Here is a 71553-nt window from a genome sequence, read left to right on the forward strand (position 1 = left end):
GTCAGCTGCCTCAGGGTGTCATCTATGACAGATGACTTCCCCCTTGTTCGTCTTGATCATGTATAATTTCTGATCTCTGTTGTGTACAGGCAAGTCAAGGAGAAATGATGTCTGAGCCTTTGTTGTGTGCAAGTTAGACCATGGGTTTTTTTTTTTTTTTCAACATCTAATTCTCACGTACCTCCCAAAGTTTTGAGAGCTGCTCTCTAAAGAAACCCTGGCCCTTTTATCTTGCGCCCATGAAAACATCCTAATTCATACTAAAAACGTTGTGCTTTGGTGAGGGAAAAGGCACGGGACACATTATGGGAAGTGCATACTTTAAACATCCTCCTTGGTGGCGCTGTGATCAGAGAGACCTTGTGCCCCCTGCACCTCCCGTCCCTGCCCCGGTCTAATCCTCCCTCAGTGCAGTCAAGAAAGACACTGTAATCAGAAAAATCAAGTTTCTGGGCTGTGGAATCAACTAGAACTGGCTCAAGTCCTGAATCTGATATTCTTAAATGGTAGGGCCTTGGTTAAGTTATACATATTTCTTCTTCATTAAGTTTCCTCACTTACAAACTAGAGAGGATAATGCCTACATTATGGGATTTAAATGAAGGAATGGACAAGGGCCTGGCCCATAGTGAACATTCAATAACTGGGAGTCAAGATGAGTCAGGTTTGAAACTGATGTCAGACTTCAGAGACATGATTGAGATGCTGTCAACTGCGGCCGAGTTGGTGTGTGCGGTGGACACTCCTGACCTCTCCTGTGAGACCGACCCATGGGCCATCCTTCACATTGTCACCCTAGTGCTTCTCCCAGAATATAAACGTGACCATGCCACCTCCTGCTTAAAATGCTGTGAAAGTGACCTCAAGTCCAGCCCCTAAGTAGCCTGCAAGGCAGGCTGTCAGGATCCTGCCTTATCTCTGCCCACACCTCTCCACTCTTTAGACCTCTTACCACTGACTGACCTTTGCTCTTGGCATTTAAGAAATGTTAAGTAATTAATGACCTTTGAGCTTATTGTTAGATCAGTTGTGCTTCTAACTTTGTGGACATTCGGCCATATTTTCTCCATTTTCCTTGGGAAGTAGCGTGGGAAGTTTTCTGACATTCAGCCACACTGTGTCAACTGCATTTCCCTGCCCTGCTGACTATCCAAAATGGAAAAGAGTTTGGTTTGTGTGACCAGTTCTTTTGTGCATACTGGTAGCCTTAACACACCTGCTTCTCCATCCTCTCACCTGTAAGATGCTGGGCTAGATCAGGCGATTAACTGATTCCTTCTGACCAAAACCCTGGGAGCCAGGCTGGGGAGGTCTACCTTCACCAGCAGGGAGCTGGCTCATTGCTGCTGCTGGGGTTGAGGTGAGATGCTGCACCCACGGCTCCTTCTTCAGTTTCACACAGATAGCCAGGGAAGGTGTTTTGCAGAGAGAGAGGGGCTGGAAGGGGATCCCTTTCCCCATGGCAGGCGAGCCAGTGGGAGCCAAGTCAGTCAGCGAGGGAGCAAGAACAGCAGCGTGATTCCTGGGATGCTCTCTGCCCTCCTCCCCCGCCCTGGCTGCCCCCACAGGAGCCAAACTGTGTATCCCAATCCTAGAATGCCAGGAATGTGCCACAGCCTGATAGGCATGAAGCAATCTGCAGAGAGGCAGGGAGGAGCTCTGCTCCCAGTCAGAGGCCTGACAGTGCAAGGGCTATGGGGCCTGAGGGCTGGGCAGCCCCTCCCATCCTCCCTGGGCCTCCTGCTGCAGACGGGATATCAAAGGCTGCATTGTGCATTGAGCCGGGTCCTCGGTCCCTCGTGTGCCAGGGAGGAGGCGGGAGGAGGAACACCGTGGGGCGGCTGCTCCCTCCCAGCGCTCTTCTGGCTCCTGTGGCCAGGCTCCTCGTCCGGCCCGGGGAGGATGGTGCACACATGGGTGGCTGCTTCTGCATCCCCGGGGAGCCGAGTCTGTCCTGGGACCCAGGTGAGTTTCCTGGGGGGGACCCTGGCCTGTGTCTTGGCCGAAGTCGCGCGTCCAGTCAAGGCTCAGGGGTTTGCTGGGTTGGGGGAGCTGCTCTTCCAAAGATGGGGAGATGGTGGTGCTTTCTGGCTCCCTCCTCTGTTGGTCAGTATTTGCCATTCTGCCTTTGTGAGAAAAGAATAAAGCCCGGGAAGCATCGACTTTTCCTGAAGAGAGAGGTTTTGAGCTGGCTCTGTGGGGAGTGAGTGCTGCTCTTGGCTGCCACTCCCAGGGTGTGACTAAGCCTTTCCTTCCTTTCTTCCCAAGATTCCCTAGGTCAGGAAGAAAACTCAGGCTGTGAGTTCCTCTGGGGCCCATAGGTGGTCAGAAACTTGGCTACAGTCCCTCAACTCTATTTTTGTCAGGGTTGCTGTTGCTGGGGAAAAACAAGCCATTTCCTGCCTTATACCTGTTACAATGTGATTTTTTTTTTTTTAGTATGTCAAGTTGAGGCCATGGAAAGTTGTCACTGTAAGATATTGTCAAGTCATTGAGACTTGACATCAAGTGACCAACCATCCCAGTTTGCCTGAGACTGAGGACTTTCCCAGGATGCAGTTAGTGCTAAAACCGGGGCAGTCCCAGGCAAACCGGGATGGTTGGTCCCACTAATGCAAGCTCCTTGCTTCTTTTCAGAGCAGGACCTGGGTGGGGTCCTGCGGAATGGAGTATGGCATTTCTCAGGATGATTGGGGTGGGGTGGTGAGTGGACTGGCCAAGGACTAATGGGGAGATAGAAGAACATTACACCGAAGAACCATTCCTAGCCTTTGTTAGCGTTCCTGTCTTCCCGAAGCACTGCCGTAGTTCCTGGGACGGGGCCAGGAGAACTCCTAGACAAGGCTTTCTACTCTGACACATGACTTTTCCCTGGGAGTTTTGTCACCTGGGCTCAGTAATGCGGAAGCACTAGAGAGCCTCAAAGCGAACTGCAAGCAGCTACGTTCTGCTTCCTCCGCTTGAAGTCCCAGCCTACGCATCTTGGCACCTTCAGCAGGGAGAGGCTACCAGACTAAGGCCAACTCAAACCTAAGATTATAAGCTAACAAACCCCCAAACAATGCCACCGAGGCAGGCGTCATCATGGTTAATCACCTGGCCTTTGAGATAAGAGTTTTTGGGTTTGATATTGGTTTTTGACATGCCTTGAGCAATTTATTTAACCTCTCTATGTTTCAGTTTCCTCCTCTGTAGATTTTATGATATAATTATGCCTTCCTCATAGGGTTGTGGTGGGATTAAGACTACATGTAAAACACTTAAAACAACCTGGCACAGTTAATTAAGCACAATAAATGTTAGCCGTATTAATGACATCTCTATGGCCCTGGCATATCACGCTTTCTCTCTAGGTCTCTGTTTACTTATCTATAAAATGAGAGGTTTGTAAACTCAGCCTGTGGAGGTGTCTTGGGACCTCTGCTCCTGTTCCCTGACCCCCAGCTTTGGATGGAGCAGCTGTTTCTGTTTGATGTCCTGCTTTTCAGCTCAAGACTTCATGTGAAAGAATTCTGCAGCTCAAAACAAATAAACAAACCAATATTGAAGAAAACATTGTCAAAGTTCTTCAACACTATCCCTCAATTATTTTATTGTTTCACTTGATTTTGCTATTAATAATTGGTTGGCACTCTAGATTCACTTTTTCACCAAGAGTCAGCCTGATATTTATTTCTTTTGAGGTTTTTCTTGAGATCCTTCCATATTGTTCTCCATACTTGTCAGGGCCTTTCCTTACAATAGGTGTTGTAGATCTGAGGCCAGTTGATATAAATATTCCCTTCTTAGGTGTCCCAATTTATCCTAGAGAAATAGAACAAACTATGAGACACATCGCGGAGTGACTTAATAGTCGTGTGACTTTGGGCAAGCATCTTATATTCTTTGAACCTGTCAGCTGAGCCTGAATGCAACAAGAGGCTTTGGTTAGAAATAAATGATAAAGATTTATTCAAGGGACTTAGGGTTTTCAAAATGGAAACACAACTGGGCAATACTCAGTGTTCCAAAGAAGAAAGAAAAACCAAGGGTTCTTATGGTAAGGAGCAAAGTCTCGAGAAGAATCAGGCCTGCATTCTTAGCCTCTGGATGGGCCTGAGGTGGTCATCCTCTAGATGACTAGCGGTCTGGATAAAGGGTGCTAGGTGGTCTGTATACATGAACATTCTTTCCTTAGTTCTTCAGGGGATCATCAGAGGGCTCTCTGGAGGTTTGATAGATGTCCAGGTATTGAGACAAAACTGGAAATTTCAAAAGTTTAAGTTCCCAAGCTTGTTAAAACAAGAGCAGGATTATTTCCTCATATCTCGATCTACTTGATTTTAGTAATTTAGCAGCTCGACTCTAGTCACTTCATTTTATTTCTTCATTCTAGTCCTCAAACCTCAGTTTTCTTGTCTATAAACTGCATCTAATGGTAATATCTACTATGTGGAGCTTTTGTGAGGACTAAATCAGATGATTCATCTCATGGATTTAGCACAGGGTCTGGCTTCTGATAACCCCTCAGGAAATGTGGGCTGCTTTGTCGTTAGCTAACAGGGACCACTTTCACTTTCCTTCTCCTTAATTCCTGACGCCATTGGAGTAGGAGTCTGCGCTCATGGTTCTTTGGTTGCTTCTGCCATTGTGTCTGTTTAAGCAGGAGCAAACAGCGAGCATCAACACGCTTTAGGGGTAAGGGAGGCAGGAAAGAAGAAGGTTCTTGATGGAACTGAGCCCTGAACAGCTGCCTAGCAGGTTTGCTGCTGTGTGATGCAAAGACCAACGTTGGTTCTGATGACCACGGGCATGCCGCATTCTTATACGTGGACGCTGCGCTCAGCATTTGTCCCCTTGATGTTTCTCATTTGCTCACGTACATCTCCTGATGGCACGATGTGAGCGGGTGAGTTTCTGGTCAATTGCCATCACCTTTGACTTCCTGGGCCCTCAAATGTTCTTGCCATTGTCTAACAAACTACAGTTGTGTACTTAGGATTATAGAGCAAGTCATGCCAGTCCAACGGTCTGAAAGCTTCTAGTATTTTCCCCTTATCTTCAACACATTCTTGAAGAAATTTGCCAGTCTTACACTCTTAAACAGAGGATGCGGCAGAGACACACATTTGCCTACATTGATTGTTAGTGTTTGTAACTTCACTTTTATTTATTTTTGGTAAATATGAATCATCAGTATAATAATAGGAGATGGAAGATGAATGCTGACAATAGTAAATGATGCTTCACATTTGAACTTTAGCAAACTCGTGAGGCATTTTGAGCACATTGATAATAGAGAATATTAGAACAATAAACCCACCCTCTAGCTTTAGTAAATTTCCACTTTATGTCATATTAGCTTCAGAAATTCTTTCTCTTGCCTTTTGAAAAAATAAAACATTACAGATACAGTTAGGGTCCCCTGGTAGTTCTTCCCAATCTCATTCTCCTCTTTCCTCCCCCACATTAATCACTTTCGTGAGTTCGGTGATTTTGTGCTTTTATTGCATATTCATTGCAAAAAAAAAAAATCATCTTGAAGATTTTTAAGCTTAAATAAAATCACATCATTATACAACTTGCTTCCCCCACCCCCAACATTATTATCTAAGCTATATCCCTGTAGATAGATATAGCTATACTTCTAATTTAACATCTGTCCCAACAAGGACTATGTGAGTTTGCGGCATAAAAACTGCTGATGGTATGCTTGTCAGGCCAAAGAAGGAAAACATATGTGGATGGAGAGCCAAAGAGTGTGGGGAAATGCATACTATTTCGTTTTCTTCTTAAAGTTGGGCGTGGTGATGGGTGGGTAGGAGCAAAGAGAAACCGAGAGAGGAGAAATGGGAGTGAATTCTCGTTTCCACCAGGTTTCTATGAATTTGATGCTTCCAGGATTAGAGACTTTAAATCTCAGATTTCTGAGGTCATATTATTGTAGTGGAAAGAGTGAGGTCTGCAGCTAATAATCTGCACGGCCCCCAACTCTGTTGCTAACTTTGTGTGTGATCTTGGTAAAATCACTGCTGTTCTCTGGGCCTTAGTTTCTCAGCAATAAAATTAGGAGTAGAACTAAATGGTCTCTTAAATTCCTTTTAACATTGATTTTCTGTAATTATTGCCTCTTCCTCATCTTTATCTCCCATATTTGATATGTCGAGATGCCTTCTCTTTTGTTACTTTAAAATACACCCTTCACTCATTCCCTCACTTCTCGTGGGCCACGATCGCAGTCCACATTCTCACACTCACGCCATGGATGGTCATAACAGTTTTAATCTTGGCTTTCTTGCTTCTCCCTGTTCTTCCTGTGCCATGGCAGGTAGAATTTCCACTTTTGTTATACCACTCCCCTGCTCACGAATGTTTCATGGCTCCCTATTGCTTGCTATCCATTCTAATTTCTCTGCTTTCCTTACAATATTCTCCTTATCCCAACTCTATCATATTCATCAGATTTAGCCCCATGATCACCCACCTCTCTGGTGTGTACAGGCTGGCCTCTACCATCCCCTGTGTATCCAAAACTCATCCACCCCTTTGCTGCCGGTTTCTTTACAGGTAATCCTGCTTTCTTCCCACCTATATAAATTTACCAAGAAAATGAAAAGGGAGCCACAGACCAGGGGATAATATTTGTAAACCATATATCTGATGCCTGTAGACAGAACATTAAAAAAACTCCTCTTAGAACTCAGTAATGAGAAGGTAAACAATGCAATTAAAATAAGGCAAAATGTTTGTATACTTTTATTTGGAAAATATGTGGATGGAAAATAAACACATGAAAAAATACTCAGCGTCATTAGTTATTAGGGGAAATGAAAATTAAAGCAATGAGATAAAACTGAGCATCTACAGAATGACTAAAATAAAAAAGGCTGATACCGTTAAGTATTGACGAGGATGTGGAGCAACTGGAATTCTCACACATTACTAAGGGGAATGCAAAATGGTACAGCCACTTTGGACAGTAGTTTGGAACTCTTTAAATAAAGATCAGTGTTTATTTGAATTGAGGGCTAGTTACTTTTTCTGACTAATAATAATAATAATAAGAAGAAGAGAAGAAGAAGGAGAAGGAGAAGGAGAAGGAGAAGGAGAAGAAGAAGAAGAAACTAGATTACAGGAAGTAATTTACTGATTCATTAATGAAAAGCCCAGGGGTTATTTGATTCAGGTATGGGTGGATCATGATATTCAAATGATGTTATTGGCCAATTATCTTTCCTAACCTCTTTTTCTACTGGGTTGGCCTCAATCTCAGGTAGGCTTTCTCCCAAAGCAACTGGCAAATTGGTTCTATGTCTGAGATTCTCACACTCTGGAAGACATAAGAAATCCCCTAGGTCCCAATTAAAAGCACACATCTTCGGACTCTATCTCTAGTTATTCTGAGGTACCGTAGGTAGAGAAGGGCACCAGAAATACTTTTTAATTCATCCTTTTGTTAAGACTTACCATTCATATAGAGTTATGCATAGAATTATGCGTGTACAGCTTGGTGAATTTTCGCAAGGTATATATATCCACCTATGCCGCTTCCTGTGGCAGTCATTCATTTATTCTCTTTGCCGTAGTGTATTTCATTGCACATACTATCATTTACTTATCCATTCTAGTGTAGGCGGACATTTGCGTTGCTGCCGAGTTTTGGCTGTTACGAACACTGCTGCTCTGAATACTTTACCGGATGTATTTTGGTGAACATATGCACGTCCTATGTTGGGTGTATACCTAGGAGGGAAACTGCTGAATCTTATGCATATGTACATATGCATATGTTCAGCTTGAGCCGATATTGTCAAACAGTTGTACAAAGTGAAAACTTTTAAAACTCATTCTCCTACGAGCCATATCTGGGGGTTCTAGTTGCTATGTATGCTTACAAACATTTGGTTTTATCCGCCTTTTTCATTTTAGCTAGTCTATGTAATGGTTTCCTATCGTGATTTTAATTTTCATTTCCCTGATGAGCTTGAGAAATTTTTCATAAACTTCTTGTCCATTTGGATATTATCTTTGATAAAATGCCTATTCAAACCTTTTGCCCATTTTTTCTAGAAGGTTGCCCAACTATTCCTTAAAGATTTTTAGCATTCTTTATATAGTCTAAATTGTAGCTCTTTGATGAATATATATATTTTAATATTTTCTTCCCCTCTGTCACCTTTCACTCTCTTAATTGCATCTTTTGATGAACAGAAGTTTCTAATTTTAATGTATTCCAGTTTATCCATTATTTCTTTTGTGGGTACTGCTTTTTCCATCTTGTTTAGGAAATCACTGGCTATTCCAAGTCATGCAGATATTCTTCCATATTTTTCTACAAGTTTTTTAGTACAGGTGACTTTTACAAAACAAGCACCTAAATAATTCTGAAGCGGACAGTTCACAAACCATGTTCTGTGGAACTCTGTGATTTCTTGCTCTAAACTTCGCACATCCTTTAAAAGCCGTGCGCCCACCCTCTCCCCTAAACCAGGGTCATTATCCTGGACTTCCTTTTTCAAGACGGACTCCTCATCATCCTCAGGCCCCGCAACAGAGACACACTCTCAGAGCTCGCCAGGGCTTCGTGACCTGTCAGTGCAGGGATCATAGCGGCCAGAGAACAAATGCCCTGAAGAGGGGCAGTAACCACCCAGCCCCGGCTGACTGCTGGCACTTGAGAACGAGTGCCCCAGACCTTCTCGTTCTCAAAGCAAAGCCAAGCATCTGGGTTATGCAAAATACCCTGATTTCTAAATGATTCGAACAATTCGAACTTTAAAAGTTTACCACGTGGAGGGAAGAATGTCAAAGGAAAAAGAAAAAGAGAAAATAGGCGTTTGTGGTTTTTCAATGGCCTGCGGCTTCTGGTCCACCAGATTCCAAACTTTGTCTTAGAGTAGAAAAGTAGATTTCCACTCCAGGTGTGATGCTGGCACCTGCCACTCCAGGTGTGATGCTGGAACTAGCAGGAGCGTTACCTGGGACCACATTAGAAATGCAGAACAGGCTCAACTTCTGAGGCAGAATCTGCATTTTATCAATATTCCCATTATCCCCACCAATGTAGACATGTGTTTTTTAACATTTACTCAAATTAGAAGCTTTTAGGGAACTTAAAAAAATACCTGTTGCTGGGCCATGCTATGAACCACATCAATCAGCATTTCTGGAGATGAGACCTAGGCACTGGTATTTTAAAAAAGCAACCTGGATGATTCGAATAGACAGCCAGGTTGAGAAGCACTAATTTAGATCCATCCCTCATTTATGGGTGGGAAATGTGAAATCTCAAAAAATGGACACATGAAATGCCTTGCCCAAGGTCACTTAACTAATGAATGGGAGAATCTCACTGTGTTCAATCTGGCATCTCATGATTCCCAAGCCAATGTCCCTTTGTTACAGTTACTTTTGGTTCCTGGGGGCAGAATTACGAAATGATCCTGTTCAACTAGAGCTCATTACTGCCAGTTTTCCAGCTAAGCTGCTTAGCTTTCTGCACTGAACCCTAACGAGATTTGCTGGATGAAGAGCTGTGAGCTGATGGGCCCCTCCTTCTGCATGTTCAAGCCAAAATCTATTTCATTCCTTCTGTTCATTATCAAAAAAGTATGACCTGTTTTTGCTAAGAAGAAATGGAAGGTTCTCCAGGTAGTTCTCAAAATCCCACTGCATAGGCACAGGGGCCTGAGGCGTAGACTCCAGGCAGCAAGATGAGCCTTTGGGTTCAGCATTAACTGACGGCAACTGAGTGGAGCATGATCTCTCTGTCACTTGTGGCGCTTAGGCTGCATCAGCAGAAGCACAGGTCTAGGATGCAGACCTGGCCGGCCTGTTCGACTTTTACCCACCACCATTTTACAAGTGAAAAAACTGGGAGGTTTAAATGAGAGTCTCACACCCAGTGGTTGAGCCAAGATTGCTACACTTTATTTCAAGACCAGATAATATAATATTCTGATCTTGTGGTTTAGGTCTTGAGCAGTTCATGGTCGAAAGAACAGAGTAACCAAAAGTAACATGTTAAGGACTTGAGTTCTCTTGTAGTGGTTTGGGGAGACCAGGGAGGGGGCCTCCATTCCATGGCAATACTTAGGAAATTCCCTTCTATTCTTTCATGTTTTATAACTGCACTCTCTTCTCTTTTCAAATCTCTGCCATGAAAATAGCCTCCTCCCTCAGCCTAGCCTGTGCCAAAATCTCTCTCTCTCTTTTTTTTTCTTCTGCTTTTCACTCCAATTCTATAGCTGCAAAGACAGGAACATTTTGGAGAGAAGTCCCATACAGGACTATATTGAGCGGGCAGACAGAAGGACAGTGTGGGGACAATCATATATTTCAGGGTCATTACAGCCATCTCCCTAGCTCTGCTCCAGCACTTTCGTTATCCACTCACTGACCTTGAACCTTGCTGTAGTCAGAAATATAATGACCTTGTAGACTCACCATATATAGAGCACCTTCAGTGTACCAAGCCATGGGACTCAGTCTGACCTGTGGGTAGAAATCTGTTTTTCATTTTAATGAAATAAGGACACCCTGATTGCTGCAGGATTGAGACAACATGTATAATAGTTAGTTTTTTTGTTTGTTTGTTTTGTATTTTTATATATAACAGTCGAGGACTGAATAATGATAAGGCAATGGTGATAGCTAGACTTCTTCCACATCACCAGCCCTGGAAAAAAATTATCACTTGACAAAAACTTGCAGTTCTTGCTTATAACTTGCTTATACTCTCATAAATGAGCTTTCATTTGATCTCCTCCAGGTAAAGAAACCCCTTCCAAGGATCCAGCTGTATCGAGTGAGTTTATATCCTCATCCGAAGACAAGGAAAAATGTTTCCTGCCACAGAACATGATTCCAGGTATCTCAACTCCAGAGAGAAGCCCTATTAAAAAAATTTTTTTCTGTGTAGAATATTACAGTAACCTACTTATCTCTCCCTTATCTCTCCCATTTGCAGGCTTCCTCCCCCTTATCCTTTCTAGGACTATTACCAAATGCATCTTTGTAGGCATGACCTTGAGCGCGTAGTCATTTGCTCACAGATCTTCCAGTGGTCTCCACTGCCTACAAGATTAAGTTATAACTTCTCAGGATGACACTCAAAGCTCTTCATAAGCCGGCATATATTAAGAGCTCCATACATATTTGCTATATTAAAGAAAGTGTATCATCAATTAGATTTTAAGGTGCTGAGGGTAGGGGTAATTTTTTTGAATAATTATGTATTCTACGTAGTACCTAAAAGAATTATTTGTATACAAGTTGTTCTCAGGAAATCGTGAATAAATACATGAATAGTTGAATAAATATGTAGGGGTCACATTTATGTTCTATATGATACCTGATAGTACCTTGTACATAGTAGGTTCTCAATGACTATTTGTCAGATTAATGAATAAGTGAGTAAAAGTTTGAGTACGTGACATGAGGTTGGCTGAGGATCTCTGTATGAATCTTGCAGGAGCATGCGCTTGGTGACCTCACGTGTTCTTCTCAGCCTCATATGCTCATCTCTGGGAGGTGGTCCCATGCTCCCCATTTCGAAAGTAGCGGAGTCTGAGAGGGAGGTGACTTCTTCGCTGCCACACAGTTAATACGTGATGAGAAAGGGATTCAAACCCCAGTCCCTGTTCATAACCACGATGCTCCACTGTCTCTCCAAACGTGTCCTTCTCTCCATCAGACAGAATATAGATTTGTGAAAAAGATTTACTTACGCATGTTTTAAAGAACATAAGTCACATAAATAGTTACTGCACAAATGTCATACCAGGTTCTTTCTTTTCCCAGTTTCAAATTCTATCAAACAGCTTGGCCGACAGTGAAAAAAACCTCGCCCTTCGTTTCTTCCTGTCGTGTCAATCTGCTTATCTGTCTGTCAGCTTGGGCCATGCCCGCAAAAAGCTGAAATCGCCATCTGTTGTTTCCCGAGCCCAGTGGAGTCAGCATTTTGCCGTATTGGTGCATGAAGGCCAATGAACACGGGGCACGTGTAGGTGAAACTTAATCGACCGGGGCTGAACTTGCTCGTCTTTCAGCGTTTTCTGCCATCATGCCAGTTCCGGGAAGGTCAGGAGTGAGGTGTGGGACTCCCAGGCTCCCGCTGCCAGCCTCTCCTTCATGCGGAAGAGTCGCAGACGGAATCATTCAGATACATTGTCGTGATTAAAAGACCGGTTTTCAGAAGAACTAAAAAAACAAATGGCAAAATGCACTTTACATGAAAACTAGAGTGAACTTGATTTATCCCCCTGTCTGGTGATGCAGAGGGCACTGTAGGATCCCAGCGTGAGCCCGGAGGCTCTGCTCTGTCCTCACTGGTTGAGGTCTCAAAAGAAGTTGGTTTATTTAAATCAGGCTCTTTTGAGTTCCACATCCAATGGATTCACGCAGGTGGCAAGGAGATTTACACTGCAGGGGCTGGCATTCATCAGGGACAGTTCTGAGATATTTTAGAGGGGAGTTTGGGTCAAGTTTGAGAACGACAGGAGAGCAAGTTTGGTGAAAAGAAATCAGACTCAGAATCAAGGTTAATTCCAGGTGTGACAAGTCAAGGGCAGTGGGAGCAGTAACTTCTGGAGCACTGGGGTGGGGGTGGGGAGCTTTGCAAGGGGTAACAGCTAATGTTTAATGTATTTATTGAACATTTAGTGTGTACCAAGTACTGAACAAAATCTTTGTATGCATAATCTCATTTAAGAAGCCTCTACTCCCCCTGTGGGGTAGGTACTCTAAAAGCCATTTTGCTAATGAGAAAAGTCAAGCTCAAAGAGTTAATTAACTGCTCAGGGTAGTGCAGTTAGCAAGGGCAGAGCCAGGCTTGGAGTCCAGGCCTGTGTGGCTCCTCCCCTGGGGCTGCCCCTCCCCCCTAGAGATCAGTGTGCAGTGAGGCTACCAGAGAGGAGGGTTGGACCCAGTCTGTGGAAGATGGAGGACTTCGATGAGATTAGAACACAGGCCAGGGAGGAATGGACGGGAACAAACATCCAGCCGAAGTTCACACCAACGTCAGGTCAGTTGGGCATGTCATATAAGAGCTGGTCTGCAGCCACGGCATTTCCAGGACTTTTGGGTTAAGGACAGGACTTGCCAAGGTAGGAGTCCAGGCCAGCGTGGTAGGGGCTCTCTCTAATGTGCTCAGGAGTTCTCAAAGGCCCTGGCAAGTTAGGACTGGAAGAGAGACTTCTGCGATTATCCAGTTCGACACCTTCCTGGTTTATTGTGTTTGGTAATTATTAACAGCATCGCTACTTATTGTCTAAAGAAGATACTGGCAACACGTGAATATAAGGTGACCCTCCTAAGTGTGGCCTTTCCCGGCAACCCTATCCAAACGCATACCCCCCGCCCCTCCAACTGCTCCACCACTGTCTCCATCCTGTTACGTGTTTTTGGAGCTCTTTTCTCCATCCGAAGTTACGGTGTTCCTGGACATGGTTGCTTGCCAAGAATACATGTTCCATGAGAACAGGAACCATGTCTGTTTTGTTCCTGCTGTATCAGCAGTTGAAACAGCTTCTGCTCGCAGTATTGGATAAGTGGCTGAGCATTTCGAATTAAAGATAGGCTTGAATGCATTAGCCAGTCACCATGACTATAAATGCATTATTAGCAACAGGTTAGAGAAAACATATGTGTGTGTGTATATAACACATGAAATATGTATCTATTACATATCAATTTGCTATATAAACACTTCCATAAACGTGTAAGTAGTCGTTTCCATAAACGTGTAAGTAGTAGTTTCACAAACTACCCGCAGGAGGAAATCTATCCCAGCTGGTTCTGCGTGGGCACGGCCACCTCAGCGCCAGGCAGCACAGGAATAAGCTTCACTCAAAGCACAAATGACTTACCCAAGTGTAACAACTTTTGGGGTTCCAGAACATTCCAGGGCTTCAGCATTTTTTCCCCCTAGGGGAAGTGCTGAAGGAAGTTAAAAGATCATTAAGATCATCTATAATCTAGAATTAACGAGGACACCCAGTTAGGGTTTAGCTGTGGGAAACATCGGGGTTTATCTAATTCTTTCTTTCCTTTCATTGCGTTTCCGGTCTCATCCTTCTCCCTCTGTTCTCTTTAAGATCTGACCCTCTCCTTCAGCGTGAAGAGCCGTTCCAAGAGGTGTGTAAACGGCCCCTTGCAGGAGGCAGCCAGGAGGCGGCTCTGGGCGCTGGAGAATGAGGACCAGGAGGTGCGTGCGCTGTTTAAGGTGAGCTCGGGTGGGGCGGCGCTGCCCCGGGCCGGCCTCGCGTCCTTCCGCCGCGGGCCCCCAGCACCGAGGACAGCGCTGGGAACAAAGTAGGCCCTCAAGGAAACATCTGACTGAACAAATGGATGAACAAAAATGGACACGTTCTCTGCTCAACAGGAATGGGCAGGAACTCGCAATGGGGGCGACCTCTGGGGTTGCCGAGTCAGAGAAAACTTCAGCTCGAATCTGCCCCTGTTAACAGTATAAGCTTCCAGAAGTGACTTAACCGGTCTCTGTAGACTGGGAGACATTATGATACCTAACTCATTTAAGTATACTTTTTTTTTAATGAGGTGAATTTGAGTTTTATTGTTTTTTCATTGTAATAAAATACACATAACGCACATTTTCCATTTTAATCATTTAAATGCACAGTTCAGTGGCATAAGTGCATCGTGTTGCCATGCAGCCAAAACCACATTTTCATCATCCCAGACTGAAACGCTGTACCCGCTGAACAGTAACCCCGTCTACCCTCTTTCCTCGGCCACTGGTAACCGCTAAGTCTACTTTTTTTTAAGTGCCAAAATGACCAATATTCTCCTATAAATTGTAGAATGAGAGGAGGAAAAGGCAGCAAAGTAAATGAACCAATTTCTCACCTTTCATAGTGGGAAGATAGTATCTTCGATTATTAAACCAAGGAAGAAAAGTGGGATCAAATCGTTTACAGTTTAGGAGGTATTTACTAGAAGAACTAAAGTTAAAATTGGTTGAAAGTTGTTGCAACTACAAGTGGGGGAAGGAGAATATGACTTCACATAATAAACGCGTATGTTCTAGTTATTGTTAGAATCTCCGCATTAATTTGACACAAACTGACACACGGCGGCTTGAGTGGGGCGCACCTGGGAAAGCCGCGGCCTGTGTCTGCCGGATCTGCCGTCCGGGCGGGGCGCCTCAGCATGCGCACGGAGCACTGGAGCAGTTGCTTAGCCTGTCTCTGCCCCGGCCTCCTTGACTGTTAACCAAGGATAATGCCATTCTCTATTAAATCTGAAATGGCGTTTGATTATAAAGTGCACCACTATTTTGTTTACCTTAAGAAAGTATATAAATACTGCGAATTAAGTATGATACCATGTTTCCTTATCTTTTTTCTTTTTTAAGAAAAGGTTACATATGGTAAAAGTGCATTTTAGAGTGGATTAAGTACTGTAATTTGCTCTTTTTATAGGTTACTGTGAGAATTAAATAAGGTATCGCTCATAAAGCTCTTGGTGAAGTGCTTGGCAATTAGTAAATTCTCTGCAAATCAGCCTTTGCCTAGAACCCCTTCCCTGATTACCAGGATCTACACCCTCCAAGGGGTCAGGGCCTCCTGGGGCATGGGAGCCACCAGAGTTGAACGAGGGCTCTTCCTCTGGATCCTTCCGTCCTCTTCTCCTTTCCCCAAGGTTCTACCAGTTCAGGATGTTAGGGGTTGATCTTTGATGGTGTGACCTGGCCTGGGGGCACAGGGGCTTTCTGATCATCACTCGTTATAGTCAACTCCAGAGGCCTGGGCAAGCAACAAAGATTCTAGGGGAAAACCAAGCTTGGGTAGTGACTCAGGCCTGGTTTTTTGTTTTTTTTTGTTTTTTTTAGGTAAGCCTCCTCTTCCTCTGCTTGTGAACATGTAAATTGGCACAGTCTTTCTGGAGGGCAGTTTGGCTCCTGCATTTTAGGATTGAAAATGTGCATATCCTTGCATTCCCAATTACACTTCTTGGAATGACTTGTGTCAAAATAATCAAGAATGTGTACAAAGATTTAGGTAGAGGATGTTTATCCTCTGTTTAGGATGTTAAAAAAAAAATTAAGACAACTCAAATGTTCAACCATGAGGAAATGTTAAGGATTTAATTACATTAATGCAACAATGGTATATGTAACCGTTAAAAATAAAGTAGATTATTTAATGACATGGGAGATGTTACAAAGTATTGTTTAGTGACAAAAGATTCTAAACTAATTTGTGTAATATGATACTATTTATATAAAAATAATTACATGGAATCTCACATATAGGAAAAAAGATTCAAAATTAATAACCAAAGTATTAACATTTATGATCTGTGGGAGGAGGGACTGTGAGTGATGTTCAGTGTTGTGAGCTTTGGTTTCTCTGTTTGCCACTTTATAAAAATAACCAATAGACATAGATTCACAAGCACATTTGCTTCCAAGGTGCTTTCCATAATTTACCTTCCACCCTCCCCATCAACCCCCCCCCCATTTTTTTTTTGCACAAAAGGTAGATTCTCTGCACACAGTTCTGTACCATGGTCTCCTTTTGTTTTTGCCATTTTTCCATTTAGCCGTGTGTATTTGGATGGTGTATCAGTGCACTTAGAACTTCTTCATTCTTTTTTTTTAATGGCTGCATGATATTAGAATATTCCACTATCTAGATGAACCATAATTCATTTAACCAGTCTCCTATGGATGGACATTTAGGTTATTTCTCTCTCTCTCTCTCTGTAATGTAAAATTCAAAGCTATAATCAAGAAATCCATACAAAGCATTTTGTACTTATGCGAGCTTGTTAACAGGACACTGTCATCCAAGTCTGACTCACTGTCCCTTTTACTCAGGACCTCTCAGCCAGGTTGGTGGGTATCCAGTCCCAGAAGTCTCAGTTCCTCATCACTTTCAAGACCTTGGAGGAAATATGGAAGTTCTCCACCTACCTGAACTTAGGTATGATGTGGAGCAGGCGGGTGGAAGAGCGCCTACGTCACAGTTCAGCCAGTTTAGATGGCTTCACATCAAAGAATCGATCTGGCTCAGATAATTAATTAAAAGGAGTAGAGGCCTGACACAGATAGTTAACTTTTGAAATATTACTAACTGCCTGGAACTAAATCTAAAGCAAATATTAACTATTACTCTAAAATGCCATATGCAGTGCTTTTTTGTATTCAGGGAGAGACTTTTTTCCCAGACAAGCAATCGATTGGCAGACAGTTATTGGTCATAGATTAAATTCACAGACTGAGATAGATGTGAACTTGATGGTTTAGAAAAAGAAACCAGTCTTGAGTAAGATCAAAGTAACCGCTTATAATAATAACGTTCCAGATCCTTTGTCCCATGTTTTCAGGAAAGAGTCAGAGAAAGCGATGGGGAGTTATCTGCTACAGGGCCCTCAGGTTGCAGGGTTTTCTAGACAGTAAAGGAGGATACTGGACACAGACCCAGTACTGCTGTGGTGGGAAACGCTTCACCTGCCTTCTCCATGGAGAATAGCTTGTGACAGGGAAATTCAGGTTACAAAGCAAAATCAGGTAAAGCAAGAGGAGGCTGCTTGAATTGACATACACCATACATCTCCCAGAAAATGCCGACTCCATGCGCACTTACACAGGAAGCAACCTTGTGCAGGGGCTCATAACTAGAAGGTATAACTTCTCCTTCTGTCGTCATGGTGATTTCCTGCTCTCCACACTACATATCTCCTGTGACCATTAGAGACTCTCACTGTTCAAAATGTGTTTCATGAACCAGCAGTATTGGCATCACGTGGGGCATGTTAGAAAGTTGAAACTGTAGGCTTCGACCCAGAGCTACTGAACCAGCATCTGTATTTTAATAAGATCCACAAGTGATTTGTGTGCACATTGAAATACGAGAAGCACAATTACAGAATATACACAAAGCCTAAATCAGAATGGAAAGAGATGGGTTTTTGCCACTTAAGAAAGAGAGGAGGTCTCAAAAGAAGCAAAAACTTAATATGAATATTTCACATTTATAGGCATGTTTCAAATGCTATTTATAATTGTTAGGATTTTGCAATCTGCATAGTTTCCAGTCCAGTTTTAACAAGGGAGAGCTTACCGGGCCTGAGTCATAGTAGGAATGCCAAACTAAATCCTAACTCCTTCATGGGCCACATTATCAGGGTTACAGGAGTTTAAGCCTCAGATTGGGAGAACTTTAGGGGGGAGCCAGGAACCCCCAGAGTCAATACTGTAATCTTGGAAATTCCTCCATGGATGTATTTTAGAAAAAGGTAATTGGGTTCAGTCATCTCATTAGGCATTTATGGAGACTCATAATAAGTTGAAAATGATAACTATCATATAAAATAACTTGTATTTCCTAACAGATACTGAGAAAAATCAATTCATTCTGGAAAGTCTCTAGCTACCTCTCTTATGCTTTTCAAGTTCCAGTTAAAAGGGGCTGAGTTGAGGCTGGAGGTCTGGGAGGGAACTTCAGGAGACAGTTTGCTCACCCTCCTCTGTGCTTAGCTAATCACATTGCTCAGAAACTCTGTTGGTTTGACCTCTTAGGCTACGTATCTGCATGTCTGGAGCATATTCTCTTTGACCACCATTATTGGCTCAACTGCAGACTGGTAGAGGATACAGAGATCCAAGTGTCAATAGACGATAAGCACCTGGAAACAATGTACCTGGGACTCCTGACACATGAAGGTGAGCATGGAGTAGGGATGAGGATGGGAGTCTTACCTGGTTATGCATTATCAGAGTCCCTGGGATAATTGGGATGCAAAAGGAGGTAAAAACCATTCAAACATGATAATATTCACAGATAAACCAACCTGTTATATAACATGACCCAAACATCTTTCTCAGTTTGACTTGGACATCGCACAAGGAGCTATGTTGGCCAGTCTCACTGACTGATGTCAGAACCTCCTGGGGAGTTTTTAGGAGATGTCCATGCCCGGGCTCCACCCAGGCCAGTGAAATCTTCAGAGGAGGGGGCCCAGGCTTCTATAGTTTTTGAAAGTTGCCCGGGTTTTCCAACGTACAGCCAAGATTGAGAATCGCTTTTCTAAACATATGATACAATTTGATTGTAAAATAAAATGGAAAATCTTGCAAAACCTAGAAGATTTCATGAGATTGAGGGAAAGGATGTTGGAGAACTGTTTGAAGGACCCACCAGTCTGTTTACAAGGAAGGATCGAATCGAGGCTGCATTAGAGAGCCGGATTTGCATCGAACCTTTTGCAAAATGATTCTCTTTATTATTGCATCGCACAAATCATATATGAAAGAAAGAATTTCATACTGTGCTCTTATAAAATACAGTTGGAGAAATTATATTCATCCAAATCAACATAATTTATTCTTCGTTGGTCCTAAGATTAAGCGTGAGGTTGAAATTATAACTAAATATATTTTCATAAGTTTTTGTTTCATTTATTTTCAAGGTCAAGTCCCAATTACACCTTAGTCTCATTAATTACTCAGAACTTTTGGTGTCTATTTTAAGTGAATTTCCTCTCAGGGGCTTTTTTTTCCTGGTATCAGTTTTCCCGGGATCATAAGAACCTCCTGTAGCCTGGCTCTCGACAGATTTTATCCTTTGCTCCCAGGAAGAAAAGTGTCTGGGTTCTGGAGAGAATTGCCATGGTTTGATAGTCCCTTTCCACTTCCTGCTACTCCTCGGAGGGGCTTTTCTCATTGTCTGCAGGCCACTTCTTCTGCAGAGCCACGAGCTCCGTGGCTCAGCCAGCTGAGAAGGAAGGGGAGTGTTTGACGCTTTGCAAGAATGAGTTAATCTCAGTGAAGATCGCTGACGGCGGGTCCGAGTGGGAAGGTGTGTCCTTGGTGACAGGCCAGCGGGGCCTGGTGCCCGTGTCAGCCCTGGAGCCCCTGCCGCTCCCTTTTCACCAGTGAGTAGCTGCTTTCCTCCTGGGGGCGGGGATCCCGAGCAGCCTGAGGTCTGTGCACAACAGAGTAGGCACGCCTGCGGATATGGGCGTCCATGGTGCCGGGGGCCGGAGCAAAATTGTTCCTTTGTTATTATTTCTTTAATCAAAGTTTGCGCAGTTTGGTGAAATTGGAGACAACTCTAAATTTCAGATGGATATTGTACCTAAGAGGAAATATACTGTTTGATCTCCAGTGTAGTGTTTTATCAGTGTAGGGACTGGGAACCATTTGTATCAGAATCACCTGAGGATTTTATTAGAAATTCAGACCCCCTGGCTGTCCTCAGACTTTCTTGGGGTTGGAGCCAAACATTTTATACAAACTCCCCTTACACATAAGGAGAGAGAGCCTGCTGGGAGATATCGTAAACTCAAACATACTTGGTAACAATAAACACAGGCCATGCACCTGTGTGTGGCTCTGGCGGAGAATCTGGCAGTGAGAATGGAAAGGAATCTTCTGTTAGTTATTTAACTGACAAACTGATTGCAGAACCAGAAAACACACCAGGCCTGCTGAGCTCCTCTCCTTGTCACAGTGCCTGATACAAAGTAAATTCTCAACAAATTCCTGCCGTTGTTACAATAACAGTAATAACAATAATACTTAGCAGCATCACTATCATTGTTATTTTAGTTGCCTGTTGTTCTGCTCCCTGTTCTAATTTTTTGAAATCCATGTTTGCAAACCCCGTGTTTCCATTGGCAGATGGTTCCTAAAGAATTATCCAGGAAGCTGCAGCCTTTCCAGGAAGCGGGACTGCGTGGGCTCCTGTCAGATCGGTAAGGCTGAGTTACTGTGAGGGAGATAACGCTGCCCTGCCCCGCCTTTTGTCTGCGGGTTTGGAGTCAGTTGTTCTGGATTCCTGACTCGCCTCTGCTACGGACGGAATTTGGGGAAGCCGGTTCTCGTCTGTTCCCATGGGTTTCCTTGCCTGTAAAACGAGAAGGCTCATCCAGGGCTGTAAATACGAATGCCTCTAGAGGCAGGCAGAGCACACAGATGCGTGGGGGCCTGGCTGGAAGATGTAGGGAAGGGTAGGGACCACAGGGACGTGTGGGTGAAAAACAGAGCAAACCTGGCATGGGTCAGATGTGGCCCGCAGGCTGCCTATTTTCAATCTCTGGTCAAAATGTTTTTAATTTCCCTTAAAGTTTTATGGAATCAATCTTGAATTTAGGAAGAGTAAGAATGCCTGGCACATAGTGGGTACTTATTAAATATTTGTTGACCGACTGAATGAAATATATATTGTATATAATATATATTATATACACATATACACACAGACATACACAAACGTTTTAGGCAATTTCTGTCTGTATGTTCGTGTATCTCTGTGTATGTATATACACACATATATACACATACACACATAGCTATATAAGTATATATGTATCTAGTGGATAATAAACTTTAATGTTTTCTAGTCATCTAGAATATACATTTTTTTCTTCTTCATCCTTAGAGAACCCCATAGTACGAAGTATAATTTTGTAAGTTCTAAGCTTGAATAACAGTTAAAAAATAGAGGGAATTATGGAACCCAGATATTAGATCTAATCAATAACTTTAAACAATATGGCCTTGTCATAAGGAACACGGGACTATGTAGCCTGTTCTGGGTTCAAGTTCTACTCCGCAACTCAAAAACCAGTGTGACCTTGGTCAGTTCACGTGCCCTCACTGTGCAGCAAGTTCTTCATCAGTAAATTTTACTATAAAAACAATTTCAAAGGTTGTCAGGAGAACTAAACTAAATGACATCTATAAATCACTGAGTATGATTTTCTCATATTGTGTTTAACACATTGGAGATTCTATTAGCCCACAAAGCAGTGGGAATTTCTAATGTTGAAGACACGATCAATAGAAAATTGACAAAAAATGTCAGGAAAAAAAAAAAGCTGGCAGTTTTAGCAGAGGAGCTAAAGCAAATAAGGAAACCAAGGCATATTTAAAAAAACAAAACACTGTCACCACCAGAGGAGGACTTGTGGAAAGAAGGGTTACCAGAGCCGAGAGACATTGATTCTAGACCCGCTCTGTGCCCCACACTTTCTAATCTATAAAAAAGCCGTTCCGTAAGTTGTTCTTCTGTCTCTTTGGGGTTCCTGGGAAGATCTGAGAAAACGGACGTAAATGTGCTTTGTAGACTGGACATTACGATGCTCATAAATACGTCACCCCTGCTAGGTGCCAGCGAGGCGACTCATCAAGCGAGGTAATGACCGTGGTCTGAGGGGGAGACTCCAAGGTCCCTTGCGTCACCAGCGGCTTTCTGTTCGCCAGTGACGTGAGGCTGACATTATTGAGGGTTGACTAGGTACCAGGCATCATGTACTTTATTTCTTTGACTCTTTCTAATATTTATGAGAGACGAGTATTCTTATTATCCCCATTTTACAGCTGGGGAGACTGAGGGCCGCCGTGGCCAAAGGAGCTGGGAGGAGAGGAGAGATCCTGCAGTGGTTCTCACCCCAGGGTGTGGGTTTGCGGAACCATGATGAAGTGATAATGGCAAATCGGACTAAGTGGGACAATACAGCGAGCTTTCCAGTTTCCCATAAGCTAACTGTATTCCGTTTTAAGGCATATCCAGTATTCTGAGATTATCTTTCGTGTATCTGTTGTAACAGCTTTTCTTTTATAAAATGATGGTGAAAGTGGATGGTAGTTCCTTTTATTGACGTTCTAGTTTGGCAAAACAAAAACTACCCTGTGTCGTTCCTTCCAATTTCTCTTTTTTTTTGGGGGGGGGACAGGGGTAAGGGCAGAGGTGGAATTCTATTGGCCTTTGACATTCTAAAGTGTGAGAACCCCTCATTTCACATACATCGAAGCTAGTGGGAGGCTCAGCTGTTTCTGCCTTATGTAGTTGACTTGGCTGCTGTTTCCCCACAGGCAGAGGAAAATGTAAGGCCTGGAAGGAATACGAGCGGGAAGAAAAGGATGAGCTGAATCTCTGCCGAGGAGACAGCATCGAGATAATCGGCGTCGTCATTCCTGGGCTTCAGTGGTTCATTGGGAAGTCGACGTGCTCAGGGGAAGTGGGCTTTGTCCCCACCAGGAACATAGATCCTGATTCTTATTCCCCAATGTGAGTATGACGGAGGGCCCCTCCGAGATGTCCTAGAGCTGAGCTGCCTTCCCCTGGGGTGTCTCCCTATTCTGAGCAGGTCCGCAGGTGAACTGCAAGGATTTCCTGGTAGCAGGGAGCCAGAGGAGCACATTCTGACAAACGAGGCCGACAGGAGGAGCGATAGGATGGAGAGGATGAGTGAGCGGGGGAATAAGTTCGGTTTATTTCAACAGATGGTGACTGAGGCCCCCCTCTGTGCAAGGAGAGAAATGCAACCCCAAGACAAAGGCCTGCTGTTGGGCACCGAGTATGCGGTGTTCGTCTTTGTATTCTGCCACTCGTCCTATGTAATCGAGGGGCCCCATCAAGGCAAGTACGCACACGGGGCCAATAGAGTACCGCTCAGTCACTGGAGAGGCCCTCCGTGTGGGTCTGGCTGCTTAGAGCGTACTGTGTGCCGTCGGCTTTGGCCGGGATGCTGAAACGCGTCTTTCACTCTTTCTGCCTTGAGTCCAGAAGGGCTGGTTCTGAGGAGCAGCAGATGGCCAGCCATCTCCTCCCGCCCTGTCACAGAGGGACAGAGCTCGCGAGTACTGCCCAGCCTCTCGGGTGGGCTTCCCGCACAGGGTAGGACTTGGTAGGAAGCCTGGGCCCAGGACTGTGGCGAGAGGGGACGGAGTTGGCTGCTGACAGAGACTCCGTAGCCCTCCACACCAGGGAGCCGTGGCCTGCGGGAGTTTAAGGCTCTGAACACTCAGCCTGGAATCCCTTCTCTGTGGGAAAGAGCCACTGAGGAGAGTGGACCCAGGGCAGAGCCCCACCTTTCATAGGGAGAGGGAACAGAAGGTCGTTTTCTCTGCACAGAAACGTGGGAACCCACATACGTAACTCTAAACAAGGAAGGTGACTCGCAGAGCTCCTGGAGGGGTATGGAGTGCTACGGGCGTTTATAAGGGGGTCAGAGCGTCAAGAGAACTTTCATGAACAAGGTGACATTTGAGTTCAGCTCTGCACGATGTGCACATTTCAACCCGTGAATGGGGAGAGGAGGCGACAGGTGGGAAATTGAGGGGGCGTCGAGGAATGGCTCGTGTTTTTTGGGAAGCAGGGAGCCAGGAGGGCCATGCTGTGGAGGGAAGGGCTGGGCCTGTCCTTCACCTGGCAGAGAATGGGGAGCCGCCGAGTGTCTGAGCAGGGGTGACGCGACTGGGACTCCTCTCTAGGAAGCTGACCCTGGCTCTGGGGGAGGCCTGCCTAGGTGGGGGAGAGCCTGGGGCAGGACACCAGTGAAAAGACCGAGGCCGGTGGCCTTGGGAAGGGGCAGGGGAATGGAGAGGAGAGGGCAGCGCTGAGGACCGATCGACAGGAATTTAAAGATTTAGGGAGCTGTACAAACATGGACACCTGTGATCGACACTGGAGATTCCGTGTCATTGGTCTGGGTGGGGTCTGGGCAGCGATGGTTAGGAGAGCTCCCCAGGTGGGGCCAGCGTGTGGCCAAGGTGAGACCACTGCTCAAACCACCCTCATTTTGCCGCTGGGAGATGTGAGGACCCAGGAATGAGAGGGTGGGACTCAGGGCCGTGGGTCTAGAACCCCAGGATCCTGACATTAAATCCAACAAGTGCTGCAGCTGAGGTCCTAAAGAAAGAATAAAGAGAACAGGGCCTTGGTGGGAAAGAACTGTTGACAGGGCAGAGGAAGAAAGAATGTATCGAGGGAGACAGAGGAGCCGGATGCCTCACACTGGAAAGCCTTGGGATTGGCCACTGGGAGGTCATTGGTCCTCAAGAAGCAACATAGCTTAGTAATCAGAGTTCCAGAGCAAAACTGCTGGAAAGGCATTTATGGCCCTGTGAGCACAGCGTGTGTCTCCGTCAGCTTACTAGCTGAGTGACTTTGGACATGTTAATTTGTCTCCCTTTGCTTTAGTTTTCTCATCTGTAAAATGTATACAAGATTTGTATTTACCCATAAGATCATCATGAGTTTCAAGAAGCTAATGCAACATGTAAAGTACTTAGGATGGTACCTGGAATTGTGTGTGCATGTGCGTGTGTGTGTGTGTGTGTGTGTGTGTGTGTACGTGTGTACATGCGCGTGGGCGCGTGGTGAATATGTATTAGCTCTTTTATTGCCGTCACCGTTGTGGGTGGTAATCTTTGAGAGGCAGTTTTAATAATATATTGTGGGCAGGTGTCAGATTTCATAAATTACATGTGGACTTCAGCATCTCATACCTTGCCCCAAATGACAATAACACAATACCATCAAATCTATTAATCACATTTTAGCCGGCTTTGTTGTAGGGAATACACTCTCGCCTTGAAGGACATCGGCCCCTGTATTGGAGTGGTGACACAAGACATTCTATTTCCATAGTGTCATCTGTTTGCTTACACCTGGTCACTTGTAGGGCACAGTGCACCAGAGATTGCATGCTGGGTGGTGATTAGAAAAGTAAGCCAGGGGACAGGGAGGGGTGGAAGAGGAGAAGAGAGAGTAACTGGCTCTTTGCATCTCCATGAAGCACTCTCTCGATTCCAGACATCCCTAAAACACAGAAATCAGGAAAACCCCACAAACAACCTGGACACAAGCTGCAGCCTGAGTGTGTCTTGGAATCATTCCTGTGTGCTATGCCAGGGATTGGCCACTGGGTGTCACTCTTGGTCTATGTTTGTTTGGTATCTAGTTTCTGAAGCTGGTCCAGCATTTGTTGCAATGCAATCTCCATCTTCTCACAGATTCCCACTGTCTGGTATACTACTCTTCAAAGGCTGTGTGTGTGTGTGTGTGTGTGTGTGTGTGTGTGTGTGTGTGTGTGTGTGTGTGTGTGTGTGTGTGTGTGTGTGTTCATTTATTTAACCAAATTGGCAGTATATTGAGAGTGAAATTTCTCAGAAGCTGTTTTCTGAGTCAGATTTACTCTGAGCCTCTGACACATGGGGAAGGGATCCTAACTTCTCCACAGAAGCCAATTTGTGGGTTTCCTTTTCCAGGCACAGATTTCAGCATCAGTTCAGCAACAGAGGCTGAAAGACCAGTTCTTCAAACTTGGCGGCAGACATTCTTTCTTAACAGACAGCATATTTGCATTAGGCCAGAGTGACTTCAGAGATTTCAGCTTTAGACAGTGACAGAACTCCTCATCCTTCCTTTTTAAAAAGACGTTCTATGTCTTTAAAATTTTATCTGTGTGTTTTTGTATATGTATGTGAATTTTAAAGGAAAAGTGCTTTAGATATAACTGAAGATGCCTTTTTCCCTCTGATCCTGATTCCCAGCCCAGAGGCAAACTCTATTTGAAGGTAATATGTATGTTTCCAGTTCCTTATTCTGATACATTTTAACAAAATTTGTCCATAAACCAAAAATACTATAGTTATGTGTATTTAAATGTTTATATAAATGTTTTTTCTGCATCTAGCCTTTTCCTCAGTGGACTTTATAAGTTTACGATTTAGTTCCATTATAGTAGACATAGTTCATTTTAGTAAAATGTTTCTTAAAGGAAATTTATATACTTAAATGCCTAAATTTAAAAATAGGCAAGATTGGAAATTAATGCACTCGAACCATAAAAAACAACAAAGGAGAAAAACCAGTATTTCACAGTATTAAACATTTTTAAAAAATCTTTCCTACATCCCCTCTTTTATCCTACATAGTGTTCATCTGCGTCTTCTTTATACTTCCTTTCCTCGTGACATCTATTTTTGCTGAGGAGAAGTATGCTTCTCATCATAGCCATTTCGTTGTAGGTTGGCGGCTCTTTTCCTCACTGGTTTATTTTGTTAACGTTTCTTTTACTATTGATGTCTCACAATTTTCTGTGTGTCCTGATGTGATATATTCTATTATATATTTACAGCAAGTTGTCTACTTTATAAGGTATGTCTTTTAGTAGTTATTTCAGTGGTGATCTGTGAGTTGTAAATATTCTTAGTTTTCGGTCCTTGTTTGTGTGAAATATACTTAAAATATACTCTTGAATGGTAATTTAGCTTGCTGTAGAATAACATCTTCCAAATGTGGAAGGAAAAATAATTATCGGTATAAAATTTCAAATTTATTTTGCCAGGGTTTTGTCCATTTTATTAATCTTTTCAGAGAACCAATTTTTCTTTATTGTTTCTTTGTCTTCTATTTTATGAATTTCATATTTACCTTTATGATTTTCTCCTACTTTGTTTTTATTTCATTAATTTGTTTTCTTATTCTTTATATTGAACACTTTCATTTCATAAATCAAACAATTAAAGAATAGCTAAATTGAACCCAGAAAGAGGGATTGAGAGAAATAGAAAACATGAAAAGACCTATGATCTTAAATGAAAATCATGTTTAAAATTATATTATTTTTATTTATTTTGCTCAGGACTTGCTGTGGTTCTTCAATTGAAGACTCAGTCTTTCTTCAGTTCTGGAAGAAATTCTCCTTTCTTCAATTTTCAGTCATTCTCCCTTTGAATATTGCCTCTCTCTCATTCTTTTTAGTCTCTCTCCTGGAATGCCCAGTAGAGGTATGTTTGACTTGTCATTCTATTCTCGATCCTGCCTAATCGGTTCTTTTTATATTTTTTATCTTTTTGTCATTCTAGGCTAAATTCTGGGTGATTGCCTCAGAACAATCTTTAGTTTCACTAATTTTTTCCTCTGCTGCGACTAAACCTGTTTAGCTCACTCATGGAGTCCTAACTTTCCATGCCTTTATTTTCATTTCTAGAATTCGTATTTTGCTCATTTTTGTGTATGCTTCTTTCCATTCACAATGTTCCATATTTTTAGTGTAACTTCTATTTGCTCTTTTTATTTCAAGATTTAAACCATATATTTTTTTCATAAATTAATCTTCAAGTTATTGTTATTTCTAGTTTTTGTAGTATTCATTTACCTATTTGTGTATCTGCTGACTCTCAGCAGTGGTTCATTTTTTTGTGTGGTTTGCATTTTTGGTTATGTGAATGAATTTTCAACATTTTAAAAGATGGTCTTTGCATGAAACCTGGACTGGCGAAAGCATCCCAGGAGAGTAGTTTTGGCTTTTGTTTTCCCCGAAGACTTAGAACTCAATGGTCCAAGCCTGTTGCTCTAATGTCGGATGTTCTCCTTCTGGTACCCACACTGTGCAGTGTAAGTTCAGATCCCACACCTTCTAATGGTGTAAACCTAGGTTTTTTAAAACGTTACTTTTTTCCAGGGATTTGGATAGATACAATGTGTGTTCTTGGCGGGCAACTCTTCCAATCCCCTCTTTACTCAAGTTGTTCCAGATTTCAGACTCTATGGAACTCAAAGCTATGTAGGGAGCTCGGTTTAGCTTCCTTGCTTCGCACAGGTCCCAAGTCGCATCTTCTGACCCTGGGTGGCATTACAAGGTCAGCTCCAGCTCTGAGAACTAAAGTCCCTGCTGAGAACCCCCAGGGACTCTGGCCATCTGCTCTCGCTTACCGCTTACCGCTTACCGCTTACCGCTTACCGCTTACCGACTTGTCTTTGGTTTCTTCTTTTGTTTCTGGCTCCCAGGAATTTCCTTTTCTTCTTTAAGGTCAATGTATTCGAATATTTATCTTTGTCGCATTTTATCCTGGATTTGTCTGTGTGTGTGAGGGAGAATAGCTGTGCGTGGAGCACGTCAGCCTGACATGTTTCCGGAAGCCCTGCCGTGCTCCTTCTCCCTCATCCTCATGCTGGAGAAACCCTCTTGGAATTGGTCGAGCGCCTGGGGCTCTGAACACCTGGGACTCGGGATGTCAGCAGAGCAGCTGTGAGGCAATGGACGCAGAGGCGGACGACCTCAGCTTTAGTCTCAGCCTTGCCACTTTCTCGCTGTGTCATTCTGAGGATATCACTGAATCTTTCCGAATCTTCATCTACACATGTGGATAAAAGTGCCACGTCATAGGTGTTTTATGAAGAGTAGTAAATGAAATAATAAATTCAGGAATCGTTCTTAAAACATAAGAGTTACAGGAAAATTTAGGATCGTATAATTCTTTCGATCTTAAATTAGTTTAGTTGTAGAATTCAGTCGTGTGCTCTTTGGGGGATGGATGCTCTCATGGGAAGCTGAAAGTCAGACCAGGGGGTGGGGGTTCAGTAAAGGCTGTTGAAAGAATGCTGGCCCAGAAGCCAGGACACAGCTTTGGTGCCAATTTTGCCCCTAATTAGTGGTACGACCTTGAGCAGGTCATATTAGCTGCTCGTTTTTCTCATCACTGCTTTTATCTGAGCTACGGGGACAAAGGGTAGATGGCAGACCACAACACCTCCATCCCCCCCCCCCCTCAACCGTGCTTGTCTTTTTTATTTTTTTTAATGCCTGCAGCATCTGGTCTTCCTAGGTGGTCTCCCATCCAAGTACTAACCAGGCCCGACCCTGCTTAGCTTCTGAGATCAGACAGGATTAGACACGTTCAGGGTGGCGTGGCCGTAGTACCCTGCTCGTCTTATATTTGAGTCTACCACTTCCTAACTACCAACTTCTTTTTCTGTGCCTCAGTTTCTTCCTCTGTAAAAAGGGGATAAGAGTGGTACCTGCCTCCTAGGGCAATTGTGTATATTAAATGAGATAACGGTGTCTGATTCATAGTGAGTCTTCCAGAATAATAGCTGTTATTAACTCTTGGGCTTCCAAGTAATTTTGTTTAAGAAATGGATTCTGAGGTTAAAAAACAACAACAACAACTTTATTTAGAAGTGAAAGAGATCTTAAAAATTGTTCAGCTAGATACTGAATCGAACACTTTCTAAAGCACTTCGAAGTTTTCAAATTCTTTGAGTCTATGACAAATCTCTCTAGGAAGCACATTGGCGTTAACAGTTAGTTTATCATACAGGATGACTATAAAGATCCCTGTGACCTAGTCATTCCTTCTGGCCCCTGCGCCTTCTACCCGCCTCCCATTTCTCAGCATTCTCTTTCCCTCCCGATGCCGCACGCCGCTGTCGTTCTGTGTTGTGGACTCCAATCGGTGTCGACGGTCATGAGAGGTTCCTTCTGACTGTGGTCAGATTTTCTTTATCGTTCCTCTCGGTTGTGTCACCTGTGTGATTTCTTGCAATAACCTCACAAAGAAACTTCTTTTAATGATTCCTTTTCAACCCTTATATTTAGGGCAACCAATTCCTATTTTCCCATTAAAAATAGGCACCTCATGGTGTCAAAGAATGGGTAGTAGTTGAGGGAAGGGGCTTTGTTTTTTGGGGGAAGATGGCGTTTTAACAGAATGGGCGTTTCCATCTCCGCTTTGCCCTATTCAGCAACTGCGTAGCTCTGTTCTCCATGGGTGAAGTGCAAATAGCTCTTCCTCGCTGGCAGTATAAATAAGCACATTATACAACAGTGAGACGAGGAGTCTGAGTTCAGCTATGGGCATGTGGGTTGATGGCTTCTCTGTGTCCTTCACTACATCATCAGGTAGAGGGGGAAGAGGTCGTGCTCGGAACCTTGCCCTGATCTGTGTTCATGTCTTTTGTCTCAATGCAGAAGCAAGAACTCTGCTTTTTTCAGTGATGAAGAAAGATGCTCGCTGTGGGTCCTGGACAGTGACTGGAAGGCTGAGTGTGCCAGCTTCCTCCACACGCTGGCTCGTACTGACATAACTTCTGTTTACCGGCTGAGTGAGTGTTTGCTCCCAGACCCTGCTGAAAGCCCAGGCTCCTCACGATTAAGAGAGGGTCTCTAAACAGGAATAGAGGATCTTTAAATCTGACTCCCATCCATGAGTTTGGGGCTATGGCCACTATTCGGTTGATGACCCGGATCATAATTGTTTAGCACACTTTCACTTTAGATTTCAGACAGTTCTGGGGTTGCGTGGGACTTTTTCCTAGAAACTGTGAGATATGTTGAAACTAACCCATCTGTAACACGAGAGGCCTGCCATATTGAGCCTTCCATTCTAATCCTGGAGAAGAAAAACTTCCCGGGTAGCTGTCGTGGTCCCTTCTTCTAGGACTGAAGTATGTCTAGGTCCCCAGTGACAAAGGTGGGGGCATAAATCGTTACAGCTGGAAGGATCCTAAGAGGCAATTTCTCCTCCCACTTCACAGATTGGGAAACTGAGGCCCAAGTGAATCAGCGCCTGAGCCAGAATAAGAACTGCACTTCCCTATTTTTCAGTCAGGACAATCCCTACTTTGCCGCATTGCCCCCGACACAAATGGCATTGGACTGCTGGGTACGCTAGTCTCGGGTGGGTGAGGGGTCTCAGTGCTAGTACAGTTCTCGGCAGTGTCAGGATGATGGACCGAGTGAATGAACGACACTACTTTCCCTTCCTTTGGGCAGGGCCCAGCGCGCTGTGTCAGAAAGTACATTCTCCCATTGACGGAGGTTTCTTATTTCTCCCATCTCTTCAGCGACGGTGATGCTTTGTCTTCTCCTCTGTGGCCAGATTAGATGGGGCACATTTCCTGGGTACAGCCAGAAATTCTGCGGGAGGGACCCGTCAGGTCAGCTCCGGGGGGCAGAGCTGTGAGTTATGGCTATGCAGGCTGCTCCTGCCACCAAGGCAACCAGCAGAGTCTTCCTCCAGCACAAGGAGCATTTGTGAGGGCCACTTAGCTCAGAAATCAGCCCTGGCAGAGTGTTTCTGCCCCAAGCAGATCACACTGCCCCACCCGGCTGAGCCAGGCAGCTGAAACTATGGGTGTTGCCTGGCAGGTGGTTGCTGAGGTCTGAAAAGGACTACTTGGGGTGTGGCTTGGGGGTGTGGGCTGCAGACTTGCATCTAAGGTATCTGCCAATCACTGATCCAGTGGTCGAGAGAGATCCAGGAGCGAGTCCCGGGTGGCCTGTGGGCACTTATCTAAGGACCGGGAGTGTAACTCTGCTGGGTGCAGAGCTGTGAGTTACGGCTGTGCAGGCTGCTCCTGCCACCAAGGCAACCAGCAGAGGGGACATACTCTGGGCAGATTCCGGCTGCCCCAGGGGCTGTGCCCTGGGGAAGGAGTACCTCTCCGTAACTCTTCCTCCAGAAGGGGCACCTTTTTGTAGCTCGTGCACTGCTTGTGTTCTCGGGGGTCCTGGCCTGGAGACAGGTGGCTGCAGTGAGAATGGCTCGTGTCCTCAGCGTCCGTGAGGGACAGGCACGTGAGCAGCTCTGCAGGGCCCAGCTCACTGTGTTCGGCTGCGGGGTCTTCTACCCTTTGGGGCTTGCAGACCTCAAGTATCTGCAATGACACTCGCAGGAAAAGCCTTCCTCGGCGAATAGAAAGCAGGGGCTTGCCTGGGTGAGGGGCCTGCCGTCCTCACAGTTCACCAGCGAGCCCGGAGAGGGGAGAGGCGGCTGTCGCGTCTCTGCCGGGGACAGGCGGAAGCTCCTGTGCCCCAGCCCCTGCCCAGCGGAGCACGACTCTGGCCGTGGCCCGCGCAGCTCCGCCGAGGCTGATCGGGTCCTGAGGGTTCGCTTCTTTGCTGCCAAACTCACCGGGTCTTCTTGGCTCTCACCTGGTCTTGTTTCACTCTTGTGACATTAGACGGCTGCACCGTAAGGCACCCCGGTCTCCGCGTCTCCTCTTTTTTCGCCGACTGGGCCTTTTCGGTCAGTCTCCTTCCCTGGCTCCCACTTGCCACCTTGTCTCCCGCTGGATCGATTTCATTCTCTGCCTAGAGCTCCTGCGAGAATTGCAAACTCGAGATGTCTAAAACCAGGCTCGAGGCTGCCTTCCGTCCGCCTCGTCCCAAGTTACTTCAGAGAACAAAACCAGGCGCCTCAGACGCACCTTCGCCTTCTTTTCTTCGTTGTTTGCATTCGGTCACCTCGTCCTGCCGAAGCACATTGCACACACTAAATCAGCGTCTGAGTGGGTGGGTGATGGATGAGAGGAAGGAAGAGGAAGGGAGAAGGAAAGCACACACGGGGGTGGGAAGCAGCGCCACATGCCGCCAAGCGAGCTTCGCTTGGAGCTCTATTCATGGCTCTGTCGTAAAATCGTTGAGAGATTCGGGGCTTCAGATGCTATCATTACCTCAACCCCTATGCTTCTCGGCATAGAGCTCATGTTTCCAGCTTTTCTCCTCTGACTCTGGGTCTTATTTCTATCTTAGTTCCCAGTTGTAGAGTGAATGGGATGAGTCAGATACTCTTCAAGTTCCTGCAACTCTAAACTGATGATGAAGGGGAGAATTCTGCCTAGTTTCTTAAAGATGGCTGATGGTCTGAAACTTAAACAGAGTCTCCTAAGGGGTCACTGGTCTGGGGTACACCTACAGGCATAGGAATGGCGGCCCGTGATGATCTAACACAGGTCTGTCCTTCATCTTTATCCAGGTGGATTTGAATCCATCCAGAATCTTCCAAACGATCTGAGCGGTGAGTAGAGATCCTGCTGAACCTGACCTTCAGTCTTTCTGGGCAGCATCCTGTCCTCTTGCCAAGAGTTGGCCGCCATATTGCAGGTACTCAGGGCTGCTCAACCCTGTCTGTCCCTTACAGCATCCCAGCCCACAGGCTTCAAAGAGGCCCAGCCCGGTGGGGCCTGGGAGGAGCGTTGGGCCGTGGGCTCCAGACAGTCCAGCAGCTCCGAGGACTCCAGCCTGGAGGACGAGCTCCTCTCAGCTGCCTCAGACAGTTATCACCTGCCGGAGCCCGATGACCTTGACGACCCGGAACTGCTCATGGACCTAAACACTGGCCCGGAGGAGGAGGAAGCTGAGAACTTCGCCCCTATATTGGCTTTTCTGGATCACGAGGGTTACGCCGACCACTTCAAGAGTCTCTATGATTTCTCTTTCTCTTTCCTCACATCTTCCTTTTACAGCTTCTCTGAAGAGGACGAGCTGGTGGCCTACCTGGAAGCCTCCAGGAAGTGGGCCAAGCGGAGCCACATGACCTGGGCCCATGCCCGGCTTTGCTTCCTCCTGGGCCGGCTGAGTGTGAGGAAGGTCAAGCTCTCTCAGGCCAGGGTGTACTTCGAAGAGGCCATCCACATTCTCAGCGGGGCGTTTGGGGACCTCTCCTTGGTGGCTGCTCTGTACATCAATTTGGCTGCTATCTACCTGAGGCAGAGACTGAGGCATAAAGGCTCGGCCCTGCTGGAAAAGGCAGGCGCCCTGCTGGCCTGCCTGCCTGACCGTGAGTCCAGTGCCAAGAACGAGCTCGACGTGGTGGCCTACGTGCTGCGCCAGGGCATCGCAGCCGGCAGCTGCCCCTTGGAGGCCAGGGCCTGCTTCCTGGCCATCCGCTTGCTCCTGAGCCTCGGCCGGCATGAGGAGGTCCTGCCCTTCGCTGAACGTCTGCAGCTGCTCTCTGGACACCCTCCTGCCTCGGACGCTGTGGCCACCATCCTGAGTTTTCTGTATGATAAGAAATACCTTCCACACCTTGCAGTGGCCTCTGTCCGGCAGCGTGGTCTCCAAAGTGCCCAAGGAGTATCCCTTTCAATTTGGCAGGCCCACCTGGTCCTCCAGAATGCCACCAAGCTCCTTGGTGTTCCCTCCTCAGGCCAGAGCGAAGTTTCTACTCTGGCCTGCCCCACACTCAGGCAGGCACTGGCTGCCTGCGAGGAGCAGGCAGATCGGCGCACCCAGAGGGCCCTGTGTCTCATCCTGTCCAAAGTGTACCTCCAACACAGGTCTCCCGATGGTGCCGTCTACTACCTGAGCCAAGCCTTGATGCTAGGGCAGCTGCTGAGTGAGCAGGAAGCCTTCGAGTCTTCCCTCTGCCTGGCCTGGGCCTATCTCTTAGCCAGCCAGGAGAAGGCGGCTTTGGACATCCTCGACCCACTCTTATACTCCTTGAGGGAGACAGAGCATGCTACCCAAAAGGGGGTGGTTCATAACCTTCTGGGGCTTGCACTTCAAAGTGAAGGCCGGGTGAACAAGGCAGCCAAGAACTATCTCCGGGCCTTGAACAGAGCCCGGGAGATGGGGGACGTGCGTAACCAGGCAGTGACTTTGGCCAATCTTGGCTACCTAACCCTCAAGTCCTGGGTTCAGCAGCCGGCCAGGGACTATCTCCTCCAGGCCATCCGACTCTACTGTCAACTCCAGACCAGCGTGGAGACAGACATGGAATTAGTACAGGTGCTTCTCTGGTTGGCCCAGGTCCTGGTGCACGGACGCCAGCTGGCCAGTGGCCGCCTTTGTTATGAAATAGCATTGCTGTTTGGCTTAAGGCATCGACACCTAAAAAGTGAGTATGACCCCCGCTGCTGGGAAGCTTCAGAGAGTATGCGTTGCCCTTGTCCTATCGCAGGCCATCTCATTCATGTCCCTGCTTTATGTTCAGGTCAGCTTCAGGTCACCAAATCCCTCTGCCATTTCTACAGCTCTGTGTCCCCAAACCCTGAGGCTTGCATCACCTACCATGAGCACTGGCTGACGCTGGCTCAGCAACTCAGGGACCGAGAGATGGAGGGTCGACTACTGGAGTCCCTCGGGCAGCTCTATCGGAACCTAAACACGGCCAGGTGAGTCTGGGCTGAGGGACAGACCTAGGATCATCTGGTCTTCCTTAAGGAGGAAACGATAGTCTTTTTCTCAAGAAGGCAAGTCCAAATGCCCGTGGTATGTTTACGGCATCGAGGAAAAGAGCAGGGGCTTGTGGCCACCACACAGTGCAAACCCGGTGTCATCCATCACTTATTAGCCGTGTGGCTTCGGACAGGTTATTTAATTTCACTCTGCCTTAGCTTCCTCATCAGTCAAAGGAGGATAATGATGGCATCTATGATACAGTATTATCGTGAAGAAAAAAATGAGTTAATGCACATGGAACACTTGGAACAGCGCCTATCACATAGAAAGGGCTCAGTAATGTTGGCTGTGTTACACTTACTTGTGTGTTTCCATAACAACTCATCATGTGACCATGATTGAGGGTGCATAATTCAGAGAGATGGCAGTTATACCAAGGACCGAGGAACCCTCAGATCTTTGTTACCTGAGGACAACTGGTGTTAGAGGAAGGACACTTAAAGTGAATAAATTCATTGAAAGCATGGGTGCAAAATTTCTCAGTAAAAAAAGGTTATTTGAGACTTTACCTCTAAAACGAACCGGAAATTATAAGACTCAGTTTATTTTCACTTTTTAGTTAAGAGTGCTTTAGGTTATAACTGTAACTATGAGCTAAGCCTTGAAATAAACAAGAGACATGTTGACTTTTTAGCTTGATTGTGTTGACAAATTATATAATAGAACTATGAGACATTCTTTGTTTTGTAATTGACTTTTTAGCACTCTCTTAAAAAGGCTCATTTTTGCAAAAACACACTCCAAACTGTTTTATCCGAAGGCTTCTTTTAACCATTTGGCATTTAAGTTAGTGTCCGAGTATCTTGCTGTCCACCGATTTTCTCTTCTCTATCTCTTCACTGGTCTAATCTGCTCGATCCTCATTTGTCAGTGGCACGGCCTGCAGTTCTGCTCTCTAACAAGCCTTTAATTCATTCTATTAAATTCTGCATGGTTTGCAAGATATTTGATTTTATTTAGCAACAGATTAGCATTGCGGCATTGAATTCATAATTATGAATGACTTCTAAAATAAAGTAGGGATCATTGCTAGTGTTGAGCAGAGAGAGGTGGTGGACAAGAAGTGAATTAAATGACAACTTTGCTTTTCTAGGCAACCTGGTAATCTGGTAACTTTAGGCACCTGGACAATCAGATCATGAATAATCAGATAACAAACTCCCTCACTCTTTCTCTCTCTTTCTCTCTCTCCACCCCCACTCCATCTTCCTCTCTCTCACACTTTTCTTCAAGAATCAGGTGTCTTGAAAACTTCCCATTATCTTTGCCTTCCGTCCCTGGAAGGGAGATTTCGAGCCTTGCAGCATGTGAGGAGACAGGAGGCCTGGCCCCTGCCCCATCCTTGTTTCCCAGGATCCCCTAGGAGCCTAGATGGTTCTAGAGCAGATCCGGAAGGCAGGCTTGAATCAACCTTAGAGATAAAACAGTTATGTTCATGGCAAGGCATCGTAAGAATGGGCTTTGAGAAAGTTAAATTTTAAGGGGCTGAAACAAGGTGGGCAAGTATGTGTCAGGTTTATTCACACCTCTCCCTATGAACATGCTCAGTTTCAGATCAGTCACTGCTCCCAGGCATCACCTACCCCCGCCATTCTTTGCTCACTAGCCTTCCACCCATCTCCAGTTGTCAAAGAAACACCAAAATCTTAAGGAGGAGGCCAGAGAGAAATCCCTGGACACTGTCAGTACAGACCATGGAGGTCTTATTTAAGCCAGCGTGAAGGATCACTGTCCTTAGGTGATGGGGGTGATGGAGAGGAAGTACCAAGTGGGCTGCAGTTGGTCCAAGAAGTGACTGGAGGAAGTCAGAAACCACAGAGCTGATCCTGCCATGAGCTAACAACATGTCCTTAAGTCATTTCTCCTCTTGGTCGCCCCTTTTACAAAGTTAATTTAATGAATTGCCATCCGATTCTAAGATGTTAAGTCTAGGACCAGCCAGCTGTGTTATTCTGATGCTGGCAGAGCCCTCTAAGCACCAGCTGTTCCCCATTTGTCAGTGGCATGGTAGTACCATTCCTGCTGTCTCCAAAAAGTCTTGAATTTGGGGGACGTCCTTAAAGTTGTGGGCCTTCTTAGAGGGCCTCTTAGCTCAGAGACCTAAGCTTTCGTGGTTTTGAAAGACTCTGCAGTAGGTTCAGAAGGTGTTGATGTAGCGACCGTAAACCCCGTGTGGGCAGCCATCATGTCCAGCACAGAACTTGGCAAAGAGGAAGCGGGCAATACTTGTTTGTGGGGGGTCGGCCAGGTCGTTAATTACTGACAGTAGTTTCTCCATTATCTGTGGTTTTTGTTCTCCCTAGTTTCAGTTACCTGTGGTCTACTGTGGGCTGAAACTATTAAATGGAAAATTCTAGAAATTAACAATTCATAAGCTTTGAATTGTGTGCCATTCTGAGAAGTGTGATGAAATCTCACACTGTCCCACTCCATGCCTCCCAGAACCTGAATCATTCTTTGTCCATCATGTCCAGCTGCCCACCCATTAGCCACTTAGTAGCCAATCTCAGTTATCAAATCGACTATCATGGCATCACAATGCTCTTGTCCGAGTATTCCTTACTTTACTTAATGGTTCCCAAGTGCAAAAGTAGTGACGCTGGCAATCTGGATATGCTAAAGAGAAGTCATAAAGTGCTTCCTTTAAGTGAAAAGGTAAGTATGTGCAGCAAAAAAAAGTACATATATCGAGTTTGGTACTATCTTCAGTTTCGGACATCCACTGGGGGGTCTTGGAACATGTCCCCTGTGGATAAGGGGGACACTGTAGTTATTTAGTGCACTAGACTACTAGTTTTAGGCCTCACATTTAAATCATTCAATGATTTCGAGTTAATTTTTGTATGTGATATAAGTTAGAGGTCCAGTTTCATTCTTTTGCATGAATACCCGGTCTTCCAAGTACCACTTGTTGAAAACTTGTGTTTCCACATTGAATGTTTTTAGCACTCTTGTTTAAAATCAATTGACTATAAATATAAGGATTTATTTCTGAACTCTGAATTCTTTTCTATTGATTGATATATTTAGCCCATGCTGGTCTACACCATTGTGTTCATTATAGCTTTGTGGTAAGTTTTAAATTGGGACGTGTGAGTCCTCCAAACATGTTAATCTTTTTCAAGATTGTTTTGTCTATTTTGGATCTCTTGCCTTTCCATATGAAATTAATATTGGCTAATCAATTTCTGCCAAGAAGCCAGCTGGGATTTTGATAGGGAGAATGTTGAATCTGGAGATTGATTTGGGCAGTATTGCCATCTTAACGATAGCTCGCTTTCCGATTCTCGGACATGGGATGTCTTGCCATTTACTTAGGTCTTCTTTAATCCCTTTCGACAATGTGTCGTCATTTTTAGAATATAAATTTTGCACTTCTTTTGTTAAATGTATTCTGAAGTAGTTTTTGGTGTTATTGTAAATAGAATTGTCTTCTTAATTTCACTTTCAGATTGTTCATTGACAGTTTATAGAAATACAGTTGATTTCTGCATGTCAATCTTGCATCCTGCAACTCTGTTTATTAGTTCTAATAGTGTGTGTGTGTGTCTTCCTGAGGATTTTTTATATATAAGGTCATGTCGCATGCAAATATAGTTTTACTTCTTTCTTTCCTATCTAGATGTGTTTTATTATATTTTGTTGTCTAATCACCCTAGATAGAACCTCCAGTACCATGTTTAAAGAACTGGCGAGAGTGGACCTCCTTGTCTTTTCCTGATATTAGGAAGAAAGCTTTTAGTCTTTTACTATTAAGTATAAAATTAAGCGAATATTTTGTAAACGCCCTTTTTAGGTTGAGGAATTTCCCTTCTATTCTTAGTTTTTTTTGTGTATTTTTTATCTTGAAGCGTGTTGAATTTTTTCAAATGCTTTTTATGCACCTGTTGAGCTGGTCATGTGGATTTTTCCTTTATTCTATTAATACGATGATTGAATTGATTAATATTGGTATATTGAACCCAACCTTGCATTCCTGGGATAAATCGCACTTGATCATGGTGTTTTTAATCCTTTTATATGCTAGTGTTAGGTTGAGTATTTTTATATCTATAGTCATAAGAGATATTTATCTGCATTTTTCTTTTCTTGTGATATCTTTGTCTGATATCAGGGTAATAATACTGACCTTAAAATGAGTTGGGAAATGTTTCCTCCTGTTCTATTTTTTGAAAGAGTTGGTAAAGGAACCAACTTTTGATTCTGTTGATTTTCTCTATTGTTTTTCTATTCTCTATATAATTAATTTCTGATTAAATATTTATAATTATTTTTCTTCTGCTTGCTTTGGGTTTACTCTTCTTTTTCAAATGTGTTAACAAGGAACATCAGGTTATTAATTTGAGATCTTCTTTTTTCATATAAATACTTACAGCTATAAATTTATCTCTGAACACCACTTCCACTCCACTTACTCCAATTTCGGTATGTTGTATTTTTGTTTTCATTCATCTCAAAATATTTTCTAATATTCCTTATGATTTTTTCTTTGATCCCTTGGTTATTTAGGAATGTAGTGTTTAATTTTCACATATTTGAGAGTTTCCCAAATTTCCTTCTGTTACCAATTTCTGATTTCTTCCCATCGCGAGAACATAGTTCATATTTCATTTCTTTTAAATTTATTGACAAGGCCTACATTTATTAAGAAAGGTCTACCATGTGGTCTGTCCTGGAGGATGCTCCATATGCACTTGAGAAGAATGTGTATTTTGCCACTCTGTGCAGTGTTCTGTAGATATCTCTCAGGTCTAATTGATTCATACTTAAAGCCTTCTATTTCCTTTTATTCTTATATCTAGTTGTTCTGGTCATTATCAAAAGTGGGATATTGAAATCTTTAATTAGTGTTGAATTGTCTGTATCTCCCTCCAATTCTGTCAGCATTTACTTCATGTATTTTGGAGCTTTCTCTGTTTTTAGGTGCATTATGTTTCTAATTGTTATGTCTTCCTAATGGAATGAATCTTTCATCAGTATAAAATGATCTTCGTGGTCTTTAGTGACAATTTTGGCTTTTTAAAAATCTGATATGAGTATAGCCACTCCATCTCTCTTCGGATGGTATATTGTTTTTCATTCTTATAATCTATACATGTCATTGAATCTAAAGTCTATCTCTTATGGAAAGCATATAGTTCAATTGTGTGTGTGTGTGTGTGTGTGTGTGTGTGTGTGTGTGTTTAATCTATTCTGCCAATCTCAGTCTTTTGACTAGCATGTTCAGTCCATTTACATTTAATGTAATTACTGGTAAGATAGGATTTATGTCTGCCATTTTGGTATTTGTTTTCTTTATGTCGTATTTCTAAAAAATTCCTCTTTTACTGCCTTCTTTTGTGTTAGACAGATGTTTTCTAGTGTGCCATTTTAACTTCCTTGTAATTTCTTTTACTATATTTATTTCAGCTATTTTCATAGTGCTTAATCCTGGGGATTAACATCTTAATTTATAACAGTCTGTTATAAATTTCCTGGGCATGCACACAGTTTTGTACTTGTATATGGCCTTGTAGATTTCCAGCAATATGCTGGAGCTTTTTAAGATGTCCTTCTATGGGCATCTCATTCCCCAGCTTTTCCTTTTATGTATTTTTTTTTTTTTCCAGCTTCTTCTTTGCTCCAAATGTTTTCACCACCTTGGACAGCAGCAATGTTAAACATTTGCTGCTGATCTTTGTGGACAAACACCCCAGGGAAAGGATATTCTGGACAGACTGAGCTCTGAGTCAGGTTAAATAAAAACAAGCCCTGTGAGTGGAGGCTTTTAGGGAACTTCCACACAGGTCGATCGCGACCATTCCCTGGGGATAGAATGCTGGGGAATTCCGAGCTCATTGTGCCTCTTCCAGTGGCTGCTAGGCTGCTCATTTTCCCGGTGACTGGGATTGTGAAGCTGTTGATTTTTAAGGTTTTCACAGAGCTGTGGAGAGGAGATGCCTCTAGAGCAAGTTAAGATGCAACAAACTCACTATTCTTAACAAGATTCAACAAGATTCAGCCTTTTTTTTTTCTTTTTGAATAGACATTCCTCGAATTATTGCAAGCCTTTGGTTAACTTCTAGAGTCCTGAAAAAATTGTGACCATTTTTGCCAGTGTTCTCATTGCTTTTATGGGGGAGTGGATTTTTGGAAGGTCCTTACTCCATCGTTCTGGAAGTCGATCCAGATTAGGAGTTTTTAATCCTAACATTCTATAATTCGAAGCTCTGAGATTCTTGTTTGTATAATTGGGAGGAGAAAACAACCACTTCTGCTTTATCACCAATTTAAGTGATACTAAGAGGAAGATCGTGAAGTACCTTAGGTGTCAGAGGAAACCTCTGCAAACATAGGTCATTATCCCTTTATAGAATGCTCAGTTTATTAAGGAGAACATGCTATAATACTATATTTATTTAGCATGTAGAAGTCACCCACTCCTACAGAGCTTTCAAGAAAAAAAACGATGAAAAAGAACAAAGACCAGCTAACAGACATAGAAAAACAAATGTTTCCATGCACCTGGAGGTGGTTACAGTAATTTAACTCTAAGCTTCCTGGTAGCTGAGGTAAAAAGGGGAAAGCCATATGAGGTTCTCACTGTCTGAAAAAAAGAACATAAACAAACGTATCTGTTGGACCAAATTTTTTCCTGGAACTGATTTCAAGAAGGAATTTATTAAATGAGTTTTGATGTAATGTACACATTGCTGCAACTGAACTTGCCCCAAGTAATTTCCATTCTCACAAAGCTCAAAGCCACAGCAGGCAAAGGTAGAAAGTGTCGATGGGCGAGATGGCAGGCATCTGCAGGGAAAGTCTGGAGAGAAAGGAAGGAATTCCATCATCAGCCAAGGGTTGAGAGGAGCTGTCAGGGAAAACTTCATGAAGGTGGTAGCATCTGAGGATGCCTTTGAGGGATAAGTAAAATTTCAAAAAGTGAAGAAGAGTAAAGAATAGAATTTTGGGTAGAAGGGATAGCAATTGCAATGGAAAGGTGGGGCACATCTGAAAGACACATGTAGGTTTAAAAGGCAGACTTTGATGTTCATCTAGATATGGGTACTAAGGGAGAGGGAGGACTCTCGCCTGTCCCCTAGGAGGGGATGTAGGGCTTTGGGGCATGGGGGTGGCATTGCAGTGGGGCTCTGGATTTGCCTAGTGAGCACCCATTAATAGTAACAGGAGGCAGTCAGTGAGGTGCACTGTTCACCAAGCAATGTGCAATCTCAGGATACCCACGCGAAGTAGAAAGAGTTGTAGAAACTGAGAACTAAGGAAGCTTGGCTTGCAACCGTGCTGATTCCGATTGAGTCATTCTGACGTAGCTCTGGGAGTCTGTGTTTTTAATAACAGGTAATGCTGATACAGGTGAATTAAGCTTTGAGGAATGTCGGCGTTGTGGGACGAGTCCTGGGCTGAGACTGAGAAGACAGTTCTGGCTTTCGGTCTTCTTCTAATGTGCTGTGCAACCTTGCGCCAGTCACTTCTCATCTCTGGGCCTGTTTCCTCTATAAAAGAAGGGGATTGGACTAGGTGTGCAAGTCTCAACCCAAGCCGTTCAATGGAATCACTGTTGGGGAGCTTTGACAAAATGCCAGGGCGTGGGCCACATGTCTTGCATGTCCCAGGCTAGCATGGCATATCGACACGTTGAGGTGAGTTTGCCTGTGTATGTATGTTCAAAAAGCTTCCGGGTGATTCCATGCCGCCGAAATTGAGAACTACTGTCTGCATGACGCCCAAGGCTCCTTCTTGTTCTAGAATCCTGAATCCGCGCGACACTACATCGCCCGCGCCTCATCGTTTCCTTAATCCCTGTCGGGAGAAAGAGTTCTACATGAGACAATTTTCCAAATTATCGAAGAGTACTCTGTTAACCACCAGCCTTTTAAAACTTTCTCTTCTTCGATTTTTCTTCTTAAACAAAACATCAAAAATGTTTTTGACGATTTAAAGTCACCACTATGGTCATTCATCTGTACATTTATTCAATAAATATGCATTTGGCATCTACTGTGTTTTAGGTGTTTATGAAAAAAATGTTAAAGAGTAGTTAAAGATGGGTGGACCGTGGGCTAGTAATGACAATGACAGTGATAATGAACATTTAAACATTTGTCAAGTGCTGCCTCTATGGCAGGCACTGCTCTAAGGACTCTAGTTGTATTATCACGTTAATCCTCACAACAATCCTTTGAGGCAGATACATTTATATCCCCATATTGCAGATGGGGAAACCAAGGCACAGAGCGGTCCTGTACTTTCTCAAGGTCTCACAGCTGGTCAAGGAAGAGCCTGGATTCAAATCAGGCCCAGACCTTCCTGTGTGATCTGAAACAATGTTGTTCCCTCTTAGAGCCTCAAGTTTCCTCCTGCGCTGAGGGACTCTGTGACCCCTTTGAGCCCTCACACCTTATGAGTCCACGTCTGCCCCCTCAGGTCCCTCAGGAGGTCTCTCACCTGCATCAAGGAGAGCCTGCGCATCTTCATCGACCTGGGGGAGAGAGACAAGGCTGCCGAGGCCTGGCTTGGGGCTGGTCGACTCCACTACCTCATGCAGGAAGACGAGCTGGTGGAGCTGTACCTACAGGTAAGACTCCCGTGGAGCTCATCTGCTGACCTGGTTCAGGGAGGCAGCTGTCCCCTCCCAAGTGACCATCAGGAACTAGAGAGAGGTGACATCCTTGCCAAGTCCCTGGACGGAGGGTCAACACTGGTTCACTCCCTGCTTACGAGATGGCTAGCAGAGCAGCCGGGCAGGCTGAGTGTAGGTGGTGAAGGACAGGTCCTGGAGCCCACACACCTGCGTGAGCTCCTGAAGCACGTGCTGGGAGACTCCCGCACCTGTCACGTCAAGTGCACCCATCTTTCCGAAGCTGGACACGTAATCTGATGTCAGAGACTTGCTAAAATTTGAGGCAAGGTTGATGTGTGCAGGGTGTTAACATTACTGTTCTCTTAGGACTTTTTGTTTGCGTACCTTTACGATCTGAGATATGGCACAGGGTAGTAATTGAAGGCCTGAGTTTTGGAGAAAGACAGGCCTGGAATCAAATCGTAGGGTCATCAATTATGAACTGTGTGACCTTCGGCTTGCTACATGAGCTCTCTGGGCTCTAGTTTATTCATGGATGAACCCTATTTCTAATAAGGATTAGGTATTTCACTTGCATAGTAAACACATATGCTTAGTAAACATTTATTAAGTGCTTGGGACTTAGTAAATGTTTAATAAATGGTATTTCATCATCATCGGCACTTATTTTTATCATTACTACTATTATCTGAACATTATGATGATAAATAAGAGGATTCATTCCATCAGAAATACGCCTGTCATCTTTTCTTCCTTCCCATTTCTTATTTTCACCCCTTTCAGTTCCCCTTACTACATTTCTTACACTTGCACAAAATCTCTTCCACCTAGACTTAATAATGGTTGTGTAACATGGATCAAATGCTTACTGTGCACAGGAGACTTTGGTAAACACGCCGCATGCATGATGTAGTTTAATCCTCATTACAATGCAGAAGGAGTCGCTACTGAAATTCCCACATTATGGATGAGACTCAATGAGGCTGAGTAACTTGCCTAAGGTGATACAGCTAGTAAGCTGTGAAACTGCCCACTGGCAGTGAGACTTAGGCTTTCGTTCTCAGACTCTATCTGTTCTGCCTTGGGCTTTTAAGAGCTGGAAAGATTTTCAGAGAGCAGACAGTTCAGTGGGCTCATGGCGCCCTCCACAAAGCGGAGGTCTAGAGGGAGCCGTTCGGGTCGTCTGTGGCTTGGTGGCAGAGCCTCCTGTCCCCAAGATTCCATCTCACCGCCCCTCCCTCTGTGTAGCTGCACATGCAAAGGCCATTATTGTGGGGTCTTGCCCCTGAGTGGTCCCCAGCCTACCCAACCCCTGACGGCTACTTAACTTGTGGTTCTACAGGTAGTTCCCGCCGAAGCGAGTCAGTGGGAATGACCTGTAGCCGTGCTGCCGATGCCGTGGTGTTACTTCATCACGATGTGTTTCAATGCGACGGGAAATAGCTTGCTAGAGAGGAAGAGGTCGGGGGGAGGCTAGGAGAGGGCATGGGGCTGGAAGACCCTAGCATTTTTTTGCCACGAACTACTGATATGCGCATGGGAGAGGTTTCTTAATTTTTCTAAGCCTCAGTTTCTCCATCTGGAAAGTACAGATGTCGAATGAAATAAGATTACTGCTTTCCAAAGTTCAGTCATTTAAACATCAAGTTCATGGTTTTGCCATATCCGTGTGCCATGTGTACGACTTTTTTCTTTGACTCAACTTCAAATCAACTTAGCTTTTTATAATAAGCGTTGCTATCTGAAATCACAGGTTTTGATGTTGCATTAATCTTTTTTTTTTCTTAAAACACATTAAAACAAATACTTACTATTAAACATAAAATATTTATCTGTGTACTGCTAAAAATCATTCTAGGGCCATACCATGTAATCTCTCATGCCAGGACGGGAGAATGCTGGACTAGAGAATGTCAAAGGCTTCTTACCAGAGCACTTACCAGCTCAGTGAGTGTGGAGGACAATTCAGGATTCTGTGGACTTTGGCAGATGGTTAAACGAGGTAGTCAGGATCTCACGGCGGCCAGTCCTGTGCACACTTGAAGCCCTTCTCTCTATCTTTGACAGTCATCTCTGTCCTACCCAGGCAGCCATCCAGAAAGCCTTGAAGTCAGAGGAGCCCTCTCTGGCTCTCAAGCTCTACGAAGAAGCGGGCGATGTGTTCTTCAACGGGACCCGCCACAGGCATCGCGCCGTGGAGTATTACCGAGTAAGTCCCCGGCTACACAGTGTGCCCGGCCAGGCCCTGGCACAAGTGCCGGCGGGGCCACATGGACTCAGCCTGGACCCCCTCCCCTCTCTTGCTGATATACCTTTTTCTTTCCTTCCTCATCCAGTACCCCCACGCTCTCCCTCTAAAGAGGGATCTGATAAACTCTCATTCTCAGGCTCGATAAATGATTCTTCTTGGGAGAACAAACCATAATAATTACATCCCTCGGGCCCATGACACTTTACAGTTTGTACACACTTCTTTGTTTACCGGCCTATCTTAATGTACCACTGGTGGGAGATGATTGGTCCATGGGTGAACACTTTTTTCTTGTATTTAGTATGCATTAATACTAAATCACACTCATGATTTCACAAAGATTATTGCAAAGAATGAGGCAAGATAATAAAAGAGAATCGACTTAACAAATAACACTAATTAAATAAACGTTCAGACGTCAAGTAGATATATCAAAAATTATAATTGTTATCACTGACTGAATTTTGGGAAAACATCAATATCTTATTTGATCCTAAAATTTCACTCATTCAGATATTCATTAATTTGCTTATTCAGTTGTTTATTCGGTCATTATGCATTTATTAAGCACCCAATATGTGCCAGACACTGAGCTAGGGGTGGGGAGAAAAACACATTCCTGACTATTGAGGTGCTTGTTGTCATATGCATTTTATAAATGAGAAAGCAGACTCAGCAAGATGACCTGCCTAAAATCCTAGCATAATAAAAATAATGGAAATGACCATTTGTTGGGCACCTTCAGACACTATGCGCACACTCTGTATGTGTACTTTGTACATTAGCCTCGTGGGTACCGAGGGAGCACGTGGCTGGGAGGTGAATAACTTTCCTGCCCCCAGTTCCCCCAGTCTTAGGAGGCCGATGACCTCTAGTTCTTCCACCTCTAAGATCTGGGCACAGCAACCAAGAGCAAGGACCAGGGGAGTGAACCGAGAAAAGGCGTGCATGGGCACATGACCCATCCCCTTGGTTTTAGGGGCCACCATTCCCCAACCCGGCATCAGAATGTGAGCCGCCTAGAGCACTACACGCCCCGGTGATTCTTGGGAGACCATGGTTCTTTGTGCCTCTCTTCTCAGGCTGGGGCTGTCCCTTTAGCAAGGAGGACGAAGGCGGTGAGGACTGAGCTCCGGATTTTCAACAAACTGACGGAGCTGCAGATCAGTCTGGAAGGCTATGACAAGGCTTTGGAGTTTGCCACCCTGGCAGCCAGACTCAGCACAGTCACAGGTAGGTGGTTCTGTATTGAAAGGGAGTGGTAAACACTCCCCAGGCAGGCACAAAGTAGTCACAGCACAGGCTCTGGAGTCAGACTGCATAGGCTCAACCTCAGGGAGACCTTAATTAAGCAAGCTGCTTAAGTCTGTAAGCCTCAAGTTTGTCTTGGGCAAATCGGAGTTAAAAATAGCACCCATCTCATGAGGTTGTTATGAAGACCAATGATTAGCCAAGAAAAACCTACAGCACAGCGCTTGGCACATAATAAGTTCTTGGTAAGTGTTACCTATACCCACCAATTATTATATTACAGTTGGTATTATCCTCCAAGTCCTTGGCACATGGAATTTTATCCTATGTACAGGCACTGCCCTCTATAACTCAACTGTGCCCTAAATTTTTTTTAATTGGTCGATTGCTAGTCAAATGTATATTTTCCCCCATGGAATGGAAATGTAAATGATGGGCAAATTTCCATTAAATTAACTCGCTATGTATCTGAAATAGTTTGCATTTGCCACAAAAGCTAGTGGGAAACAATACAAGTCGTTAAAATGGAAAGAAGGCAGAATAAATAAAGACAAAAAAAAAAATATCTTCTCAGACGTTGGTGTTGGAGGGTAAACAGGTTTGATTAGAGGAGCCTTGATTAGATGTGGAGGCAAATGGAGTCTTCTGTGATGATTCCAGAAGGGACTTCTGGGCATTCTCAACGACATGAGATGCTGATGGTACTGGACTTTATCGTGTCTAATTGCCCTTCAGAGCTCTGCAAAAGACCTTATCTCCGCGACTGTCTGCCCATCTCAGGAGAGGCCTTGGGGAGCTCAGGCAGCCCCCGCTCGGACGCTGTCCTTTCCTGGACAGAAGCCGAAAGGAGGTTATATCCACCCTCTCGTGCACTTCCTCATACTGGGTTTTTCCCCCATCAGAGAATTTTTCTCTTCCTTGAATTTTCTCTTTTAATTTGGGCTTTTGGCTTTTGGAAGCTTAAAAGTGGTATTTTTAGATCACATTCAACAGCCACCTTGCAAATATTACCAAAAAAAAAAAAAAAAAAAAAACTCAGACTATTGGAAGCCTTCATTCTCTTTAAAAGGCCACTTTGTATTAAAGGAGTTAGTTACTGAAACAACAACCCCCAAGAAACCAAAGCAATGAGTCATAGACGCGTTAGTACGAGGGTTCTAGGGCTCTTGAGTGTGGCTTATAAGTGAACGGGTTATCTGCAGCTTATCTGAGACTGAGGGTGGTAAAGGAGCAGTGGTGACCCTGTCGATCAGCCCCCCAACCCACCCCCTTCCCCCCCCCTCCGCCCCACCCCGCCCCCCCTCCCTGAGCTATCTGGAGAGAGAGTCTTTCTGTGGAGAAGACATTTGTTATACCGAGTTATTTATTTTAAAGAATACTTAGCTACTCCATTAAGTTAGTCTTGTCACTGTGTCCCATTAGAGCGATTTGGAAATAATTATTTCCCAGAATCTTGAGTTACAGTGACATCTGCAATAAGGAGAAATTTTTTTTTTCAGGAATGATCCCAGAAAATTTTGACCGGCACACATACTCTCATTAGTCACTCTCAGAGAGCTCTGTATTTTCTTTTATAGCCCTTATCACAGGTATAATTTTACCATTGTTTGTGGGATTATTTAAAAAATGTCTGTGTCCTAGGAGACAATAAACCTCATAAGGGCAGGGACCTATTCTGCTTTGTTACCCAAGCACAATCCCTGACACCTGATAAACTTTCAAAAAATTTTACATAATGAATGAGTGAATGAATGGTGCAGAGCGTTGGCTGCAGGACCTCCCTCTCGGTCTTCCAATTCCTAGGAGATCAGAAGCAGGAGCTGGTGGCTTTTCACCGTCTGGCTACGGTGTACTATTCCTTGAGCATGTATGAGATGGCCGAAGACTGCTACCTGAAGACACTGTCCCTCTGTCCAGCCTGGCTGCAGAGTCCCAAGGAGGCCCTGTATTATGCAAAGGTCTATTACCGTCTGGGCCAACTCACCTTCTACCAGCTGAAGGTAAGAGCCATGCTTCCAGCGTGTGAGAGCTGCCATCCAACAGAGCCTTCAGGGTAGAGTTGAGATGGTCCCAGATGGTGAGTCTCGTCTCATAGGTGGGGAGGGGCTCACTGGGGACCCAATGGCTCTTGCCACCTAGCCCATTGGAGACCTCAAAGATGTTCCCTTCTCTGCTGAGGTGACAGATCGTAGCTGCTCTTCCTCCTCACTCTGCTCTGATTTCTGAGGCTGCTTTATCTCTCAGTGTTATGGGCACATTGCCTAGTGCCTGTGAACCTCATAAGAGCCCATGAAAAAATAAGACCCAAAACAAAACAGCTACACACTCCAAAATTAAAATAAAAATTAATGCTTAATGTATGTCTATAAAATTTCATAGATTTATGAGTTAATTGAAACTCACTTATTATCAAGTTATATAAAACTATACTTAGGAGAAATCTGCGTATATGTTAGTATGTTTGAGATAATATGTCAGTGTGGAGTCCTCGAATGCCAGCATGCCTAGGCCCTAAGAAAGCCTTACCCTGGATCCTCCCATTTGCTCTGCTGGAGTTGAATCCAGAATTTCTTATTTTCCCATCTACCTCTAGAACTGGGTTAGTCACCTTAAATTCTGTTACAATTCTGGCCCTTGGATCTTGTCCCCAGGCAATGGCTTCACTTTACCAGAGGTCCCTGTCTGCTCCAGCGCTAGCCTCAATCTCTTAATTCGGTGGATTCTGAGTGTTGCTGTTCTTTTCTTATTTTCCAGACATTGATTCTGGCTTGAATTAATGACTGACTTAGTAGGGTGAATGGGAAGCACACCGCCCTTTTTGAGTCTCACCCAAAGAAGCTTCTGTTCCGCATCCCTCCCAATAGGGAGGGGTGATGGAGCAGTGGCCCCACCGCCATCCGCCGCCGTCCCACGCTCCCAGGAAGTGGTTCAGGGACAAAGCGTGTGTGTGTGATTAGACCCTAAAGGCTCTAGGGCTTGTCAGGGGAAGAACCCAAACAGCTTAAGCAAAAAAGACAATTTGTTGGCTTAAATAATGGGAAAATTTGGGTATAAATTTAGGTGCAGGTAGGGCTGGATGCTGGTACTCGAAAGCTGTCCAGCATTTCCCCACCTCTCCCTGTCTCTCAGCTCTGCATGTTTCTACTTCTCTCTGTTTCTTGGTCTCTTCCCCTCCCACTATCGGCAGGCTCGAGCCTGCATCTAAAAGGGTAAGGACCATTTTCTCTGCCAGGTCACATTGAAGGGTCCTGGGGAGGGACTGGGGTAGGTCAGCTTGAGTCGTTTATGCATCCCAGAAGCACTGTGCCCAGGATGCTGCTTCCTGATTGGCCGAGCCTGGGTGAGATGCCACCCTGTGCCTGGGGAAGAGGGTCGCTGGGCTTAGCCACGTCCCAGGGTGCAGTGGAGTGAGGGAGGAGCTCCCCCAAGGAACCAGGGGAAGGGGTGGGAAAGTACGCCTCACAGACGAAAGCTAGGGTTCCCACACTGCCTCCCAGCCGCTCCTGGAAATGCTTGCTAATGCTGTCTCCTCTTCGCCCCATGCCACGGAGTCAGGATGCGCACGATGCCACCGAGTACTTCTGGCTGGCCCTGGCCGCAGCGGTCCTGCTGGGTGACGAGGAGCTGCAGGACACCATTAGGAACAGGCTGGATGACGTCTGCCAGAGCTCCCTGTGGCACAGCAGCCCCTCCGGGCGCTCCTCAGAGAGGGCACGGTGGCTGAGCGGCGGGGGCCTGGCCCTGTGAGGAGAGCCGTCCCTCCCTGACCGGTTTCCATGGCCACAGCTTCTAGACACTAATTGGAGGGTCCCCGCCATCACCTGGCCCAGCCCCCTTATGTTACAATGGGAAGAACACAGTCCAGAGGAAGTGAGGCTCGGTCCGGGCTGGCCACTCAAAGAGCAGATGACGGGGCAGGGATTAGAAGTCCTGGCTTTGTGTCTCGGGCCTCACCAGCACACCGCGGCCCCTCCACACATATGGCCTTGCTTGACGGCAACTTGCTTGACGGCAACTGAAACCTTGCCCCCGGAAGACCTAGCTCCTCCCTCAGTGGGGGCGCCAGCAACTGCACTGGAGAGAAGGCAGGCAGGCTGGACTCCGGCCCTTCGCTGGCTTTGCTCAGGGAAAGACCCCTTCCCTTGCCGGTGGAAGCACTGGGAGCTTCTTCCCTCTCGCATTAGACAGGACCAAAGGAGGTGTCGCAACTCCTGCCCTCGGGGACCGGCAGGCAGGAATTCACTATGCGCTGAGCCCAAAGGACACAGCCTCAGAATGGCCAGCTGCAAGGCACAGGGCGTACATTCTGACCTGGACTCACCATCTCCATCCTGCTCTGAGGCCCTGCTCCCCTGTGACCCCCCTAGAAAGCCGGGGAAAGTTTCCCAAGGGCCAGGGCCTGGGAACTGAGTCCTAAGAAAATGATGACATAGATTACATGTTAATAGTGTATGTTATTAAATATCACCCATTTATGTTTATGTGGACATTTGTCTCCTTTATGTTAGGGAGGGGTGGGATGGGAGACTGGAAGGACGGGTGTCATGTTGATTTCAGGAGAGCTCCTGGACGAAGCATTTCTATTAGTTTTCGGTCACTGAATAACACATGTAGCGACTTGGAACACGTATAATCTCACGGTTTCTGTAGAAAGGCAGGAATCCCAGTGCGACTTAGTTGGGTCCCCTGGCTCAGCGTGGCTCACAAGGCTATCATCAGGGTGTCGGCCGTGGCTGCTGTCTTCTCAGGCTCATCTAGGGCATGATCTGATTTTAAACTCACATCATGTTGGCTCCTTACTTGCTGTTGGCCAGAGGCCGCCCAAGTTCCCAGCTCATCAGAGTGAGCAAGTGAGAAGAAGGAGAGAGAGAAGTCATAGGCTTCTTATAACCTAACCTCAGAAGCTACATCCCATTAGTTTTGCCTATTCTATTCATTAAAAGTGAGTCACTATGGCCAGCCCGCCCAAAAAGGGAGGGAAGGACCAAGGGTGTGAATTCCAGGAGACAGGGAATTATTGGGGGCCATTTCAGAAGCTGTCTGCCCCAGTAATTCTGATTCAGGAGGTCTGGGAGATGCCCCCAGGACATACATTTTTAATGAGCAACTCAAGTGATCCTGACACAGATTCACCCTTGCTCCGAACTGTGGGAACACACAAAAAGATCCAGCTCGCCACCTGATGCCTTGCAGCTTTGATTTGACCTTCAGACCCTCTGCCCTGAATTTCTAGCTTCCGTGGCCAACCAGATGGTTGGAGATGTGGCAGGGCAGGAAGTGGGTGGTAAGAGGAGCCAACATTGCATCTTCTTGTCTACGGACATTGTATTTTCTCTTAGGACCTTGACTGGTTGTCAAAATACTGTCTACAGAGTATTCTTCTCCAGGAAAGAAATGAAGTGATCTAATTGGCTACCATGTCAAAGAGATGTGGTTTTGCTCCCACCACAAACCGTAAAATCCTGAGCGGGGAAGGATGCTGTGGAGGAGTCCAACCTGCCATGCAGAGTCCTGTCAGCAGCAGCCCTAGGAGATGGGCGGGGCACATGCCTTCCAGAACGGTTACGGTTACTATTACGCAGCTTGTGTTTGCAGAAGGCTTGCCTGGCCCTGCAGCCGGTGCCCTGACCCACTCCCCATTTGACTCAAGTTACAGATCCTCTTCCTTTCCCGCCAACCTGTTATTCTCCTGGACAAGTGCCAATTTCTCTCTCTCTGACAGTGTAGTTCCCAAAACTGCACCAGGCTTTTGGTACTAGCTGGTGGGCAGAGAGTACAGAGAGATGTTACTGTACTTAATGTTATTTAACATTGTATTTTAATGTTGCGTTACGATTTTTCTCCCCCCCATCCTCTGTAGCCACATCTTACTATTGACTCACATTGGGCTTATGATCAACTGTAACATCTCATATGAGCTTCTGTTTGGCCAGATCTTTTTCTGTGTGTGTGAGCGCGTGCACGTGTGCGCTCACGTATGCATGTGTGTGGATGAGTGTGTGTGTGTGTGTGTATACATATATGAAGTGTGTTATATCTAGCCACTTTATATTTCATTGGGAATTTTGGTTAAAATTTTCTGGCTCTATGCACTTTGGTTCACCTATAAATCTGGTAAATTTGCCTCTAACCACCTCCAAAGCCAAGAGTAGGACTATTATTTTAACGAGGAAAACACTTTACCGTATCATCGCAATGACGACACCCTCTATGCAAATTGGTTTGCTAAAATCATCTTTAACAGTATTTAAATATCACGTTTTTAAAATTCGGGTAACTACTCCCCTTGGAATCGTGTTGAAGCTGTTCTTCATGATTCACAGAGGGCGAAGAGGTGGTTGGATCTGGTATCTCTTTAATCAGGGTTTGTTATACATGCAGAGTAGCCAAAGATGAATTGGTTAGCCGCTTCATACTAATCCTCTCTCAAAGCGTCTGTGGCCTGCCTGGCTCCTGGCTCCTGGCTCCTGTATCTAACCTACATAAAGAGCAAGGAGGAAATTACAACACTGTGGAAAACCCTGACATGTTTTCTCAGCTTTCGGGTACATTACTTTCCTATTTAACACTGGTAATGCTCTGAAATCCAATATTGCCCTTTGTTCTTTTCTTGTTTGCTCTTCCATTATTTTAAGCTGTCTTTATATTGTGTGTGTGTGTGTGTGTGTGTGTGTGTGCGCGCGCGCACACGTGCTTGTGCTTTGTAAGGGGGTTTCAGAATGGTGGAGAGGGGGGGAAACAGGTCACCAAGAAGTGGAGAAACTTGGATTTGGGCCTTAAATTTAATTGAAATGTTACCTTGTGTAAGTCACTTAACCTCTACATATCTCAGATCTCTGATCTCTAACACAAAAAGTATGATCACCTCTGGGTTACTTTTCAGCAAAGTTATTACCGTACTGGATGAGCAGGAGAAGCGATTTGTCTCTGAGAGATGAAATCATGTAGTTTTGTGGCCCAATTTTGTTCTTTTCTTTTTACAGGTGAGTAAACCAAGAAATAGAAAAGTAGTTTTCTCCCAGTCACACAGGCAGTTGGTGGCAAAGACAGCAGTCTGCTGCGTCTCATGACCCAAGGACTAGCTGCAGTAATGACAGGTTTCTGTCATGCAGGGGACCTTCACGACCGTATGTGTGTATGCATATATGCACGCATGAATGTATCACCTACATGCCACCTGCATAGCCATTCACCAAACTTTTTCTAAATTGATTTGCTTCCTTTACTCATATAAATTAATTTTATAAAAGATGGCTGGTCTATGTAGAAGACAAACTTGTATTGCTTTCCACAAACAGTATTTTATACATAAAATAAATGCAGTGAAAATAAAACAATGTCCTACATTCAAGCTAAATCCTGTTGCCTATGGCAAGTGCCCATCTTAGGATTGATCTGGTATAATTTGAAAATAGAAAGATTAGCAAGTGACAGGGAATGCTGAAGGCAGGCTAACATCATTCTTGAGCAATCAGAGAAATGGAGGAAGCAGCTGCAAAGGACTAACCTCTCCACGATGAGAGTCAGTGCTATTCAGTGCCCCATCTGGGCGTGCGCTTCATGCTCCAGAGGAGAGAGGACTCGCTTGTGTGAGAGGGAAGGGGCACATTGTATAATATGAATATGACTCGGGATGAGGAGCGCTATGATGGGAGCTAGTTACAGGGTGTCCTGGGACTCAGGGGAGGGAGCTTAACTCAGGCATGGGAGCGAGGACATCAGGGAGGGCTTCCTGGAAAACAATGCCATCTAAACTGAGCCAGAGAGAGAGAGAGAGAGAGAGAGAGAGAGAGAGAGAGAGAGAGCGCGCTGTAATTCTAACTGCAGGCCAGGTGGTGTGGAGCTGACAGGGAATGTGTCAAGCAAAGGTCCAGAGGGTGGTGTTTTCTGAGAACAGCTGCCTGTTGAGCACTGCAGGAGAACGAGCCATGGTCAAGTTTGTGCTTTGGAAAGATGATTCTAGAAGGTACATGAGAATGGATTGCAGGGCAGCAGGAGGGAAGGCGGGAGACCCTTCAGGACCCAGCCGTTGATCTCACCAGTTTCCCCACCAAAGTCCTTTTTGCCATCCAGAATCCCAGGGTACCACATTGCGTTTAGCTGCCGTGTTTCTCCAGGCATCTACGGTCTGTGATAGTTTCTCAGTCTTTCCTTGTTTTTCATGACCTTGACCATTTCGACCTCCTTCCCTTTGGATAATTGTGCTCATTTTGGTGTGTGGACAGGGGAAGAGGGGAAGGTGAAAGTCAGGGGGATGGTCCCTGCACTCACCCAGGCGGCAGCTCTGGCTGGGGAGTCTGGCAAGGGAGTCAGACATGCCTGGCTTAGAATCTGTCTCTTACTAGCTGTGTGACCTTCAGCAAATTAATTAACTTCTCTGAGCCTACTGTTGTCAGAATTGTATCAGATGGCATATGTTAAAGTACTGAGCACACACTGTGCCTAGCGCATAGTATAAACACTAGAGATTTGTTTACTTTTACTTCACAGACCAGGAAATGGGTGAAGAACATTTAGCCAAAGGAGAAAGAGGTCCAATTTAAGGAAACAAATGAGGCTACTTTGAAAGGGAATTAATATAATTTGTTATGTCCTAAAAAATGCCTACTATAACCCCATGCAGTGGTTTATTTATTCAAAAGTTGAGATTTAACCTCTTTTTTATACTAGGTTTTATCTGTCACTTTGCGATGCGTACATGTTTCATTTCTTTCTCGATGTAAGTGTCGACGTTAAGAGGTGCAGCCCAGCCTCGAGTGGCGGCCAGGAGCACTGTTCCCGCACTCAGGGACACGTGAGTCTGGAGCCAGCCTCCGCCTCTTCCCCGCTGAGCGGCCCGGGCAAGTAACTCTACCCCCTCCAGCCTCAATTTTTAACTTTTCTTAGATTTACTTGAGACCTCACGTGTAGACGACTTGGGATGAGCACTCAGTTCATGGGAGCCATGGTAATGAAACAGGATTAAACGGATTCTTAGTAAAGGTACCGGGTTCTGGCTCTCACATCTTAAAGAGGGGTATGGCTTAGGGGTGCTGTGGTCTCTGGGCCCTTACCCCTCAGTGAGGCCTCTTGGGTGGGTCTCATACCTTTCCCACCTCTTTTCTCCCTCAGCCCCCACCAGCTACTTCAGAACTCAAGGACAAGAGGCTAGAGGCTGCTGGCAGCCCTGGCTCTGAGAACAAGCGGTTGGTCCGCATTCCTCTAAGGGGTGTAGTCTCCCCAGGGAAGAGAAGACAGATGGTTGTGTAGGGGCTGGGGAGGCCCTGCCCAGCTGGGACGTGGGATGGGGTAGAGGTGGGACCAAGGATAACGTGTGTGGCTGAGACTCAGTCGTGGGGCCTCTCAGCATAGTTTCCCAGGAGAGACTGTGGGAGGAGGGCGGGAGGGAAGGATGCTGTGCTTTCACAATTGTTTTAAAGATGATAACGCCAGCTCCCACTTCTGGTGCTGCCCTTGACTCATTGCTCAGGGCATCAAGACAGCTCAAGGTGAGTCCTCTTTAGGTGAGCTTCCAGATAGGTAGGGGAGGACGTCTGAGGTCACAAGGACAGGGGAAGTAAAAGCAAGGCCTGTGCTAATCTCTGATGTCTCTCTCTATGAGAAATCAGGAGTTCCAGCAGGGGGCAGTAATGTCTCTCCTAAATAGTATATCATTACTAAAGAATATATTTAATAGCTGTGGGTCAGCCTACGGCAATGGCTTCAAAACATTTTTTTTTTTGACTGTGACACAGCAAGAAATGAATTTTACATTATATCCTAGTATACATATGCACAACATACATATATATATACACACACACACACACACACACATATATGTATATATATGTATATATATACATGCACATTTGACAAAACACCATCCAGTTCCTATAACATATAATGTACTTCGATCCATTCTATTCATTTTTTACATTCTGTTATAATTTAACAATATCCAGCTTATGACATGCTAAATTGACTTCTGGGTTCGCTAAGCTACAGTTTGAAAAGTACTGACCTGGAGGGAGGTCTCTCAAAAAGCACAGGTGAACTCTGGCCTTTGTATTCAACTGACAACTTTGTTGAGATCGGAAGACATGTACATATCAAAATAAAAATAATGGTTGCTGTTACTGAATGGATATTAAGCAGCAAACTCTATGCAAAACCTCTTATGTAATCCAAGACCATTTGAGGGAGATACTATTGTTTTCATCTCCACGGAGGTTTTGAGAATGGAAGCGGCTTACATGCACGGGAGGTAAGGTGAGATTTGAACCTGTGCCTCTTTGGTGTTGGAACTAGAGCGCTGACCCACTACATTACATTGCGGGTCTATGTCAGGGAACACAGCTCTGGGGCAGATACTATCACAGATGTGATCATAGGTAAGAGCAAGATTAAAACTTATTTCAGCAGCCTGGGATATTGGGCTGAAATCAACACTGTGCTTCCGGGGGCGGGGGGCAGGGGCGTCAAAAAATTAATTACTCCAGATAGGATTGGAAAGATCTGATTTTTCTAGGAAGTCTTGAGAAAAACATGGGGGTTAGTGTTGACCACCGTCCGGTAACTTAGTCTAGAAGAAACAATAAACATCTTTCCCAAATGGAAAATGAAAGGAGGAACAGAACGTTTATGTAATGGCATAGTGATGAGAGGTCAAAACGAATTATGAACTGACTTTGAAGAGTCCAGCTGAGGAGTGAGATGAGTGAAGGGAATTTGCGAGAGACCAAGAGCCAGTGATAGAAGACTATGGACACCTGAGCAAGCGAGGTGACCAGGTGGAGCCCGTGGGTCTCACTCAGCATGCTACTGTGGCTTGAATGGCAGAGGCAGAAAGGAGGCCCCAGATATGAGAGAATTACCTGCTTGCTATGGGAAAGCTGGTAAGGACACCACATCCTTCAAATGTGTCTTGTGAAACAAATAGCCCGAGAGAAGCTCACGTCAAGATGCCTTAATTCTTTGCATAAGTAATGTTAGAAACAGGTTTTCCATGTACTGTGTTCAGGAATGCTTATCTAGTCTCTTAATCTTCCATTTTACTTTTATTTGGGATTGCAAAGTTTTACCACTACCTATGGAAAGGGTTTTTTAAACAGCTACTCCCATCTGTTTTTGATTCTAACCTTTCCAATCTGGAGTGTGATATTTAAACATAATGTAAATGACTGCAGACTACCTCGCCTTTCTTGGATAGACCAAACATTGTGTGTGAAGGTGTTTTTTTGTTGTTGTTCTTGAACTTTCTTGTAAATTGAGAACTTTTGATGTTCGTTCATCTGGGAATAGAGTGGACCTCTGCTTTAAACAGATGCTCGTAGACATGTCCCTGACTCCTCTGCACATTGTACCAGACAGCAGCGACATTGGCTACGTCTGCTTCCCTCCCGGGGGTGTGGCTGTGGGCCAGGCTGAAATAACAGCTGCGTGGTAATCCTGGTGACCAAACAGCTACTTATTCATGAAACAAAACAAAACAGACTTTTGTCTGTCCTGGAACATGTAGCTTTGGGACTCTCGTGGGTGGAGGAAAGGATAGTCAAGCAGAGAGACGACCTGGAGGATTTGTATTCTTGGTTTCTTGCAAGTCCTAAAGGATTGTAGAGACTGATAGTCTAATCCTCTTTCAAATCCTGTGGCATTCCTTTCTTTCTTCTCAGTTATACAAAATGCATCTGTTGTTCTCCTCGTGTCCTTGGATAAGGACCTCCCTTTTGCGTGTGCTTATAGATCCCTGTAAGTTCCCTTTAGGGCACTTACCACAGTTTGTGATTACACTGTCTGACATGCACCACCTAGGTTGGAAGCTCCGCGGGAGCAGGGACCTTATCTGGGTCACTCACCCCTGTTTTTCCAGAGTCAAGCCCAGTGTCTGATACCTGGTTGAATTGCAATCAAGATTTGGTGAATGGGTTAATAAAAAATGAATGAATGCAACTTTGGATTCAGACTGTAACCCCTCTTACCACTTTTGAGAGGGAGAAAGTATTAAAACCATACTCTACCCACTTTTTGCTCATGAGTGACTAGGGAATTGCCTGATAGGGCTATTCACATTCATAGCAGGTGCTCCGTAAAAGCCTATTAAAAATAGTAAGCATAATTTTCATTTGTTTAGATCGGGTTGCTATAGATATGCTGGTCTCTTTTTAATTTTCAAAGAAGTAGCAGTAATGGCAAGTTATGAGCAGGTACGACATGGTAGTTCACTGAGCACCTGCCCTGCACTAGGCATTGCACTACATTATCCACCTATGATACATGACTTGATTTTGCAAATGGCCCTACAAAGAAGGTGTTATCATCTCTACTTTCCAGATGAAGGAGTCAAGGCTCAAAGTAGTTAGGATACTTGCGGAGGTTTAAAACCAGTTCTATCTGACCTGAAAATCAGTGCTTTTAATACTTTTGTAATTCTGGTTTCGTGCTCTCTCCTTTAGAACTTTGTATCTTGAAGAGAAATAGTTCCCTTGTAAACATTTGATGGTTCCCATTTGTCTTGAGTGGAGGTGACCAGGACACCCAGTGGCAAGAATCTTGGTTCCCACAAGTGTTATTCCACCAAACATCATAGGAAGTCCCTCTAGTGGGGAAGGTTCTATGGGATAAAGAACACCAGGGTGCAGATAAACCTTTAGGGTATTTTGGGGCTTAAGTGTGCAGAGTATTGTTTCAGAATCTTGATGCACATTCCTTGGGAAATTGTAAATTGGGATGTGGCAAGATGCAGGATGGAAGATCTGATCTGATCTCTGCCTTTGGGTGTGTGTCAGTCTGCTTGGAGGGGACTAGATGCATGTATGAAATACTCTGGGAGGGAGATAACTCCTGCGGGACAGAGGAGGCAAAGAGCCATCCTCTCTTCTTCTGTCTGTCTGTCCATCCATCCTTCCATCCGTCCATCCATCCAACCCCTCCTCCCTCCAACTAATATTCAACACCTCTTACATGCTAGGCTTACACTCCAGTGAGCAATGTAACCCCGGTCTGTGACTTCTTAGAGCCTGTGGGCTCCTGGGAGGGCTAGGGTCCTCTGATGAACTTTGCCATCATTCTCACTGTAATAGCTGACATCGAGCACTTATACTTCAGACATTGTGCTGAGTGCGTGCTCCCATTAGATCACTGACTCCTCTTAACAGTCTCTCCCTGCCAAGGAAGCAATTGCATATCATAATTGTTCCTACGGCACATACGAGGAAACAAGTTCAGAGAGGTTAAGTAAGACATTAACTCTTACCCAAAGTCCCGCATGTAGAAAGTGGCAGAGTCAGGGTGCCACCCTGAGCCTCATCTGTATTACAAGTATTGCATACAACTGAAGCTAGACTTCCGCTGAGTTGCATGGAACTTTGGCACATTGACCTTGTTCATCTGAACGTCCTGTCTAGGGTGAGTGGTGGTAGCATTAACCAACTCCACTGCTTGTCAGGTGAGTGGCCTCAGATGAGATTTTAAGCCTTTCGTGCCTCACTGTCGACACTGGCAAAACGAGGGTGATAATAGCACTTATCTCATCATGTTCTTGTGAAGATTAAATGAGTTAATATACATAACGTGCTTAGACTAGTGCCCGGTACATATTGTATGAGCTGTGGCTATGATTGTTCTGTTGACAGACATTTCAGAACAGTACTTGTTTGGGTGAAGAAATAATACATTCAGCTTGGAACATGTGGAGGAAGCACTTAGAGTTTGCATCCAACTGTATGTGAAACCAGTTTAGTGTCTATATTATCCACTTGACCTTATGCACTGTGAGGTCAGAGATTGTCTGGGTCACCACTGCACACAGAGCATCAGAATGGTGCCTGACCCAGGGGAGGTGCTCAATATTGATTTAATGGATAAATGAATAAATGAATAAATGAACAAACTATAGGCATTATTTGCAGTATAAACTATATGTGGATAAAATAATGAAATAAAGAAATATGCCCCCCGTAGGACAACAGTATGACCTGAAACAGAGGTACCTAAAGGACTGTGGGCTTCCCGCAGAGATCCCGCAGGACGTGTGACCTCCAGTGAGGTCTTTCTCTTTTCAGTCCTAACAGGAGCTGTCATTCCAGGGCTCTGGGACGACCCGGGCCAGGCCTTCACAGCATCCTGAAGTTCTCTCTCCGCCAAAGTATGTGGCCCGTCCTCATGGAAAAAAGGGACCTTTCTTCCTGTTCTTTGGCTTTAAACTGGGGTCAAAGGCCTTAGGCTGGTGTGAAAATAAATAAAGGCCCTGAGCAGACAAAGGCCATTCTGAAGCCAGGCATCACTGTAAACACTGGCTTTCCTTTCCTAGGCAGAAGCTTGCAGGCACTTCCCTGGGCTCGCTATGACCTTACATGGCCTAAAGTCCTGGTAGTCACAGCAGGCCCTGGTGGTCTTGATGGAACAGATGAGGGGCCTCTGAGGGAGGTCAGAGGTCAGCATCTACTCTTTAGAATCTGAAAAAAAAAATGTGCATGTACATGCATATGCAAATTCATCATAAATTTTACTTTTATAAAGAATGTGCGGTACCTAATTTACAAGTAACAATATACTATAAATGCATATAGCCAATTATACTCAGACAATACACTTGATTTACATGGAACTTTTGTATTTAGAGTCAACTATGGCTGTAATTGGGTGACAGGCATAATTTTGATGTGAATGTTGGCTGGTATTTTTATTAATGAGTAAAATGAAAGAGGTTAGAAAAATCACTCATTTGTCAGTGGTGTGAGTGACTTTTTTTCTGACTCCAGAAGAATGTCCCCTCAGTTTTATGTGCTTGTCACACCGTAACAACCACAGACGGGACACAGTTCTAAGCAGAACTGGCATCATCGCGTTCGCTTTCTCAAGTCTATACGATCAGCGAAGTCACAAATTAAGCCCTGACTTAGAGCATTTGCAAAAATACCCGTGTTGTAAATACTTTCACCCCTTGGCTGATTTTAAGCTGCCGATGAACACGGGGCTGGAGGAGTCGCGTGCACCCCTGTGTGCGCGTGGGAGTGTTTCCACCAGATGGATATGACAGGTGTGAACGACCTCCAGGGCACGGATGACGGCGGCGTCCACTAAACTAATTGGGAAGAGGCGAGTTTTGAGTCGTTATTACCTCTCTTTAATGTGATATCTTTAATCACATTTATTTTTAAATATAATGCAATGTTTAATAATGGCTGTGTTTAACAACCAGTTCACAAAATTCCTGAAATTTCACAGCTGGTTCTCAGGAGTACGTTCCAGCCAGCCCTGCACACCACTGACTCCAGCCCCATTGGAGGCGATGAGGCTGAGAGAGTGAGTGGGCGCGAGGCCCAGAGGTCCAGTGGGGACAACATGGGGCAAGTAACTCCTGGGACCTCCAAAAATGGAAAGCAAGGAGATAAGAGATCCCTCTTGTTATATAAAGAATATAATACAGTTGTCCCACAGTATCTGCAGGGGAATTGGCTCCAGGACTCAGATACCGAAACTCACAGATGCTCAAGTCCTTTATCTGAAATGGTGTAGTATTTGTATATAATTTATACACATCCTCCTGTGTACTTTAAATCATCTCTAGATTACTTCTAATACTTACCACAATGTAAATGTCATGTAAATAGTTGTTATACTGTATTATATAGGGAATAATTACAAGACAAAAGGTCCATACATGTTCTGAGGCCTACCTACATAAGACACTTGAACAACAAGGTAACGTTTTGTTTTAGAATATTTTGAATCCTACACAGAACTGTGAATATGAACGGCTGACTGTATGCTGTTTTGTTAATATACATACATACTTATGATAAAGTTTAATTTATAAATTAGGCACAGTAAAAGATTAACAATAAGTAATAATAAAATAGAACAATTATAACAATCTGCTATAATTAAAGTTATGTGAATGAAGTCTCTTTCAAAATATCGTTTGTCCTGTACTGACACACATGGCATAGGGATGATTCACGGCCCCGGCAGGAAGGAACGAGATGGTGCAAGATGTCACCGTGTTATTCAGAACGGTGTGCGATTTAAAACCTATGAATTGTTTATTTCTGGAATTTTCCATTAAATAGTTTTTGACCTCCGTTGACTGTGGGTAACTAAAACTGTGAAAAGTGAAACTGCAGCTAAGGGAAGAGCTGTATATTAGAAAATGTAATAATTTTGAAAACAGAATTATAAGAGGTATAAGCCCATAGTAACAGACATGTATTTGGAGCCAGGTTTATACAATTAGCCTTATAATATATTTTTTTAAAACTCAAATTCATTGTTTTACGTCCAGGGCAAACCTTTGCAAATTCAATGGGAAAATTTTCCTAACTTAAAATTTTAATTTTAAGATATTTAAAACTAAACCCAGCAATTTGTGAACCTTTGCTACAGAAGGACAAAGTCTTTCATTTGTGAGTATAAATGACTTGTGAGAGCAGCTCAGGGTTATAGAAACTAGTAAAGGAGTTTGAGGCAGTATTCCAGTTATTAACTGTGCATAACAATCAACTCCAAAACTTCGTGACTTAAAACAATATCTTATTATCTTTCTGGGTCTGATGAGTTGACTGGGTTCATCTGGACAGCCTATCCTTGGGGTCTCCCATGTGGTTACGGTCAGATGGTGGCTGGGGCTGGAGAACTCCGAAGACCCCACTGGGCCAGGCAAGATGGAGCCCACCTGAGGCTGGTGGCTGATGTTGGCTGTTACCTGGGAGCTCAGCTGGGGCCGTGGTCACCTGGAGCGCCAAGACATGCCTCTCTATGTGGCCTGGGCTTCTTACAACATGGCGGCTGGGATCCAAGAATGAGCGTTCCCAGAGCTCGCATTCCAGGAGATTAAAGTGGAAGCTGTAAGACTTCTTGCGACCTGGCTGTAGAAGTCACACTGTGTCACTTCCACTGCATTCTGTTGGTTACACAGGTCTCGCCTAGATTTGATGTGGGCGAGGACTACTCAGTGGCATGGACACTGGGAGCCATCGGAAACGGGAAACCAAATGGGACCAGAGAGCACCCTTACCTGGCATAGGATTTTTGAAAATTATTTTTATTTTCATGGAAAAAGAAGAAATATGGTTTATTGGCTGTTTTTCATAAAATTTAGCTGTTTTTGTTTTTGAAACTTCCATAGGTAGCTCCTAACATTCATGCACAGGTTTATTATCTAGTGAAGCTGAAAGAAATTGGCCTTAGCTTTAAGAGATGTGGAAGGCAAGTTACCTTCTCTACCTGCAAAAGAGCAGGCATGACTCTGCCTCTGGCCAGAGGAAGGTGCGACAATATCCTCAGGCCTTTCTTGTGGGCATCCGGAGAAGCAGCAGAAGTGGAGATGGACTCACTTTTGGATGCACTCAGTGTAAAAACTTACTTTAGGCCACAGAATGGAGATTTGTAGATGAGAAAACCCATGATCAAAAGAATCCACTCCATTTTTGGATGATGTCTAGAGTGAGGTCGTGACTTTGTGAGCTGTATGACTTTGTGAGCTGTTCGCACCAGTTAGGTAGTGTGGAAGTGACCAGAACTTCATTCGTCTAAGTCTTAAGCTCATGATCCTCGTGAAATCACGCCTTTGCTGGAAGGTTTCCCGTTGTTTCTGTAGTGGTTCCTGGCACCTAGTGGTTTTGGTGCTCCTCTATAGTGAGACTCTGAGAAAAGGACCATAAATTAGCCTGAGACTGTGGATGTGAAGACCACACAAGTCTCCTCTGGGGCCAGCTGAGAGCCATAGGCCCAGTCCAATTCCTCCCCAGATAAGCCATGGGAAGGTTTTGACTTGGGTAAATAACCCCACATTTATGTATGCACTCAGCAAATAGTTATTAGACCCCTTCTATGAACCTGGCACTGCCCGAGGCTCTAGAAATAAACCAACAAGCAGAACTAATGCGGTCCCTGGCCTCTGGGGACTTACGATCCAGTGCAGACAGCCCTGAACGTTCCCACTGCTGTTTAGAACAAAGATGGTTGGCAATTATGTATTTTTTCCTCCAGGCAGATGAGTTATCATAATTAAAATTTAACTCAAATTAAATTTAGAGGCATTCGCTTCACATATTATTTTCTAAAAAATGAGACTGGTAAGATGATTATGGAACGAATCTCGAATAAAGAATTTCAAATTAGAGAATTAAGCATAATGAATTCCCATGAAAGAGATTAGTTACTGAGTTAATTCTTAATTTTCAAAAAATCATTTCATAAACAATAGCTCCCTGGCATGGAACTAGAGTCTTTGAAAACTCTGCTTCTCCTCAGAATTCTTGATATGACCTCATCTTATTGCATTGTTAAATAATCTCAACTCTTTTGGGTGTAACTGATTGAACAAGTTAACACTCGATACGGTTTAGACAGCGTGTCCTTTGGAGGAGCAAGATGGAGCAGGACTGGGCGATTACAGCATGGGAATGGGATCCGGGCCCCTGGCGCCCGGTTGCCTGAAGCGGCTGTCACCCTCTGATTTGGCCGGTGATGCCTTGGAATGGGTTAAAAAGTTGTCAGAAAAGATAACTGTCATTTAGTCAAACCTGTCGTAAACATGAATAATTTGCTTAAAGTCCATTTTTCTAATCGCTATTTAATAAACATTTATTGAGGACTTATTATGTACCAAGCAATATAGCTAATAGAGGTCTGTATCCTGGCAGAGCTTAGCTTCCAATGGGACAGAGACACAGGAAGACAAGTGAGTGAAAGTGGGAATTAGTGCGATGAGGAAAGTAAGACGAGGTCATGTGACAGGGAGCGACTGGGGGTTCCTGTCGGCTGGGCGGTTATTCCATTGTGGAGGGCACTGGCCTAAAGGTCGGTTGTGTCTGATCACTGTTCAAACTGGCCTTCGGAAGAAGATTAAGCAGGACAATGAGAGCTCTGGGCACAAGGTCAGAAGTTCTGAATTTTTAAACTAGCTTTGCATCTGGTAACTGTGTGATCTTGGCCTTTCAGGGCTTCTGTTTCTTCAGTAAGTCCAAAATTAAGAGCTAGGATTCGGTGGGAAAGTTTTTTTTAGTTCCAACATTTAATAACCACATGAGGTTTTAAGAACTTCATTCTATTAGGTTTTAAGAACACCTGGGCTTGGTCAGATTGCCCATAGAAATTTAATACCATGTCTGTATTCTTGTTAATGCTTAATGTTTCATTGCTTTATGATCCAGAGCTCTTCATCCTCACAAAAAGCTGGTAGAGATGAAGAAACTGAGGATTAGAGCAGCTAAGTTACATACCCAGTTTCACATGGGCAGTAAACATGGTGTCTATTGAGCAGGGCCCTAATGAGTGACAGTTGAATATGACTGGATCAAAACAGCCCTGCTCGAGTGACAAAGTCTTCTTTTCTAAGGCCGAATACTATTCCCCTGTGTGTTTGCACATACATAACCTGATATTTTCTTTATCCACTTGTTTGTTGACAGGCACTTAGGTCGTTTCTATATCTTGGCTATTGCAAACAATGCCTCGGTAAACCCGAAGAAAAGGCTGCCATCTACGACAACACGGGTTGCAAATGAACCTGAAGGACATTGTGCTAAGTGAAGCAAGCCAGACACAGAAAGGCAAGGACCGCATGATATCACTTATATGTGGAACCTAAAAAAGTCAGACTTTTAAATGCAGAGACAACGGTGGTTCCCAGGGTCTGGGCACGTGGGGAATGAGGAAATGGCGATCGAAGGGTACAAAGTTTTAGATATACAGGATGATTAAGTTCTGGGGGTCAAATGGACAGCATGACGGCTACAGTCAACAATACTGTATTGTATATTTTAAATTTACTGAGAATAAATCTCAATTATTTTACTGTACATAAATTATACCTTCATTACCTGACCGCCTCAACAAAAGTAGTAATGTATATTTGTGTGTGTGTTTTGGTTTTGAAATGCTTTGAGTGAATAGTTTTCTGTCAGAAAAACAACCCATTCTTACGCAGTGTCTATTTTCTGAGGATGTTCAATAGGGTCAAAATGAATAATAGGTCCATCAAAAAGAATTTCTGTTACCCAGATCAGCTTGCCCAAGGTGGGGAGCCATGATAAAGAGTTTAGAAATGACCAACGAGTAACCTTTCGTGGCTGCTTTCATCCCTAGGACTCACTTCTGCTTTGTAATACGTTATGAATTTCTTCTATAATCCATTATGCCTTCAGCATCATCACTTAGTTCGACCACACGTAGACGGCAAACTCTTTGAGATCAGAGATGCGAGTGGAGCACAAAGCCTGCACGGTCACGCAGGAAGCAGACCTTTCCCTCAGAGCACAAGGTGTTCGAGGGCAGGTGCTAGGAGCAAATTTACTTGTGGTGTCAAGCACAGTTCTTCTGAGGGCAGGAATACCCACTGAGTCTCTAAGCAAACGTGGATATTTACCTTTCTGGACACATGCCGACAAATTTCTTTGTATATTCCAATCCGAAGAACCAACCCTTGGAAAAATATGAAACACCCCAGTCCAGAGGGAGGCAGAGGACTGAGTCAGGGGTTTCATCTTAGTCAAAGGGATGCACCAATCTACACATCTCCTTTTCTCTTTCCTGGCATACCTTCCTCATGAGTCGTGAGCCCAGGCCCCCAGGGTTCTTCCAGGAATCACCATCAGTCCGCAGGAGCTGGCATGTGTATGCAGGTCCTTTTGACTACAAGAAACAGAAGTGAAATCTAGGTCGGCTTAAATCATTGAAGAAAAAAAAAAAAAAAGGTTGGTTAATGTGACTTAAAAATCAAGCCTGTGCCAAGAGCCGGTTGACAGTACCTGGGAGGTGTTGCCATCTCTGGTCTCTGCTTCCCTCCCTTCCTCCTCCGTTCCGAAGCTTGTGCGGGTTCGGCGTGGTGACCAGCAGCTTCACGGCTTAACAGTCCTCCTTCCCCGGGTTTGATGGGGATAGCAAAGGGAACATCTTACTTCCCAACGCTTTGCACAAAATCCTTGGGCCCGGTGACCGCTGCGACAGGGCAGAATTCCACTGCTGGGCTAGTCTGGGATGCCTGGACCCAGCGATAAAGCACACGGTCTGGGGACATTGGGAAGGGGCAGGAAACTCCCCAAATAGGAAAACAGAATGTTGTTACCGGCAGGGGAATGCCCACTTCAGTGAGATGAAACCAGTGTTTCTTATCTCATCTAAAGTCTGATCATTTGGAGCAGTTTAGCTCCCAGGTCTGCGAAGAGGTGGGGAGGGGAGCTGCATTTGGTGTCTTGTGACATCTAACCAGGTAAACTGAGTCCAGGGATTCCGCGTGTATCTCAAAGGCTGCTCCCAGCCCAGTGAGTTTGTTTCTTGGTGCTCCGTGCCCTCTGCCTCCCTTCGGGTCATCTTCCACTCGGGACCTGGCCTGTGTCCTCCTCCACTGTCCCCCAGGCTATAGTCGTCCTCAAGGCCCAGGAGACCTTTTATTACAGAGGCAAGGTGGGAGCTTCTCAGAGGAAACTCTTACTAAAAAAGGCAAGTGGCGATTTTTTAAAAAAAGGAATCAATGAACCAAATTAAAACAAAATACAATGTAGTGCTCAAAATGCCTTAACAGGACATATATTATAGAGCATGTAATTAAGTTCAAATTAAATAAAGCCAAGTTGTAGATCGGATCCCAGAGTGTCAGAGCAGACCTTTAAAAGTCCCCTAGTTCACCTTCATTATCCTCTACATGGGGGCACTGAGGCCCTGGGGAGGGAACAGCTTCCCCAAAGTTAACATCAACATCAATGCCAATGTCAGAGCTGGCCCAGCACCAACATCTTCTCCTCATCATTTCTGTCTGCAGGTGCAGCGTTTCTGCCGCTTCAGCCTCCTAAAACGGTCCTTCGTACGGCCCACACATGTTGAAATAACTCATTCTAATTAAAAAAAAATTAAAGCAATTTATAGGAACTGATAATGCATTCTCATAATTCCCAACTTAAAATCTTATTTATTTATTTTTACGATTTATGCCTACAGCACCTGGTCTTTCTCAGTGACCTTCCATCCAAGTATTAACCAGGCCCGACTCTGCTCAGCTTCCGAGGTCAGACATCAGGCTTATTCAGGGTGGCGTGGCCATAGACCATCGACTGTGGCTCCACTGGGGTGTGAACCCAGGACCTTCTGAGCTACACTATGGAACCACATCCCTCAAATCAAAAATGTAAGAGGGGATGGCATCAGCAGCCGGTTCCTCTCTCCCCTGTCCCCGCTTCTCTATTCACAGGCAACACTGTGTGTGTGTATGCGCGTGTGTGTGTGTGTGTGTATTCTCCCAGGAATATTTCGAGCATATACAAACAACTTAATGACGTTCTCCTTTTCCACTTTTCAAACGCACATGATAGCATACTATAGACTTTGCTTTGCATTTTGCTTTTTTCACTCGAGTAATTTACCTTAGAAGACTTTCCATACAGTATACAAAGAGCATCCTTATTTATCTTTACAGCCATTTCGATGATATCCAACATTTGGCTATTATAAGCAACACTGCAACAAATAACTTTATATATGTGCCATTTCATGGGTTTATGATTAGCCATGTAAGAAATTTCACAAAAATGAAATAGCAGGATCAAGGGGCATTTGCATTTGTCGTTTTGATAGATGTTGCTGAATCGACCTCCGCAGTGCCGTGTCAGCGTAGACTCTGGTCATGTGGGACGCGCCTCTTTCTCCAGGCGCCCCCAACACATCCTGTCCCAAATGGTCCATCTTTGCATGATTGATAGTAGTGAGATGGTATCTCAGCGTTTCTCAGTTCAAACTATAGAAATATAAACATTAATAACTGAATCTCCCTTCCTCATTTTTTTCTGAATCCCATTTCCAGGATAATGTCTATTATCGCTCTGATAATAGTGATCTCATCAGGTATAATTTGCATCTTTTGTTCTTTCAAATGCCTTTATGCAGAAGGTCCAGATCTGCCTCATTCATTCATACAACAGATATTTCCTAAGCACTTAACAGGTTGTAGGCCCTGGAGATAAAACCCTAAAAAGGACAGACACATTCCCATGTCTTGTGGAGCTTATTATATTCATGGGAAGACATTTAAAAATGGATAAACAGCTAGACTGTTATTTAGGAGAATGTTTAGTGCCCTGAAGAATAACACAGGGTGACATCATAGAGGGGACTGAGGTAGGGACAGAATGACCTGCCCCTCCCTTGCCTCCCCGAGGTCATTAGGATGGCATGCAAAGCACCAAAGTGCTCGCACACACTTACTATTAATAGTAGTACTTTTTTTATTTATTGGTTTTGGCCCGAACCGACCTGTTGCCGTGGTATTATGTAGACAGAACTTCCGGATCACCATTACGACTGCTCCAGAGGTTCTGAGCTAGAGGCGGAAAAAGCCATTTCAATGCCCCTGGTGGGCTGGTGCCAGAAACCCAGATATCAGTCTAATTCTCAAGGACACAGCCAGGACTTAGTTAAGAGGAAATCAACTCCCTTTCATCAAACTCGAAAACAACTCACTGTGTACCACAGGTTTGGAAAACCCCGTTTGGATTTGAGATCCAGCCCAGTTGCGTGACACCGATTAGGCAGTAGAAAGTATACTGCTCAGAGGACCAGGTCAAGGGAGCTGTGCTCCCCTTGTGTGTGTGACTTAGGGATTAGACTGAGTGGTGGACCTGAAGACTTCTGGACAGGCGGCTTGATTCGAAGCATAGAGTCAGCTTGCTGCAGTTCTGACTCTGGCCTTAGCTGCGCGCCATGGCGCCCCTTTTGGAAGCCGGCCGCAACCCCACCTTGCACTTCGGTCTGACATAAGTCTTGTGTCTTTGTAATTAGGTCCCAGCTTCTCCCAGATAGGGACCTTGCTTAGCTCCTGCACATCTCTCCTTGAGGCCAGTCATGGTCTTGTTACCTGCTCTGAGGCCTCCCAGAGAGTTCTCTGGCCAATGCCTGCTACCAGGTGTGCAATTCCATGCCCCCGAGACCTGGGGAGTGCTGGACCTCATCTTGCTGGACTTTCATCAGACTGCTCTCTCTCTGGCCAGCACCCATGCCTGCATTTCCT

General features: G+C 44.7%; 1 protein-coding gene and 1 pseudogene across 3 annotated transcripts; one reads left to right on the forward strand and one right to left on the reverse strand.

The window, feature by feature from the left end:
• Window positions 1-1722: 1722 nt before the first annotated feature.
• Window positions 1723-52054, forward strand: SH3TC2 (SH3 domain and tetratricopeptide repeats 2). Of its 3 annotated transcripts, none has more exons than XM_016150333.2 (17): window positions 1724-1965; window positions 10751-10849; window positions 14076-14185; window positions 16823-16928; window positions 18527-18670; window positions 19680-19881; window positions 20630-20703; window positions 22826-23021; window positions 30496-30629; window positions 33284-33325; window positions 33449-35146; window positions 35243-35423; window positions 43915-44065; window positions 46158-46280; window positions 47405-47555; window positions 49377-49573; window positions 51129-52054. In XM_016150333.2, exons 1-17 carry the CDS (start codon window positions 1914-1916, stop codon window positions 51318-51320), a joined length of 3852 nt encoding a protein of 1283 aa, XP_016005819.2. In that variant the 5' UTR covers window positions 1724-1913; the 3' UTR covers window positions 51321-52054. The 3 variants fall into 3 exon arrangements, with proteins under 3 accessions (XP_016005820.2, XP_016005819.2, XP_016005818.2); XM_016150332.2 differs by having other exon boundaries at window positions 1725-1965; window positions 14076-14203; XM_016150334.2 differs by lacking the exons at window positions 49377-49573; window positions 51129-52054 and having other exon boundaries at window positions 1723-1965; window positions 14076-14203; window positions 46139-46280; window positions 47405-47551.
• Window positions 29326-29444, reverse strand: LOC118606215 (annotated as a pseudogene).
• Window positions 52055-71553: the final 19499 nt, after the last annotated feature.

This window comes from Rousettus aegyptiacus, unplaced genomic scaffold, assembly GCF_014176215.1.
Source record: "Rousettus aegyptiacus isolate mRouAeg1 unplaced genomic scaffold, mRouAeg1.p scaffold_m13_p_7, whole genome shotgun sequence".
Classification (NCBI taxonomy): domain Eukaryota; kingdom Metazoa; phylum Chordata; class Mammalia; order Chiroptera; family Pteropodidae; genus Rousettus; species Rousettus aegyptiacus.

Bases quoted from the DNA above. Each gene is read 5' to 3' on its own strand.
- SH3TC2 (XM_016150332.2), top strand. From the start codon at position 1,914: ATGGGTGGCTGCTTCTGCATCCCCGGGGAGCCGAGTCTGTCCTGGGAC. The intron at 33,326-33,448 runs GTGAGTAGAGAT...TGTCCCTTACAG, and splicing joins TCTTCCAAACGATCTGAGCG to CATCCCAGCCCACAGGCTTC. The intron at 49,574-51,128 runs GTAAGAGCCATG...CCACGGAGTCAG, and splicing joins TCACCTTCTACCAGCTGAAG to GATGCGCACGATGCCACCGA.